Source organism: Lissotriton helveticus, chromosome 6 (genome assembly GCF_964261635.1).
Source record: "Lissotriton helveticus chromosome 6, aLisHel1.1, whole genome shotgun sequence".
Taxonomy (NCBI): domain Eukaryota; kingdom Metazoa; phylum Chordata; class Amphibia; order Caudata; family Salamandridae; genus Lissotriton; species Lissotriton helveticus.
The window spans coordinates 1,926,846,378-1,926,918,466 of record NC_136067.1 but is presented as its reverse complement, the minus strand read 5'-3'; positions in this window follow the sequence as shown (position 1 = coordinate 1,926,918,466).

Here is a 72,089-nt window from a genome sequence, read left to right as displayed (position 1 = left end):
ACCTGGGGGCAGCAGATTCTGGGCCCCTGTTAGCCACTATATGTCAAAATGAGCAGCGGTCTTTCTCTTTAGGGGCAAATAGAAGGCCTACCATTTGGCCATTTCGCGATCTTGCTTTGCATTGACTAAGGTGGCTTTATAGGAGTGATGGGGCGGGATTACCAGTTTAGGATATTTTCTATTACTATACTCACCTGGGCCCAATAAACTTACACACCTTAAACCGGTAATCTCTATTTTCCCTTCCTGCCTATCAGTGATTTATATTTTAATACCTGTATACCATAATTTACCAATTCCTTGTCACTTATGCTTATTTTACCACTTAGGTGAATTTGGACCAGGATGTTAGAATAATAGGTAGTATGACACTTCACCTTATCATAAAATAACAACAGACTCGGGGAAGTTTTAAACACTTTATCTATGCAATATTTTGTGAGTCAGGTACCAAAAATACAGAGCAACCAAAGACTTTTCAAGTAAAAATATAACAATCAAAGTAAAAATATTTAGAGACTTAGTAATATCAATTCTAGGCTTCCGGTACCTGGGAAGGGTGAGAAAGGGAAACGGTACAAGGACATACCACACAGATATATATTTACCTAGAATGGTGCGAGGACCAAACCCTGGCGCAAGGCTGGAAAAGCAAAGGCTCCCGACTAATCAGGAGCCAACAAGTCAGGACAGGTGCAGGGCAGGCAGGACAGGTAACCTCCACTAAGTGCAACACTAGCGTTATACCCCTCTCTACGGCTATTCTTGGACCCCGACTGGGTAGATTGATTCTTTTCCCTCAGCAAACTCCCGATGCTTCTGTCAAAGTGCTCGGCTAAAGATTCACCGTCGGCATACGTTGGGTCAGTGACAGGTCTTTGACAAGTCGGACAATCTAACTGACTAAGCCTACCTTAGTTATACCATTTCCAGGGACATGTACCACCCCCCAATGTTGCAAATCTGTGTATTCCCTTTATTAGATTGGTCAGAAAGCCAGGGAGAGGTCATCACACCATACTAGTATGAAGTCATTTTCAATATTTTAATTTAGCCAGATTCCCGCCCATAATTTACTTTCCCAGGAATGTTATTCCACCCAACATTATTTAATTTAATTTCATATACAATGTATAACTTTTCATTCAGTTTCTTCTTTCCTCTGGGTCATGGGGTGAGGTTCCCATACACATCGTGGGTAAGACGGGACTTGGCTGCTTGTCAATGACAGCTTCAAGGTTTTCGGTGTTCGGACACGCACACGCACAAAATCCAAGATGGAGGTTTGCGGTACCCTTCAAGCCCAAATACGAGCTATTAATAAAGTCAAAGAAAAACATGTTTAAATACAGAAATAAATGAATGCACTATATACCACTTATTCCTACTCTAATCCAATTAATTTATTGTAACTATAGCATTAGTAGTTAAGCAAACACACAAAAGCACTAATTGTGTCAAAAGCAATACCAAGGGGTATGAGTATTCATCTCATCTCTGCTTCATCTAAGCGCCAATAGAAACTAGGAGGCAATCCTGGCACCAAGAGCACACAGGAAGAACCCACACAATTTATAACTCAGCACACCTCTGAAAGGAATGCAACAATTGCATCTGAGACAAAGGCTATAGGTAGACAAAATACATAGCATAACATGGAAGAGACATGGCCACAGCAACTCTATGACTGCCACCAACCGCGTACTCACCAGGCGATGACAAAAAGCAACATCGGATGAGATGACATGAACCAACTCAATCTGTGCGAGAATCAGAGGTGCCTATTCCACTCAGTCCTCCAAATACAACATGTATTCCCTACACGAGGTGGGAATCCACACTAGAATTGGGTTCTTTGTTGCCCCACGGAGGGCCCACTCATTAAACAAGAAAATGTATGCGACTACGCTATTGTATGTACATTTGGGATACAGTGCCAACCGAGGGGTAGGACAATAATGAGTGTATAGAGAATGTTTTCTTGGGATTGTTAATGTTTAGGAAGAGAGAACTGTATTTATGGGACTATTGAATTTAGGGATCGGCTGTGAGAATCAGCACTTGGATTCATAGCGATATTGGGATTTCAGAGTTGGGAGGAGACTTGGGAATTTAGTGGTGTTGAATTTGCAAAGTGGGCAGGTTCATAAGTATTGTATATAATGTATTGTGGGGTTAGTGAAGTGATAAGAGAAAGGGGACTGTTTTTTGGACTATATTAATGAGATTGATGGGGTTAGGGAGAAGGCACGTTGTAACTATGAGATTGTGGGCTAAGGAAAGAGGCAGAGGTTGGGATGGCATTCATGACATTGTTGACTTTGGGGAGGGGGTAGGTTCAGAGGCATTGTAACTATGGATTGTGGGCTAAGGAAAGAGGTAGATGAATGTAAACAGTATTCATGAGATTGTTGGGGTTGGTGAGAAGTTTGGCTCAGAAGCATTTTACCTTTGGGGTATTGGGGTAAGGAAGAGGTAGTAGAATGGGGTGTATTCGTGAGCTTATTGTAGTCAGTGATAGGGTGGGATTATGGAGATTGCACTCAAGGATTTTTTGATGTGGAAATGTGGTGGTCTTGTGTAATCATAAAACTTTTCGTGAGGGCGAGGGAATGACAAGTGAGTTTAAAAGCGAGTTTGAGGGCATGATCGCAGATAACATTGACACCAGAATAAACAGCTTCGGCCACATGCTTGAATATGCTAAGGAACAACTTGCAGCAGAGAAAGACATACATGCGGGCTGTGTAAGAAAGGCCTTACACAGCAGAAAATAGCACAGGGGCTCCTGTAAAAGTGGAAAAAGCAAGTGTTATACAACACTCATCCCGAGAAGTGAGTAGACCTCATACAAGTACATTACAAAGTCCAACTTGAGATCTGCCGCACCCAGAGACCCCATCCACTAAACAGCACCAGACAGTGAGAAGTAATAAATAGGGCTGGTTTTAGATGATCCACAAAGATGTGTAGTCACAAGCCATCATTCTTAATCCTTATTGCAGCAGCCAAAGATACAATGGGATATGTTCCCAGTCAGAATTGCTTAAATCATTAAAATATGAATTTATAGCTATCTTGTCACATGTCCCACTTTTGGTTACTATGCGTTTTAATGGCAAATACCTTTGTTGAACACCTTTAAAAGCTCACCAAATCTCCTTCTTCAAACCTGTGCTGTGTTTTGGGGCTAATGACTGCCTGGCCATCTAATGTTCTATGTATCACCCCTCTGCCTGTTTGTTTTCTTTGTATCTCAGACCTCCAGCTAAGTGTTGCCTGGCCCTATTGTTCTTATTTTAGTGCGCTTTTAATTATTGTTTTTGCTTCCTTGTATTTGCGCCCCCCTCCACGAGGTTGTCTGGCCTCACTTTACTTTTATTTAGCTTTCATTGTTTTTACTTCTTTTTTATATGCCAATATCTCTTTTAAATCACCTTTTTTACGCTTGATTTCTGTCCGGTCCCCTGGGCAGGTCCCTAGTCTCTGCCTGCGCATGCCTTGCCTGATGTTAAAATGGCCCCTGTAGAGCGGATATGATAACATTGACCAGACTGCCTAGACCAGTGGTGCTTAACCTGTCGCCCTGGGCCTCTGGGGGTCCGTGGATTCTACTCAGGGGGTATGCAACTGAATAGAAAATTAGATACTATTATCAGAGTACTTAGGGGTATATAAATGAAGAAGCTCAATTTAAAGTTGAAAATGTTAAAATGTTCTGTAAATGTGAAGGAATTTGAAATAAAAGGCTATAAATGGAAAGTAGTAACATCCAATTGATTTGAGAAAGCAGTGCAAGTGCATCAAACAGAATATAGTACGGAAGATGAGCGGCCTAAATGGAATTAAGTAAAGCTGCAACCTTCCCTTTAATATTAAAATTCAGATTTTTTTTATATTTGCTTGTGAATTAAATGACATATTTAATCATGTATGTATTTGTTTGATGAATGCTTGTTTTGAGGTCTCGCCTGTCGATGCGCATGCGCATCGAGCTTGCGAGACTATTGGGGCTTAAACAGTCTTTAACCAACTTGCAGGGAATCGTGGCGATTCCTTGCAGTGCCCGTGAAATTGAAGCTTAATGCGCATGCGCTTAAAAGCGCGTGCACATGCCCCCAGCCGCCTGCCTGCCCCTGCTGCTTTCACACCCTCTCGCCGTCTGTTCCCCCTGCTGCGTCATCAAAGGCTTTCACGGCGGCCGGCCATGCTTTCAGTTTCACTGCCGGCCGGCCGTGTAAAGTGCACTTCAAAGGCCGCTCTCCCTGCTCCGCCCCCTGTAAGTGCTCTTGTTTTACTTGTTTACTTGTTCCGTTTTCCACCCCGCTCCTACATTTTGACTGCTCTACCTCACACCAGCTTTTTTATTTATTTTAATCGGAGCTTTAACAAGTTTACAGTCAACCGCTGCGGCGCTGCACAAGGCATTTCCAACGTTACGTCCTTATCCGTGTACATCTCTCCCCCACTTGCGCTCTATATTTCTCCCACTTGTGTGCTTCTGTGATGTTCACTCTGCCTTGTGCTCTCCTCCCCAACCTCCACTACCCGCCGTGTGCTGATTTTTCCGTTTCCCACCCCACTCCTACATTACAACCGCTCTACCTCACACCAGCTTTTTTATTTATTTTAATCGGAGCTTTAACAAGTTTACAGTGAACCGCTGCGCCGCTGCACAAGGCATTACCAACGTTACGTCCTTATCCGTGTACATCTCTCCCCCACTTGCGCTCTATATTTCTCTCACTTGTGTGCTTCTGTGATGTTCACTCTGCCTTGTGCTCTCCTCCCCAACCTCCACTACCCGCCGTGTGCTGATTTTTCCGTTTCCCACCCCACTCCTACATTACGACCGCTCTACCTCACACCAACTTTTTTATTTATTTTAATCGGAGCTTTAACAATTTTACAGTGAACCGCTGCGCCGCTGCACAAGGCATTACCAACGTTACGTCCTTATCCGTGTACATCTCTCCCCCACTTGCGCTCTATATTTCTGTCACTTGTGTGCTTCTGTGATGTTCACTCTGCCTTGTGCTCTCCTCCCCAACCTCCACTACCCGTCGTGTGCTGTTTTTTTCCGTTTCCACCCCGCTCCTACATTTCGACTGCTCTACCTCACACCAGCTTTTTTATTTATTTTAATCGGAGCTTTAACAAGTTTACAGTGAACCGCTGCGGCGCTGCACAAGGCATTTCCAACGTTACGTCCTTATCCGTGTACATATCTCCCCCACTTGCGCTCTATATTTCTCCCACTTGTGTGCTTCTGTGATGTTCACTCTGCCTTGTGCTCTCCTCCCCAACCTCCACTACCCGCTGTGTGCTGTTTTTTAGGTCTCGCCTGTCGATGCGCATGCGCATTCAGCTTGCGAGCCTATTGCGGCTTAAACAACCTTTAACTAAGAAGCAAGGAATCGTGGCGATTCCTTGCAGTGCCCGTGACTTTTAAGCTCAATGCGCATGTGCATTGAGCTTTAAAGCGCGTGCACAGCCGCAATCGCCGTCTGTTCCCTCTGCCGCATTCCTCCGACACCTTTTGAAGTGAAGCTTAGCTTCACTTCAAAGGCCCGGCTTCTTCACACCCACATGCCGCTCTCCCCGCTCCACCCCCTCCCCTGCCCGCCGTGTGCATTTCTCCTCCACCCCCTCCCCACAGCAATGCCCTCCGTCTTGTTTCCCAATTAAAGCACTGCCTTCAATACAATGGCGTAATTGCTTGTTAGATCGTGGCCCCAGCACACTGTATGGCTGTTGTTCCCTTAGCCTGTTTCCAAAATATCGGCCGCTAATATATATATTATTTTAATCCGGGTTCACTCAACTACTTAGAACAAATACCATTGCTTGTAAGGCACGTAACCCCAAAAAGTATGGCATCACGCACTACATTTTTATACAGTACTACATTCAGCACTTCTGGAATTTGGAATTTGGAAGCGGATTTATAGAGCGCGTAGCTACCCTAGGGCGTCCCAGCGCTGTTGAAAGACCTGTGTATCCAGAGGGGAAGGAAAACTAAGGGAAGAGCCATGTTTTGAGTTGTTTACGGAAGGCCAGTAAGTTGGGTTCTCTACGGAGGGGGATTGGCAGGGAGTTCCATAACTTTGGGGCGTTGTATGAGAACAGTCTTCCTCCAGAACGGGTCTTGTGGATTCTGGGGATACTGGCCAGGGAGAGGGCGTCTGACCTCAGATGCCTATTGGACTGATGGGGTTTGACGAAAGTGCTCAAGACCGATGGACCTCTGCCGTGCATTATCTTGTGTGAGATGCAGAGGGTCTTAAAGATGATCCTTTGTTGCACTGGAAGCCAGTGCAAGCTTTTGAGGGCTGGTTTCGCTGAGCATTTTGACTCGGTCCCAGTTAGGATTCTGGCCGCCGCGTTTTGGGCGCATTGTAGTCTATGAATGACCGAGGCGGGGGCTCCCAGATAAAGGGCATTCCCATAGTCCAATCTTGAGTTTACTAGGCCCTGCATGAGCAGCTTCCTTGATTGGGGAGGGAGAAGATGGAGGATCTTCCTCGCTGTTTTAATGAGGCCAATGCATGTACCTGCAGTTTTCCTGGCCTGGGATTTGAAGTTAAGGTCTTGGTCTAGCCAGATACCAAGACTCTTAACTTCTGTTTTGGGAGGGGGATAGGGGCCCATGCAGTTTGGCCATTTGAGGGATGGCGGTAGATTGCGGGGGTTGCCCAGGAAGAGGATCTCGGACTTCTCCCCGTTGAGTTTCAGGCGAGATTCGCACATCCACTGGAAGATGTTTTCCAGGCAGGCTGCGAGGTTGTCTAGGCATTTACTAGATTGGTTGATGGACACCACTAGTTGTGTATCATCAGCATACATAACTGTTTTTATGCCGAATGTTGATGTGATGTCTTCTAGCGGGGACATGTATACGTTAAAAAGTGTGGGGCTCAGGGATGAGCCCTGGGGGACCCCACACTGAAGCGGGAGTACTTTTGAATGGGCCGTGCCATCAGACACTAGGAATGTTCTCCCTTCCAGGAAGGACTTGATCCAGGACAGGGCAGTACCGGACACCCCCACCATGCTTAGCCGATGGATAAGAATCGCATGGTCTACTGTGTCGAAGGCGGCACTCAGATCGAGGAGGATCACTGCCACTGATCCTCCTCGATCTATGATGGTTCTTGCCTCCTCGACCACGGCCAGTAGGGCAGTGTCTGTTCCCTGTCCTGGTCTGAACCCCGTCTGAGAGGGGCGCAAAAGTTTGTTGGACTCAAGGAAGAGAGACAATTGGTGGTTGACGATGCGCTCGGCCACTTTGCTGATGGCGGGGAGGAGGGAGATGGGTCTGAAGTTTGTTGGGTCCAGAGGGTCAAGGTGAGGTTTTTTTAAGAGTGCCCTAACAGTGGCTTTTTTCCAGTTATCTGGGACTATGCCCAGTGCCAGTGAGGTGTTGATGAGAGTGGTGATAGGGGGGACGATCGTATGAGCGACCAGTTTGAGTTTACTCGTAGGGGCCTTTTCCATCAGGATTTGTAAGGTTTCTAAACAACATAACCGATGTTACTTTTTATCCGCTGTACGATAGTCAATTTACCGACCGCTTAAGGATAAAAGGCTCTCTGTCTTGCCCGCCGTGTCCACTTCACTTTGACGGCCGCAGGCCGTCTCTCGTGTTTCTGCTTGTTTCTGTATTTTCTTATATTTACCCAAGACTTTTTAGATCGTGGCCCCAGCACACTGTATGGCTGTTGTTCCCTTAGCCTGTTTCCAAAATATCGGCCGCTAATATATATATTTTTTTAATCCGGGTTCACTCAACTACTTAGAACAAATACCATTGCTTGTAAGGCACGTAACCCCAAAAAGTATGGCATCACGCACTACATTTTTATACAGTACTACATTCAGCACTTCTGCCTTTTCCATCAGGATTTGTAAGGTTTCTAAACAACATAACCGATGTTACTTTTTATCCGCTGTACGATAGTCAATTTACCGACCGCTTAAGGATAAAAGGCTCTCTGTCTTGCTGTGGGTTTTGAACGTTGACACCCAGAATATCGCATTTTGTCAGCTGCGAGAATATCATGCTGGCATGAACATACAATTATTTTGTAATCCCTCTAGCATATCACTTATCCATCTGCTGTGTGGCTGTGTCCGCGACGGAATCCATTCGTTGTAGTTATAATAATATGCAGTTCTAGAGTCTGTTGGGGACGAGGGTAGGCTTTTTGCTGAGCTGGCTGTTCGAAGACAAGTTTGCTGTTGGGAAAAAAACAAGTTGCACTTTTCGACTTGCTCCACTAGGTGGTGCGATTACATATCCCATGTGGGTTTTAGTGAGACTGCCGTTACAGGTTCGTAAAACTAGTTTTGAATAATTCCCCATTTGATCTGATTTGAGTTGATTTCTGTCTCGCAATCCCATGTGTGCTTATCCAGGCTTGAAAGTTTGCAAAAAAGACGTTGCACGGCCTGTGGTTAACCAGCACTTATAATATATACATGCGATGCGCACACATGCAACGCCACTCACAAATGCAACGCCACTCACACATGCAACGCCACTGACACATGCAACGCCACTGACACATGCAACGCCACTCACACACGCAACGCCACTCACACACGCAACGCCACTCACACACGCACACATGCAACGCCACTCACACACGCACACATGCAACGCCACTCACACACGCACACATGCAACGCCACTCACACATGCAATGCCACTCACACATGCAACGCCACTCACACATGCAACGCCACTCACACATGCAACGCCACTCACACATGCAGCGCCACTCACACACGCAGCGCCACTCACACACGCAGCGCCACTCACACACGCAGCGCCACTCACACACGCAGCACCACTCACACACGCAGCACCACTCACACACGCAGCACCACTCACACACGCAGCACCACAAACACACGCAGCACCACAAACACACGCAGCACCACTCACACACGCAGCACCACTCTCAGACACACAACGCCACTCACACCCACGCAAGCCCACTCTCACCCACGCAACGCCACACTCACCCATGCAACGCCACACTCACCCACGCAACGCCACTCACCCACGCAACGCCACTCACCCACGCAACGCCACTCACCCACGCAACGCCACTCACCCACGCAACGCCACTCACTCAAAGCCACTCACACCCACGCAGTGCCACTTTCACCCACACTGTGCAGTGCACAATAGGCCTCGCAGTAGGAAAGTTGGAGCTATTGGTTTTGTAAATGACAAAGCCCTTTATGTTTTTAAAATGAAAACAAAAATAAAAGGCATTGTTATTTGCAATTGTAATAGCTCCAACTTTACTACTGCGAGACCTATTGGCAACGCCAGTGCTTGTTTGGGTTTCCCACCCCGCTCCTACATTACGACCGCTCTACCTCACACCAGCTTTTTTATTTATTTTAAATGGAGCTTTAACAAGTTTACAGTGAACCGCTGCGGCGCTGCACAAGGCATTACCAACGTTACGTCCTTATCTGTGTACATCTCTCCCCCACTTGCGCTCTATATTTCTCCCACTTGTGTGCTTCTGTGATGTTCACTCTGCCTTGTGCTCTCCTCCCCAACTTCCACTGCCCGCCGTGTGCTGTTTTTCCATTTCCCACCCCGCTCCTACATTACGACCGCTCTATCTCACACCAGCTTTTTTATTTATTTTAAGTGGAGCTTTTGTGCTAAAAAATATTTATTTTTCTATTTGCCGTCTTCCAAACTGAATTGGAAAATTAAAAAAAAATAAAACTGGAGCAAAACGCACCTATGTAATCTCAGTGAAGTGCGCGTACATTCTGATGCATGCGTTCGACAGTGGAATAACTGCACAGCCATTGTGTGGGCATTTTCTATTTTTTGTTATACATTTTTATGTTGATGATTATGGGCACCGTCTCAATGCTTTGCAGCCCCACTAAAGGCAATTGGCAAAGCTAATACGTTCCAACGACCTGACCTATTTGCTCTACCAATGCTTTTTTCCAGTTTACCCTTCTAGGGATTTTTGTAAGACGGATGCACAGACCCAGTCTGATTGTAGTGATCGGCTAGAAAATGTCTTAAAGACATTGTTTCTAGAAGTGTATATGTTAATCTATTTATGTCACGGATTACGTTCTATGCCCTCACACCCCCTCACCCTGACTCCCCCTCACACACCCTCACACCCCCTCACCCTCACACACACCCTCACCCTCACACCCCCTCACCCTCACACCCCTCTCACCCTCACTCACCCTCACACCCCCTCACCCTCACACACCCTCACTCAACCTCACACCCTCACCCTCACACACCCTCACACACCCTCACCCTCACACCCACTCACCCTCACACCCCCTCACCCTCACACCCTCACACACCCTCACCCTCACACCCCTCACCCTCACCCCCCTCACCCTCACACCCCCTCACCCCCTCACCCTCACACCCCCTCACCCTCACACCCCCTCACACCCCCTCACCATCACACCCCCTCACACCCCCTCACCCTCACACCATCACCCACCCTCACCCTCACACACCCTCACACACCCTCTCACCCTCACACACCCTCACTCAACCTCACACCCTCACCCTCACTCACCCTCACACCCCCTCACTCTCACACCCCCTCACCTAGCCCACTCTGGCTTAGGAGTGTGTACAATTCAGGCATTTGGGGATATTCAAAGGCATTATACATAGCTCTCATCATCGTCTGAAGCAGATCGCAGGACAGTGCCAGCCAATCGCTACATGAGGTAACATTTAACATGTGACACTTAGAAATTAAAACGTACACTGGTCACAAGGAGGGGTATGTTCTACCCCACATAAGTTTTTTCGAGGTGAAAAGGGGACACATTTAAACAAGCATTGGCGTAGCCAATAGGTCTCACCGTGGGGACCTTATAAGTGTTTAGCCATGCAACAGTTGATGTTGTTGCACCAAGGATATTGTGCTGCATAACTAAGTACTTATAAGGTCCCAAAAGCGAGACCTATTGGCAATGCCATGCACACATGCAACGCCACTCAACCACGCAACGCCACTCAACCACGCAACGCCACTCACACATGCAACGCCACTCACACACGCAACGCCACTGAAACAGCGCCACTCAAACAACAGCGCCACCCACACACGCAACGCCACTCACACACGCAACGCCACTCACACACGCAACGCCACTCACACAAACAACGCCACTCATCCACGCAACGCCACTCATCCACGCAACGCCACTCATCCACGCAACGCCACTCATCCACGCAACGCCACTCATCCATTTGCAAAACGAAAAATGTTAAACTCTTCTATTGCGAGACCTATTGCATCTCCTGATAGCATTGTACTCAGATTTACCTTATTATTAATTTTTTTGTGAGTTTCATCATGTTCCACCAAATGGCCACCAACATAGAGTGGCTTGTTATTTTGTGTGTTGCACCACCATTTTGGGAACTCTTCTCTTGACCTAGCCCTATTTAAGGAAGATCTCTTCAAAGGCAAACAGATTTGTGGCTGTCTGTGTTACGTTTGTGTGGTTGATGAGGAATGCTCACCCTAGGCTGCAAGGGAGATTCTCAGAATGTATTAAGCTCAATTAAGTTTCCTAATCCCATTACGACATGAAGCCGGAGTCTGTAGAGAATTGACATGTCCTAAATTTATTAGACAGTTGGGGAGATCATATTGATTTTTTTACTCCAAATATTTGCCCTTAACTCACACCTGTTAAGGGAACACCAGCCTCTGAGTTTTTAAAAACTGGGTCAGACTTGCTGTCTGCTGCTCTTCTAAACATATGTTCCCTGCCAACTCATTGGGAGGACTTGTTTGCCCTTTTAATTTCTAATAATTTGGACTTGTTAATTACTAAAATCTGTTTAGATGAAGATTTGATTCCTTACTTTGAGACCTCAATCCCAGAAGGGTATACAATCATTCTAAAAAAGGGTACTTCAGTGTTATAGTGACTTGTAAGGAACATCTAAATTGTACAACTGCTTGTAAACTTTAAAGCGTTATTGCGTCATCCTTCCCAAGCAAATGAAACACCGCCCCCTAATCAAGGATAAGACACCCTCTAGGCACTTTTTAGGTCGAGCGACCTATCTCAATACGCATGCGCATTGAGCGGGAGCGAGATATATAGGGGCTTAAATAAGCTTTACCTAGACTGGCGATTGACTGGCGATTTGATGCTGTGCCCGTGCGCTTTTAGGTCAATGCGCAAGCGCATTGACCTAAAATGTGCGTGCACATCATCAAATCGCCAGTCAATCACCAGCAGCACTCCTCCCACACCTTTGAAGTGAAGCTTAGCTTCACTTCAAAGGCCCCTGCTGCTTCACACCCTCATGCCGCTCTCCCCGCTCCGCCCCCTCCCGCCGTGTCGCATTTCTCCTCCCCCCTCCCCAAAGCAATGCCCTCCGCCGGCCGTACTTTCACTTTGACGGCCGCAGGCCGTCTCTCGTGTTTCTCCTCGTTTTAATCTCATATATATTCTTGTTTTATCCCGACTATTTTTATCTTGCGTGCCTTCTTTCATCTCTCTCCTCCCATCATTCTTTCATTATCACCTACTGTTTTCTCTTTCCATATTTATTCTTGTTTACTCTCTCCTTTCTGTTTTTATAGTGTTCCTTCTTCCATTTCTCCCTTCCTTATTTTCCGCTGCCCCTTCACATTTCCCTCTCTTTTGTTTCCATTCTCCTTTAGCTCTCATTTCTTATTTTTCTCCATTCCTTCCTTTCATCTTTGCTGATCTTGCTTTTATCTTCGTTGCCAACATTTTTTTTTTCTAAACTCATTTTTTCACGAGAGTTTATGCAGTGTTTTGTAGCTATGGAAACAAATGCAGATATCTGCTTCTACAGTCCTCGCCGTGAACACTGCTTCTTCCTGCCAAGATAGGACAGTAAATGGTTCCTTTTGAAGATGGGAGCACCTACGGGTGCCCCTTTTCATTCACGATTAAAAGTGTATAATTATAATGATACAATTTACAACCATAGGGGAGTTCCAATAGCCAAACCAGACTGCTTGTATAAAAACTGAATTTACAAAGAAACTAGGCTGCTATGAAGAGATTTGTTTTATGCTCATGGACAACCCACCTTTTTAGATGTCCGCTACGGATGGCCATGGTTCATCCGTGTTTACCCTTGTAACTTTCAATGCCCCCCCCTTTCAATCGGCCGCCACGGGCGGCAAGCCTAACAGAGATCTCGCCAGCACCTCCATAGCACTGCCTTTATTAATGGTGTAAACACAGCTGCCATCATTTCAGATCAATCAAACCCAGTCGGCCGGGATGCCTCTGAATCTCACTGAGTGAACCACCGTCCACGTTGTTTGCCTCTGTGCCTTCACTGTTTTACATAAACAAGCATTGGCATAGCCAATAGGTCTCGCTTTTGGGACCTTATAAGTTTTTAGCCACACAACAGTTAATGTTGTTGCACCAAGGACATTGTGGTGCATAACTAAATACTTAGAAGGGCCCAAAAGCGAGACCTATTGGCTATGCCAATGCTTGTTGTATATTGTTTTGCTGTTCAAACCATTGAAAATGCTTATGACGGTGTCCCCGACTTCCAGTAATGACTCCGTTGGGGTCCTCAAATTCCAGTAATGATTCAGTGGCGGTCCCCAGGTTCCAGTAAGGATTGAGTGGGGCTCCACAGAAAGTTAAAAGATTAAGAACCACTGGCATAGGCCTTTAACGGTCTACGTATTATTTCATCTGCTTGTTTGTTTTCCTTGTGTCTCTGCCCTCTGACAAAGGGTTGCCTGGCCCTTTTTAGACCCTGCTCTTGCTTTCATTTAATTGGTTAATTCACAGCTCACAAATTCAGAGTGGCCCACAGAACTGAGACAACCTTACATGCACAACTAACAATATCCCCAGTATCCTAGACCAGGACACGTCAGCTGCCCCGATTCTGTTGGAACTCTCTGTGGCATTCTACACAGTCTTGCCGCCATTTTGCTCAAGCGTATGCTCGAATACAGCCTCTGCCACAACGTTCTAAAGTGGTTAAGATCCTTCCATTTTCGATAGCATGTTCTATAATATTTCTCGCCTTTCAATGACTGTGGGTAGAGAAATATCAGGTGCTCCAGGGATCTGGTCTTTGGTGGTCGAGGATGAGATAATGTGTGCCCCCTAACTGTTAATATTATGCTATTGTTAAAGTTTTTGTGCATTTCATATTTTTGTGTATTATTAATAACGTGCAGAACGTGGATTTACTCTTGCATTTAAGTGTACTGCATTTGAAATGTATTTGTTATGACTTATTTAAGTGTCTTTTTCAGGCTTATGCTAACTAGGCCTCAAGTAGTCCTCAACGCCATCTTGTTCAAAATGAATGTCTTCTCCTGCGTGTTCACTGTTCATCATCTCAGCAAAGTTATGTTTATTTCCATTGATGCTGTCCTCAATGAAAACTTTCCATCATGGACACAGTAATGTTGCCATTTCTCAAGACCCTTCCATCAGCTCACTGTACTTCATAGTTTGCTGTTGTTCTTGTAAGTAGTTTGTGCAGGCAATATGATGTTTAATAAAACTGTGCTATGATTTGCTATAGATTGAATTCTTTTGCCCACACTGTGATGATTGTGCAGAAATGAATGCTTTCCTGGCCAAGAAAAGTGTGTATAAACTTCAGATTTTCAGAGTGAGCCAGAGAATTTCAGAAGAGCTTTCAATGCTACTAGGAATTCTGTCCTGTTTCATGTTGGTTTTGTTGGTCATTTAGGACTTGATTTTTTTCGTATTGTGCACCTTATTCTCTATTGCTCAATTTACTGAGAACCTACATGGTAAATGACTTTATCCATTTGTGATTACAATTTATGTACTGCACTTTTAAAATGTGTATAATAAATGTTTTAAGATTTCAGTTCCTGCTCTAGAACGCAATTATTGAACCTGTACTTACCTAATGGACTCTATTGTGACATGTTGTAAGGTGCCTTATCTCAGCTGCATATTGCCTCATGAAATTGAGCTCTAACATGGTCTTCAGTTCATCCATCTTTGGACGTGCAGTTGAGGTATCAGTTTTGGGGTGTACATTTTAGGAGTTGCCTGGACCCACACTATCTTCATTTGTAAGGCGTCTGCCATTTGCCCGGCCCTATAGCACTGTATATGTGTATATATTTGGATGTGCCAACAAGCAGTAGAATGAGCTACACCAGTTTCCTGATGGGCCTCTAAAGAAGGAACATATTTGCATCTCCAAGGAGAGATAATAGGCAGAAAAATATTAAGACTGCTGCTGATTGATGACTCAAAGGCAGGCATTCCTCAGATCTCCTTGTCATTACAGTCACATAGTCAGGGCAGGCATCACTGCCCCTACAGTGGCTGATGTATTTGTTTCATCATATTACAGAATGTTTTCCACTCTGGCTGTGCAAACAATGTTTCTAAAGGATGACAAGTTTTCGAAGAAATAGGTAGATCTTCCCCCCTTTGGAAGCCATCATGTCAGCAGGGCTTAGCTGTGTAGAGAACTAAACTGAACATTGGAATGTAACTACACTCATCTCTCTATTTATGAAACACCAAAAAGAGACAATACGAGGCACCTTGAATTGGAATATATTCACCTATTGTTGTCCCAATTTTAGATTGAATTCAGATTTGACTTTCGTAGTTGAGAATTAGTTCTAGTGACAGTGTCAAACTTTGCGACAAGTAACGCAATATTAATTCAAATGGCACTGATCGGAACAACAAAAGTTTCATTTATTCTATCTTAAGGCGGTTCTTTTTATCGCTTTTGGAGTTAAAACTGCGATTCAGGAGTTAGGAACGCTGCTATATGGAATGCACTACTAGCACCAGTCTTCCTATTACACAGCTCTCCCTGCAAGAGGTACCTATTGTTATTAGGTCGAGCCTAGAGGCAGCGCGCTTGCACTGCTCTGCGAGGTATGCTGTATTGGAATATGGCATAGAAGTCCCGCCCACTCTCCACCCATATTTGTCATTGGCTTGTGTCATTGCCCTTTGTAAATGCTGGCTTCTGATTTGTAAATAGGCTTGTTAGTCCCTCTTTAGTACTGCCTTGTCTTCATTTGTAACCTTTCATGGCGACTGGCCCTTTTTCTTCGGTTATTACACAGTACGTGTTATTTAGTCCGTAAGCACTATTTACTTTATTGAGTTTCTCTAACTGCAGGCAGGACATGTTATGCTTCAGCTGGAACCGCTTGTGTTTATTTAAGCAGCTCGACCGCGCTTTATGTTATCTTATGTGCTTTTAAATTAACAATATGGGCGCCCGCTTCATCCTTAACCCAGACGGCCACTTTCAATCACATGGGTGTTCACTTTCAATAACATCACGGGCACCCACTTTCCCTGTAACATGGGCGCCCGCTTTCAATAACAACACGGGAGCCCGCTTATACTTTAACCCGGGTGTCCTGCATTCTCTCAATCTCCCATCCACCCCGTCACTGCTTAATGTCGCTCCATCGCCACACACACATACACACACCTTCATCCACCATCCACAGTGGAAAACAAGCAAAAAACTACACACAGCAGTCAGATCCACAGTAGCACTCAGAGATACCAAACACAACTGTCCTACACACACTGGCACCCACAGGTGCTACACATACCTGCCGTCCACACTCACATACACACACCCACCTGCCAGCACCACAGTGGTCCCCACAGGTGCTTCACACACCTGCCCTCCACACACACATATTTTCTGTGTGATAGACTGGATTTTGCCTAACTGATCTCAAATCTCAGAAGGAAAGAAGAAGGAGAGCAGTGGCGAAGTAAATGGAAAAATTGAAGCATTTTTACTATTAAAAACACTTAAATCAGAATACCGTTGAGGACAGGTCTTCCAAGAACTATATTTTATTTGAATTTTTCTTAGCAAAAGGCTTAATTCGTTTTTCTGCAACACATTTAATACTCAATTAAGAGATTTTATCAAACAAAACCTTAGTAGGTCCATACAAGTTTATTAGTCTACATTTATCAAACATAATTTACTTGTCCAAATGGAGCTAAGCTTTTTCAACTCTGTTGGTTTCAAAGAAGTACCTTTAAGTTGTGTTTTTTTTCTCTAAAGCATTAAGGTTGGATACAAATAGTTTGTTTCATTTTATCTTGCAAGCTTAAATTAATATTACCTTTCAGGAACGTCAAACGAATAAGGGCCATATGTATCAAGCTAATTAGCATTCGCAAAGGCCGAAATTCTGCGAATTTCGGCCTTTGCGAATGCTAATTTAATAAATGGTATGTATCAAACATGTTTGATGCAAAATTAGGAATAGCAAATTTTGCTATTACTTATTTTGCGATTGCACTTAAGGAATCGCAAATTTTGCGAATCCTTAAATGCAATGTATCAAACAAAAAATATTCAAAAAACTGCCATTAAGGATTCGCAAATTACCACCAACTTCTAGTTGGTGGTAAGTTGCGAATTCTTTTCAAAAAGCTTTTTTCCAAAAAACCAAAGGTGCCATATGACGCCCATACATGCCCTTAGGGCATGTATGTGCGCCATATGCCCCCAAATGTCTTTTTCAGGGGTGCAGCAGGGTGTTCTTGAGACACCCCTGCACCCTTGAAACAATTCCTAAATTGCGATTAGCAAATTGCTAATCGCAAATTGTCCCTTCATTCCTATGTGCCTCCTGGCCCATAGAAATGAATGGGTAATTTGCGATTAGCAATTTGCTAATCGCAAATTAGGAATGGTAAGGAATCGCTATTAAAAAGCGATTTTGTACATACATACCGTTTTGCGAATCCCAAATAGCGATTCCTTAAAATTCGCTATTTGGAATTCGCAAAACGGAACTATGATACATATGGCCCTATGAGAGAAACATGTTCGCTATCTACAAAGTTGCAATTCGCATCAGGTGCCAGACATCATATTCAGCAATGTCAAACCGAAGAGTAGAATATTCTATTAATAGAAACTATTTTTAAGTGGCTTAATTAATGTTTTCATAGCTTCTCTGATTGATCGTTGCTATACTGATATGATATACTTGTGTTAACGTTATTGGTATCCGTGTCTGACTTTTACACACAAAGATTTGTACGAATAGCCTGGAGTTTGTCCATATTAAAAATTGTACCATTTGTATATGAAATAGGTGCTGTGGAGAGGTTTTATATGCAGGAAGCTGATAGTTATTTGCATGGAGTTGGCCTGTCATGTGCCTGCCTATATGGGTAGAGTCAACCTAAGAGTGCGAAAAGCATGCTTTTCTTTTTCAAAGCAAAATGTACATGCTGAGGAAATATAATTCTACCTTTTCCACATTCACATTTCATTTGTTTAAATGTGTTTTTTAGGTCCAGCCTGGGCAGCGCATGAGCTGCTGCTAAGCGTGCCGTATTTGAGTATGGCTTTGAAGCCCCACCTACTCTCCACCCATATTTTTAATTGGCGTGTGTCATTGTCCTTCGCAAACACTGGCTTTCGAGTCGTTATTAGGCTTGTTAGTCCCTCCTTGGTACTGACTTGTCTGCATTTGTTACCTCCCATAACGACTGGACCTTTTACTTGTCTTGTTACACGGTCTGCTTTATCTTGGCTGTGAGCACTATTTTGTTTAATGATTTCCCCCTATTGCAGCCACTAGGTCGCAGCACGCCACCCTCTTTTATTTTAATTATAATTACTAATGGTGGTCTGCTTTAACTATGACGGCCGCGTTTCTTTCTTTATTTTTTGTTTACTAGCGCCCAAGAAGCTCTTTCACATTCATTGAGGCCGTACCCCCTTTCTTTAGACAAGTCGCGTCTAAAGAAGGGTGTGCAGCCGCTAATCAAGTGAAAGGTCGGCATGGGCGCTTTTACAAAAAAAAAAATCTGTTTGTCAACTGTTTTTTTTTGTCAAAGCGCCCCATGCCTCGGTTTCACTTTAAAGTTGGGCACGCCCCTTTCTTAGCGCCCCTTCGTTAACGTGAAAGCGCCGCATGGGTACTAGTAAACAAAACAATATTTCCAATGCAATAGGTCTTGAATTTGCGAGAGTTTAAGCTATTGCATTGCCAATCGTTCAAACTCTCGTAAATGCGAGACCTATTGCATTGCGAATGCTTGTTTAAAAACTTGAAATGTTCTTGTGAGTTTTCTTCTGTTTATATATAGTGCATTGTCTATGTAGCCATAGGTATCTTCCAAGCTATAATCAGGAAAAAGTGTGAGCGCGTGCAATGCAGGTCTGCTGTGCAGGTCCACCAGTGTGCAATGGTCGGGTCTGGGAGTAAATATCCTAGGATTGGGAAAAAGCAGCTCAGGCCACCCCGAGGGATCCCCTGCATGTTGCTCAGTCATGACTGAGGGGCATATTTATGGGAAAGCTGCTGCAATGCAGCGCCACAGGGAAAGGGCAGGAATGCACCGTATTTATCCAATATGGGGCATTCCTGTCCTTTCTGTCTGCACTCACACTGTTTCTGCAGCCTAGCGCCAACGTAGGCACCCTTGCACCACCGTGCACGGCTGCCTGCATTCAGGCAGGATTGTTATTGTGCACGAAGGGGCACCTTCCGGCACTAAAACAATCCATAGAGGCGTTTTGCTCTTTCTATGTATGTCTCAGAATACATCACACATAGAAATGGGAAAAAAAAGAGGAGCACCAGTGATATTTCTCCTTGTTCCACCTCACCTGGGGAGGCGAAGGGTTTTGACTCATTCCCAGGTATACAAGTCCTTATAAATCTGAGAATGTGTCAAAAACCAATGGGAGCTGCGTGAGGCCATGGAACGCCTCCCTTGCCCAGAGTACGGTAACGCAGCAATTTGCGCTGCGTTGCATTACTCCATATTTGTGAAGCCATTCAAAGCCACACAAAGTGGCTTTGCGTGGTTTCATAAATATTGTGAGGTTTGTCTCGTGCATGTACCATGTTGTGTGGTGCAAGCATGACGAAAAGCCCTCATAAATATGCCACTGAGGGACATATGTAGGTAATCTCTAGTTACCTATTCTTAAATACCGAATTTTACCGATTCAGTATTTAAGAATACTTATTCGGTAAATTTTACAGAATCGGCCGAATCAGTAGGCCCATAGGAATGAATGGGAAGCCATTCACCATTACCGATTCGGTAAACACTGAATCAGTAATAGGGGAACACATTCAAGGGTGGCAGGGTGTCACATTGACACTCTGTTGCACCCCTGAATCATGCATGTGTGCACATGTGGCAGACATACATGCCCTAAGGGCATGTATGTCTGCCACATGGCACTTTTAAAAAAGCACAAAATTGCTTTTTTAAAGGTTTTCGATATTTACCACCAACTTGTATTTGGTGGGTAATAACGAATCCTTGAATGAGAAATGCACTCACTTGAGTGCTCCCTACATTAAGGATTCGTTAATTTACCGATTCGGTATTTTGTGAAGCCATTCAAAGCCACACAAAGTGTGCACATACATACATGCCCTAAGGGCATGTATGTATGTGCCCTAAGGGCATGTATGTCTGCCACATGGCACTTTTAAAAAAGCACAAAATTGCTTTTTTAAAGGTTTTCGATATTTACCACCAACTTGTATTTGGTGGTAAATAACGAATCCTTGAATGAGAAATGCACTCACTTGAGTGCTCCCTACATTAAGGATTCGGTAATTTACCGATTCAGTATTTTAAGAATTCGGTAATTTACAGATTCCTTAAATACCGATTCGGTAAATTACCGAATCCTGAAATCCAGCCACCTACATCTCTAATCCCTAAATACCGGTCGGTAACGGACGAAATTCGGTAATTTCAGCCGTTACCGACCGGTATTGGGCTACCTACATATGGCCCTTAGTGTCCATCAGTTAAGCTATTGGGATCATTCTTGGGTCCTGTTCTGTCCATGGGGTCCTTATCCAGAGAAGAACTTCCCCAGGGCCACTCTTACACGGTGTAGGCCCCCCTCTCGCTGGAGTGACGCTGTTCCTGTAACTCCTCACAACACTGTGAACAATCTGAATCTGGCAAATTTCAGACACAGTCATTCACAAACCAGGGCAATCACTCACTCACTCACTCACTCACTCACACTAAGCGCCTTGGGAGCCAGGCTGTGCTCATGCAACCACCAGACCGCCATCTCGTTGCTAGGGGATACCTGTTGTGCAGAAGTGTCTTCTAATAATGTCATACACACCTTTACCCTCACTGCAGGACCTGATCACTCACTCCGCAGGCAGTGACCACTACATCCAAACCCGGTACGCTGCAACTGGACCTAGCAGAAACCATTTGTAGCTGGTCAAGTGGAAGCTCATAAAATCATGGCATCCATAGTGATGCTAAGAACAACAGTTGAACGTGAGGAGTGTTGCTTGCACAGTTGTGGTTGGCTCAGAGCGTCCTATTGAAGTGCATTGAGACATCTTATCAGATAGGTGAGATCACAGTAGTTTGTCTTTCCATGTTTGTTTAGGTGTGAGTTAATGCAGGAAGTAAGTAAACCTTGACTCATCTCTAATCTTCAGAGATTACAGATGAGCTTCAGATGTTTACATGTTTGAATAGTCACACATTGGCAACAAAGCGAGGTGCACCCAGGTTCATGGCAGGACATGGTGAGGCTGTGCTCTGGCCAAGCATCCACTGAGCCTCAGTTCTGGTGTCTGTGCCAAGGGCACAGTAGAGGAAATGAGTGGGTCACATGCATGGCCAGACTGGCCATTCAGACACCCTTCACTTCCCTGGTGGGTTGGTGGCTAGAGTATACTCTGAGGGCTGGTCTGTCTGCCATAATATAGCCAGGGCCTCTGTAATTATGCAATTCTCCTGCCACGGTGATTTTAAAAAAATCAAGGATTTGCCGCATTTGCCACATAATCCATCATTTGCTGCATAATCTGCAAATCTTAACAAACAAAACTTGTTTCTAGCTCAAACATTTCAACATGTTTTAAAAACACAGCTACATGTGTTGCTGCACAGTGGAAGGCCATTTGCAAAGGATGACCGGTCACCTTTCTGTTGCTTATCACTATAGTAGGGTGTTAAACTGATCAATGTGCAGACAGTTTTAATAAGTGTAAAAATAATTAAGTAATACTATCACAAAATGTGCCGCTTTATGCTGCATAATTTAGTCAACCCTACCCAATAATTTGGCACACCGCTGCCACATAATTGCAGTGGCCCCGAATATAGCCCTGAAAGCTCCCATGACCCCATTTATGCTGCTATATATACCCTGCCAGTGCCTACTCCTGGTTCAGTCTCCCACTTACTATGTGACTCAAAGCAGTAACTCATTCACAAGGTTAGAGAAACAAGGAACCATCAACATGCACAAGCGCGTAGAAGGTTTAATTCATAGGCAAGGTTAACCGGATGCTGGACAACACACAACACATGCTCACCTCCTGAGAGTCAGGGTGGACTGGGAGTCCAAGGTAGCAGGGCAAAATGTTCAAACCACCCCCTTCCCTTCCTATACTGGCGGGGTCGATTGTAGGGGAGGTGGGAGTGATGGGTGGAGCGCATGGTGGATGCATGGACATGGATGGAGGGTGGATGGATGGAGAAGTGATGGATGGATGGATCGCTGGGTGGATGTATGGATGGTGGATGGAGAAGTGATGGATGGATGGCTGGGTTGATGTCGAGAAGGATGACTGGATGGAAGGAGAGGATAGACAGATGGACATATGGAGAAAAGATGGTTAGAATGATGGTTCCATGATAAGGTGAAGGGTGGAGATAGACAAGGATGGATTGGCGGAAGGATGAGAGATGGATGAAGGATGGATGGATGGATGGAGGAGAAGAAGACATGGAGGATGGTTAATAGATGGATGGAGAAACGGAAGAACGGACAAAGGCAGAAGGGATGGATTGAGAGGTGGCAGATGGAAAAAAGGCAAAGAAGGATAAAGACAGATGCACGGAAGGAAGAATAAGAATAGGTGGATGGATGGAAAAAAGAAAGGAAAAAAAGAACTGAGGAACGAAGGAAGGACAGAAAGATGGCAACCCGTGAACGAGGGCGGTGCTCGCTCGCATCACGTTCTGAAGCTGTGTGTGTGTGAGGAGGGGGAGGGGGTCTTTTATTTTTCTGCCTCTTCCCTCGAGGAGTCTCAAGGATGATCAGTCGATCAGCTCTGCAGCTCCTGGTACTTCTTACAGAGACCCCTGTAACAAGAGGGGTGGATAAGGAAAGAGGCAGCGGGGGCAACACGGCATGTTTGCAATGGTGTTTGCAATGAACTGTGACTTTACATCATAGGGCACTTTGTTTGGCTTGGAAGTGGGGTTGGCACCTGTGCAGTGTGGATTCTGTACAGTACAGTCCAGGGCACCACTGATGCTTGCATTGTTTATGTACAGGGAAGAAGTGGCTTCTGGCATCACTGTTGTGCTGTGCCTACACAGGCACTGTAGATTCTGGCGTGACATTGATGCTTTTTTATTTTTGGGCATGAGAGTGATGTCTTAAATAGGGGCACAATCCAGTTTCTGGGATGGTATTGGTGTTTTACACACTGGGCAATGAAGACAGCCATACCAGATCCTAAGAGTTACCTCTAATAAAATGGACCTTACCCAGTAGATTAGGTCACGTGAATCAGTCCTAGGAACATGAACATCAGCTCTGGCACTCTGAGCTGCCCAGTGGCACAGTGAGCCTGTCATCACACAGGGGCCAACCTTGCACTGGTTCAGCACCGGCTAGCACCACTTACAGTACAGCGCCTCTGATAGGCTGCCTGCTGCCATCTTTAGCAGCCAGGTCGCAGCACAGAAAGCTCTGATGGGCTCTTAACAGGTGCAGGAACAGCGACGGCCATGATGACCTCATGCAGAATTTAAAGCTGGTGTTACATCTCTTGGCACAAGATACTGGGGCACACTGTGTTAAACAGTGTGGCACTGCATATTCTGTGGAACAATAAAACCCTGATGTTGTGCCTGTCATACAATTTATGATACATAGTGTTTCTGTTTTAAAGCAGTATTGCCCTCTGGAACCCTGGCAGGGTCTAACGTACTGAAATATATTACATTATAATAATCAGCCTGTGAAACCTATGGGGATATATTTTTTAAAGGTGCTGCGAAATGCCCAAATTTCATTTCAGATGGAGGAGAGAATACCTTTCTAAAAAAGTTTGTGTTTGCTTGCTTTGTTCACCAGGGTGGTGCCATGTGGGGGCGGTTTGTAAATATGTGCCAGGGCTGACACTGGTTCCAAATCCTGCCCTGGTCCAATAGTGAGGTAAACAAAATAAGATTACATTCTAAAATTGTTGTCTTAAGATCCCTTAAAGCCGTAGATGCTTTTGCGTAAACCCTTTCCACTCATCTGTGCATCGCAATGTTTGAGCTGCTGTTAATGGAGTAATGATATCTGATTGGCAGATGGCATTGCCAAACTGCCAGGCTTTGGCATCCCAACAGATGCTGGTGATATAAACAGGCCAGCTCTGCCCAAGTGGAGTTGAAGAAAACCAGAGTTATTCTACCTAGCTACCCAAAAATGGCCACTGGCAGAAATGTCTATCTTTCTCCCTTGGTTGTGTGGTTTCTCCCCAGGGAAGGGACTCTGAGGTCCTCACTGAAGTGTGAAGTTGTTCTCTGGACTAGAAATTAGCAGCCAGGTTCCAGAGAGACCCAGTGGCGACCCTACGCGCACTGCCTTAAATCCTACCAGAAAAAAGTTGGTCTATGTGTACCACCAGTAATTTAGGGTCACGTTGACTTTCGTTTTTAGTGGGTGCAGAGAGATGGGCCGCCTTTTGATGGGGACAATCCCTTGCAAATGAAGGCCCGCCCTCCACCCGCCAGCGAACAGTGGCAGAGGCTCCAGCCAGCAGGTTGCCCTCTGGCTAGAGAAGTGACTGCTTTCCATTGCATAAGGTGGAGGTAGTCCCCAACATGTAGTAGCCGCGCCTAGACTGGGTAGGTGCTTGTAACCCATGCACAATGACGGTCAGCGAGTGTTCATAAAATCTTCTTACCTTCCGACTGGTGTATTAAGTTTTTTTTCTTGTTTTGTAATCACTGGAAGCAGGATTTTAGGATTACGCAGCAATGTAGGACACAATTATGAGACATGATTGCCTAAATTATGAAACAAGGAAAGGCAAATTAAGAGGCACATTGTGTGATTCAATACAGTTTATGTGATACATTCTGTGCCTTTATTGTCTCGCCATTCTTTTACAGTTTAACACACAATTGTATAGATGAGGTGCCAATGCTATACAGAATAAATGGATTTCTTAAGAAAGAGAACTATGCATAGTGAGCGGATCTATTCAAAATCCTATTTACTAGCAATGAGTAATTTTATTTTGCATAGAACCACAGCTGTTTTATCCACCCAGCTCAATCTGCCTCCCAAAGCAAAATAGTTTGCGTAAGAACTATATGATGTTTGCACTTAGCAGATAACAAGCCTACAGATAAGCAATTCTAGTGATAAAAGCTCTTCCTCTTTCATTCTGCAGGGATTTATCTGCATATTTCCTATCTGGGATTAGAAGTGACCTGCATTCAGTAATTAATTATCATAGATTACTTGCATTAGAACTGTACTTACACCAGCGGGACCCTGGCTGTGGGTACTTACCCAACATGTGTCGGGCGAACGTTTACCTTCAGGGTCTTGTTGTATTGTTTATTGTCACCCACAACAGTACTTCTTTTATCAATCTAGGAAGGATGAAATGCTGTGGGGCCCTGCCTGGATCTGAACCTGTGACATTGGGATCAAACATAGATCCGTACAGTGGATGCACTGGTCTAGGGAGTCAGCAGACCCAACCTTTCCTCTTGTACTTTACATTAATGGACCCTCTATTGCAGTGTTTCCCAAACTGGGGTCCGCGGACCCCCAGGGGTTCGTGACACATTCCCAGGGGGTCCGTAGGCAACAGTTTTAAAAGCACAGAAACATTTCTTGTATAATTAGCAACTTTCCAGCAACAATAAAAGTGTCAAGATCATGCCAGTGATTAATGTACCTGCTGGAGCGTGAGGAGAGTTTTGTTCAGTGGCAGCTTTTACTTAACTAATGTAGCACAGAGGGTTAATGTGCCTACTGCAAAGAACGCCTAACATGCATTTTAAAAGGCAGTATTTTATGTACATAGGTTCGTGGTTACTGCTTTTGTCACAGAGATTCTTTCGTTACTGTGCACTTCATAAGTAACAATCGTAATGTAGCAGAGGGACCTAAACACGGTCATCAAAGAGCTGCTTGCAAACTGCTTGGTACCAGTTAGTAACTTTTGTTTTTCTCCAGTTATTCATTATCCTGATGCTGCAAAAAAGATGTATTTAGGTAGAAATACATTTTTAATGTTAAAGTCAGTGCTAGCCACTGTGCTATGTTCTGAATCCTGAGTTTGTGCTTTTCCAGACCAAGCACTCTTTAAACATTTTATATACACACTGATTTACATGTATGATTCAATGTCTCTATGTGTGTGATGTAATGTGCTCTGGCATCCTACAATGGTATGAGAGAAGCTATAAAACAATTGAAATACATGTGGCAGAGGGGCTATTACTTCAATATAAAATACTAAGGGCCAGATGTACGATCTGTTTTTATATGTGTGAACCCGTTTGCGCATGCAAAAACCTATTGGGCCATGTACATTGCCTATTTCGCGAGTCGCAATTTGTTTGCGACTCGCTAAATACGTTTTGCAACTTGCTATTTGGAAGGGGCGTTTCCTTCCAAATAGCGAGTCTCGAAACCATGTACAAATGTTTTGGGGTCGGAAAACATTCGCAATTACCACCTACTTCAAGTAGATGGTAATGCATTTGCAAATTGGAAGGGGTCCTCAGGGACCCCTTTCCCTTTGCAAATAAAAACTGCTTTATTTAAAAGCAGTCCCAGACATGGTGGCCTGCAGAGCCCAGCAGGCCACCATACCTGGGAGGGCTGGCATTCCCAATGGGCTCGCAAATTGCGAGAGGCTCATTAATATTAATGAACCTCGCAATTTGCGACCCCATTGGGAATCCCAAACAGTGGTAAACACACTGTTGTACATTTCATTTAGCCACTCGCAATTTGCCACTCGCCATGTGTCGCCAATTGCGAGGCGCTAAATGAAATGGTCGTACATCTGGCCCCAAAATCCTTAGTACTTTGAGTATTTGTTTTGTATGCACACATGTGTAGTTTTTTCGAATTACTGTTTTAATATTTGAAATTTAACTCCTACAAATTACTTGGGGGTCCCCGGCTTCCAGTGGTGATTCAATGGGGGTCCTCAGGAGTCAAAAGTCTGGGAACCACTGCTCTATTGTATTTAAAAATAATTGGCCTGATTTACAGAACTAACAACACAAAATCCTTAACTTACTACCATTTTGGTATTTACAGAAGGCACTTACTCATTTTGGTATTCACAGAAGGCACTTACTTACTCATTTTGTGTAACTTACTCATTTTGTGTAACTTACACATTTTGTGTAACTTACTAATTTTGTGTAACTTACACATTTTGTGTAACTTACTCACTTTGTGTAACTTATACATTTTGTGTAACTTACTCATTTTGTGTAACACATTTTGTGTAACTTACTCATTTTGGTATTCACAGAAGGCACTCACTCATCAATGCACCGTGGGGGTTCTTTATTCCATATAATATTTTTGTTGCTGTTCAGTACCACCGCTCTACTGACAGAACAGCAGACCAATATGGCCAGTCTGTCTCCTTTTGACAATCCAGTGTCACCTCAGCGCGGTGCATGCCGGGAGGAGATTATTCACAGTTGATTGAAGTTATGTAGGATTAGCGTGGTGCCCTCCATGTCCACCTGAGGCGGATACTAATCCCCTACTTATACACAACCTGCTGTGTCTACTTATAAACATACAACTATTTAAGACATGTTAATACTTGTCACAGTGAAGTGTGGGATTATGCTGCAAAATGAGCTCGAGTAGTTTTTCATGTACTCCTTTTGTTATATTAAAAGAGCAGGTCGCATACCTGGAACTGAGACGCCACTGGACGGTTTATAAATCTGTCGAGTGGGAGCCCTGATATCCCAGGCCCCCATCTAACAAAGGTATCGACCATCAGGGTAATACCACGAATCTGACATCTGTATTACCACAGCCAATAACCAATAACCATAGTATTAATGCAAAATTATCTTTGATGGTAAATAACAGGAAAATGGTGCTTATGCGTGTTTTTCCACATTTAATCCCTCCCATGCTCGTGACGGAACCGTTCCATCACGAGCCTCGGGTGGGCTGTGCTGGTGACGGAACGGTTCCGTCACGGCCCGCTCGCCGCGCCTGTGCGGCGCGAATTCCGCGCCTGCGCTGACGTTCTGAAGAGCGGGCGGGGCCGTGACGGAACCGTTCCGTCACAAGCACAGCTCACCCGCGGGCCGTGACGGAGCGGTTCCGTCACCAGCGCGGGACCGCCGCGCGGCCCCGCCTCCCCCTTAACGCTGCGGCGGAATAGCCGCCGCAGCGAAGGGGTTAAAGAGACAAAGTTAATATCAATGTTTTGCTGGTTATAGCAGGCATAGGGCCAGATGTATCAAAGGGTTGTACCCATTTTGTGTCTATGGGAGAATACTTTAGTATATATGGGCCATAGATCCCACCTGCAGTGAATGTTATTATGGTAATTCTTGATGTGGTGATACAGCTATTACCATGTTTTAAATATAAAAAAGTGTTTCATGTGTGGAAATACTTTTACAGTCTAGTTAACACAATTTTCTTTCTATATTGATGATAATGTCTAAATAAGGGCCTGACTCTTTAAAGAACTTAGTGAATTTACCTGGAGATACAATGCTTGCTTGCAGGATAGCTTCTGAATGTATCTTATACAGAAGTTCACCATTGGTGGCTGTCACCGTGTAGTATGGGTGGGGCGGGGAGATAGAAAAATAAATTACAAGTGACTTACCTTGCTGCCGGCCGCACCCTCGCCTCTGTCCTCTTCTGAAGGACACACAGGTTCCCCTAAATCAATCACGTCGCTGCTGTCACCATGACAGCAGCGTTGTGATTGGTCTGAGGGCTGTGGTTCGGAGCTCAGACTGGGACTATGAGCCTGTGCATGTTCTCCACCCAGGCTGTACAATACAGCCGGGTGAAAAACATGCAAAGTGTGCATATGCTTTAACAGCAATTTTTTGGGGATCAAAGCATAAGTTCCAGCACCAGACCTAACATCCCTAGTTATCTAATTCAAAGGTGCAAAAGAGATGAGGCACAATCCCCTATGACTCTGATTGGGAACCAACAGTTACCCCACTGGCTTGCCCAAAACAAATACAAAGACAATTAGCCCAGCACACTTCTTTAAAGGTCAAGCAATTATCAGAATTATAATACAGTTGTCGCACAAAGATGAGTCGATGTTTCGTTTTTCTTATTAAACTTCATCTTTTATTTTCCTTTCTTTTTAAAAAAAAATGTTTTGCAACCGCCAACGCGTTTCGTCCACACAAGGACTTCTTCAGGGCTCTCAATGTTTTTTATGGTGCATTTTCACATGATCAATTTAGACCGTATTTGTAATCAGTCAATTTGAGGATAATTGGCGGCGGGTGTTTTTTTGGTTTTCCTTTTGTATGTAAACCTCTTTTGCGCCAAGTAATTTTACAGTGTTTATAGCAATGTCAGCCAGAACATCAAACTGCACAATCGTCCACAGCAACAGTAATGCATGTGCCCCTGCTGGCTGTGATGACAGCCCCGCCCCGTAAACCTGCCTCACTAAGGAAAAATAAAATGATAATAACATTCCTTTTCCCACTTCTCAAAAAGCAGTGGGGCGGCGCTCCTGCGCCTTAGCAGAGCAGCCGCAGCTGAAGTTCACTATTAAAACAGTATACACAGGCCCACACACCGTGCTAGAACTACCAGGTAAGCAATTACAAATGGTTAGGAGAGTTTGAACATATGGGGGCAGTGGGCCTGATGTATGAACTGCAGTTCACAAAGCAGTATGTGCAAAATGTTCACTGATTGCTTTGCAAACTGCCCTTTGTTTTGCGACGTGATTTATCTACTAGTCAGTCTCATCGCCAAATGGATATTTGCAGGATGGTACAAAATCTCTTACATCATGAACATTTATGATGTGACCCCCTGCCTAAGGAAGCAAATGCAGAGATGGAGGTCTGCAAAGGACCCTGTCCATGTGTTTGGGCAGGTACCACTTTAAACCAAGCATTGGCAAAGCCAATAGGTCTTGCCCATGACCTAGCTATTAGCTATGGTAATAGGATGGTGTTGGCTAACAGGATGATTTTAAAGGGCACTATAAAGTGGTGGCCACTTCATCAGTGGTGGCTCCTCCGCTAAGGCGGAGGAGCATCCCCCCACTGCTTTTTTGCAGCGAAACAGAGGAAAAATAAACTGATAATAACTCGCGTTATTATCATTTTATTTCCTCCTACTTATACAGCTTTCCGTGAGGGGGCGGGGTCAGGGGAGGAGTGGTGGCAACCTCCTAAGTGCGCAATGACTGCTTGGTCAGCCCTCTCCGGCCGCCCAAAACAGTCTTGCGCACTAGGCATGTTCTCCATGCAGGCTGCATCGCAGTCTACGTGGAGAACATGCCCAGGCCTCCAGTCAACGTCTGAGTGCCGAAACACAGCACTCAGACCAATCACAACGCTGCTTAGGCGGCGTTGTTATAGGCTGACTGGGAGCCTGGGTGTGCTTCCAGTGGCCGAGCGAGGGAGGACTACGGAGAAGAGACGCAGCGAGGAAGCGCTGAAAAGGTACGTTTTTATTTTATTATTTATATTATACCCGCTTCCCCCTGCATCCTCCCGCCCCGCACTCCTACCTCTTACCCCTGACAAGGCATTGAAATACATTTACGGTGAGTATCACGCTACACGACCTTACGGTTAATCAAGTGGTAATTGTGAATATTTGTGTGCTCTCCAGAAATAGTATAGTCGAAACAATGTCGGTTGGGTGAGACTATGTGAGTGAATATCTAGAGTGGTATATGTACAAGTGGTATTACTAAGTGAAGAGGCAATAACTCATGCACAAGATACAATACCCAATAGGTATTCTATATGGTAATTTGTTTTTGTGGAGACAATGCTCTATGAGACTTAGAACAGGTGGGAAGGGTGCCTATAGTAACATTTGACTCTAGGACACTGCCTCGCTTATGTAACTCCTCCCCGCGGCTCTGTTGAACAACATATTGGGTATTGTATCTTGTGCATGATTTATTGCCTCTTCACTTAGTAACACCACTTGTACATATACCACTCTAGATATTCACTCACGTAGTCTCACCCAACCGACATTGCTTCGACCATACAGTGAGAACAGAAGGGATCTCTTTTTGTCCTGAAGAAGAAGACTGTGAGCTTCGAAACATGTTGACATACACAGGAGTGATCGCTCATTGAAGCAGGATTCCTCCAACCCACTCTTTTTTAATAGTACCAGCCCTAAGGAATATTAAAGTTTCTAGTACATAAGAGCCAGGTACTTTTTAACACACTTTTTTCATTCACGTCTGACCCTTCCACTCACTTTTTCCTACACTACACATAGTCCTGAAAATCAGTGCTCCCATGTAGTCGTAGGTCGTAGCACACCCCATCTTGCACCGGGGCGGGAAGACCCTCATGATGAAGCATGACACCAAGGGCTCTTTTGGTGTGTGAGGGGTATTTAAATAAACACTCTGTGCTTCCAACCATTGTGGGAAATACACGTGACCTGTGATTACTTTATTCTAAATCTGGAATGAAGGTGGAGATCTGTGTTTTTCTAAATGTTTCTAGAGGAGGATGCCTCTTCCGTCAAAGTTGCTTATTTTACTAAATCTAAGGGGGTGCTAGTGAGAAACACTGCTGCTGCTTTTGGTACAGGAGGGGCCGATATTGCGGCACTGCTGCAAAACCGCCCCCCTGTATCAAAAACGGCCCCCACTGGTCCCACCCTTCTGGCCCACCAGGAAAATGCCCAGTGCCCACTACAGTGGTCTGCAAATACAATTGTGGCCTCAAACAAATAGGAAATGGGGCACCTCCTTCACCCCTCTACATTTTGAGAGTCAGAAAGCCTTTTCTGACTCACAGAATGGTTTTTGTACATTGCACAAATATATTTTGCCACTGCAAAGCCTGAAGATTCGCAAAACACATGCTTTGCAGCTGTAAAATTCCTTAATACACCTGCCCAATTGTAAATAGACAATATATGTCAATAGGGACAAGAAAAGAAAATACGTGTTAATCAGAAGAACAAGTAAAAACAACTGTTATGATTTTTAATTCTCCCATTTCACATCAAAGCCACCCTACCCTCTAAAGGATTTAAATAAGCTTTAAACCTCACTCAGCAAGACAGTCAGCCCATGACTTCTAACCCCTAGCACGTGCCTAAATCTAATTATGTATGTAATATAAACAGTTCTTTGAGAATTCCTCTATCATTCTTTATAGGTAGAGAGTAGCATCAACCTATGCTGTGGTATGTTAGCCAATATCTTTCTATTTTCCCAAAGTTATATTTCTAATACAATTGTAGTCAGTAGTGAAATGGAAATAGAATCAAAGAAGCAATTAGCACAACAGGATGGCTGGTGCTAGCACACGCCTCAAGGGGGCAGTGTACACCTGGAGCAGTGTCAGCAGCGGCAATAACTCAGAGATAGGCTGTGCACATGTCAGTCAGCGGCAATAAGTAGAAGCCTTGTTCTTCTTTACGGTGTTTTACCAGTGGCAACCGCCCCAAACATAGAGTGGGGGGCGGGTGGAGGGTACGCTGGAGGGGAGTGCAGGGGGGAGCGTGTGGGGGTTAGAATCTTGCAGCCCCTGGGACAGACTCCCATCCAATCCCGAGAGCAGCGCTGGGATTGGTCTGAGCAGGCTGAAAAGACACTGCGCTCAGGCCAGGGAGTCTGTCGGGGTTTCTCCAGCCCGGCGGTTCAATGCATCCGGTCTGGAGAAACCTAAGTGTGCATGTGTGTTTTGGTCAGCCTGGAACGGCCGGCAAAACACATATGTATATTTAGGGAGTGCACAAGCACTCCTCTTCCAGTGCCCCGCCTGCCTTCCGCGCACAAGCTGGCTCAGAGCCGCCAAATAAAAATGAAAACAATGCTAGAACATAGTTTTCTTGTTCATTTGCTGGCTCTGAGCCAGGCAGTGGGGTGACGCTACTCCACGTATGTTTTACCACCCAGTAATCATCCTGTGAACATGGTGAATTCAGTAGTAACTTTGTACAGCACCTCTGTTTACAGGACTAATACAATAAATGACAACTCACCAGACACGAACAGGCATTCACAACAGTTGATATCCAACAAACTATAAACTTGTATCTGTAACCAGTAAAAAACACTTGTAAATGGTCAACTGGACTTTGTGCATCATCAATCCATGTGTGAAAGGCATACTTACAAAAGTGTTACAACTGTAAGGTATTTCACAGAGAGATCTGGCTGCCTCAATGATATATAGTTCCTTAAAGCTGGTGGTCCTTAAATTGAGGTTACAGTAGAAAGTTTCCATTTAACATTTCCCTTGTTACCTGATCATGCAAAGACGCATCACAAAAATTGGCAGACATTGCATTTAAGTTAAAACAGGTTCAGCGAGATCACAAACTGGAAACAAAACATGAGCAGTGGAGGAAAAGATGACGAGGGCTAAGAAAACAGAGATTTGCACCATGTTGCTTTAAATTATTATTATTACTGTAGTTATAGTTGTTGTTGTTGTTTTTTTGCTTATTAGCACCATTCAGAGATACATCAGTTGAATTTGCCTTCTTCTCGATATCTGTTTGAGAGGAGCTAACCCTCTCCGACTTTCACGTTTTCGCACCTCCATGTCTTTAAAATGCATAAACAGCCCCCTTCCTTTGGTTTTTGCAACACACTTTGTCATTTGTTGCCATTTTTAAGTGAGGTGATTTAGTGAAATATTTGTGTAATTCTTTGTAATCATGTGCACCTCATCGCAGACCATTGGTTGCATAGGTCAATGATTGTGTCCCGACCGGAGGCTATTATTATTGTTGCTGTTTAATTAGAAGACATGGAAGAGCCAAAACACAGTTAATAGAATAGGAGAGTTTTGAGGGCTTCCCTATAGGTCAATTTCTTCAGAGTTGTGTGTAGATGAACTGCTGGACCATTCCATAATTTGGGCCCTAATAGATCCAACCTCAACTCAAACAAGCCTGAGAAGGGAACATGCAATCAAAGTGTGCAGTCTGCATGAAAGGTTTCGTGTGGCTGAGTGCTTTACAATTCTTCCCTAAAATAAGATTGATCCAAACCCTCACATAGTCTATGTACCTGGCAAGCTATCTTCAACCATGCCCGCTCTTCAGTCAGTAGACAATGATGCCTTTGTCTGGCTTGAGAGACTTGATAAACACAAGGAGACTTGATGGCATTTCCTAAAGTCCACCTACTTCCTATCGAAGAGATCTAACAACCTCGTCACCTCCAGCATAGAGATATGAAACCAGAGGCCATATGAACGAGACATGTTGATATCCCCAGCGCAGCAGAGAGATCCGGGACAAACTAAATTCACCCACAAAAGTCGATAGAGCTTTGGAATACTGTGCTTGTTGGGACACACTCCCATTCGTGAAGAAAAAAGAGAGAAGGCACACAATGCGTACTCCGGTCCTGCTGAGATGGAAACAAAGAAAAATAGGAACAATTTAAAAAAATAAGAAATAAAAACAAGGAACACGAAATAAGAAACAAACAAGAAACAAGGAATAAGAAACAAAGAAAAATAGGAACAAAGAAAAATTCGAAACCCAGTCAGGAGAGAATAGTCCAATTAAGCAGGCTGCTGTAATAACAGCTAAAGAGGCAGATTCTGTACCTCTAACGAAGGAGCAAGTCTTAAGCAGCCAATCAGACCACCAAGACAAACTGAGTAAGAAATTTACAGACAACATTAAAGAGAGGGAGTTAGAGGGAAAAACAATAGCTAAGGCTCACCCTCCAAAAACTATAATCAACAAATGGTCTCTGTTACCAGATTGATTTTTCAAGTTGTCTTTTATCTTACAGGAACCACGTGTTTGGATTAAATACGTAGGTATTACTGCATGCACTTATTATAGCTTGCTGCAATTTAATTTAATTTAACTTATCTTATTGAAAATAACTCATCACTGAGCTAAGGAGTGGCGAACACAGGGCTGGTCCCTGCGTAGTCCCGAAGAAGTGCTTGGGGCATGCACGAAACATGTTGACGATAGGAGTTGATAGGTACACCTTGACACATTACGTTTAAGGCGCCCTATTTTTCCACCCCGTTTTTAATACTACCACCTAGAGGCAGGAATAAAGTTTATTGTAAACCTACTGGGCAGGTCTTTTTAGATACATCACATAGTCCACTCCACAATTACACATGCATCACACATAGTCTTTGAAAGTGCTCCTACGTAACCCGCAAGTCGTAGCACGCCCCAGCCCGTAGAGGACTGGGATGGCCCCAATGATGAAGCATGTCACCGTGGGGCAACCCTGGTGAGTGAGGGGACACCTAAAAAAGGAGCAATTTCTACTTTTTTTACTTAATATGAATTTCCCATGACCGACCCCATTGAGTGTTGTGTATGGTTCATAGTAACTAGCAAGGCTCTCAGGAATCTGGTAACAGAGACCATTTGTTGATTATAGTTTTTGGAGGGTGAGCCTTAGCTATTGTTTTTCCCTCTAACTCCCTCTCTTTAATGTTGACACGTTGCAGCGCGCAGCTGCGGGAGATTTCCTAACACACCTTACACTGTGACACATACCCCCCCTTTTTTCCTTTTTTCTATCAGTTGACACACCAGTACCAGGAAATAGAACACATAGGAGAGACCATTATGGCTGAAATTACAGGACTCTCATTTACTGAAGATGAGGCAGATAGGATAATAGCATCTATGCTCCCTCATTCGAGTACACCCTACAAAGATACAAGTGAGGCCCAACAATGTTGGGATGAATTAACTGAATTAAAACGTAACTTGGTAAAAACCATAATACATGGAATTATGATGAGCGAATACCATAGGGCCAACGCAGCACCACGTGGCTTGATAGTAAACAATGAACCGTTCATTTTTCAGGACGATCTGGTTTTTAAAAAAGATTGGTCATAAATTAGCTGGCACTGCACTAGGGACTGGCTAGTCCTAATTGTAAAAACTGCAGCACGCCGAGCAGAGACATTGAAAGTTGAGATCCATGACCTTGAGATCAAATTAAAATCTTATCAATCACCAGCAGAACTCAAAAAAAGATTGGACGAACTGAATAAGTCCATGACTGAATTTGAAATCTCACTGAAAGACACGAAATATGTGAAATTCCACAAAGACAAGAAGTCCTTCTCACATGAGAAAGTATATCCATACATTAAGGTGGACTATGAACCTTCCGGAAGAAACCCCAGCTATAGCACGGACAGCGGGGGTTCAGACTCAGGATCTGATTCTTCTGACACAAGTTACAACCGAAATCAACCTAAGAACAGACGAGGCAGAGCAGGGAGGATGAGAAACAGAGGGAATTTCTGGCAACCTTACCAGGGACCACCACCACAGTTTTTCTATGGCCATCCGCCCTTTCAACAACCTTATCCACATCAACCTTTTCCATTTTGGGACAACACCCAGATGCCAGGGATGCCACAACAGCCTTTTTTAGGGAGAGGCAAGAGACCAGGAAGAGGAAAAACCAGAGGGCAACAGGTGCAATGGGCACAATCACTGGAAACCGTCAGAACACACACGAGGAGCCAAGGGCCGGTGACGACACCGTCAACCAGCAACATCTGAGCCTAGTGGTGAACCTTTCAAAAAAAGTCCTCACACCAGACCAAAATACGGTGTTAGAAAAGGGTCTAGGTTTCGTCCCTACAACAAATCTGGACAAATTCAAGCTATACTGCGAACTGAAGGAGTTCGTTCGGAGCATAAAACTACAAGTCTATTTCAAAGACAAACCACAATCAGTGGGAGCTGCAAGCGATACAGGACTGTAGAAAAAATCTTCTTTCACCCCACCGGCAGCAAGTCTACCAGTAGAACTGCTGGCTTTCGAAAAGGCAATCCTAAAGGATGTGATGGATTTGGATACTGGATCACTGAAAACATTCTACAACACTAGTAGAACAGAAAAGGAGGCAATACACAAATTGGCAAATGACACGAGCATTACAATAAAACCGGCTGATAAAGGCGGAGCAATAGTGGTACAAAACTCAACAGACTATGATAATGAATGTCTTAGACTGTTAGCCGACCAACGGAATGATGAAATCCTAACTGTGGACCCAACAGAACGCTTGAGAATCGAAATTGCAAGAATGGTGGAGGAATGTCTAGTAAACGACTGGTTATCTAAAAAGGAAGCAGATTTTTTGGAGAGTAAACACCCAAGGACCCCGTATTTTTATACGATTCCAAAGATCCACAAAAAACTAGTGAATCCACCAGGGAGACCTATTGTCTCTGGGATTGGGTCTATTTTAGAGCCCTTGTCCAGGTTTGCAGATGCCTTTCTAAGACCGTTAGTGCAACAAACAGAGACATACCTGCAAGACACCAAATCAGTATTATGCCTCATTAAGGACCTCACGTTTGACCCTACAACACAAATAATGGTTGGGCTCGACGTGGAGAGCCTTTATACGAGCTTGCACCACAGAGAAACATTACAGATCTTGGAGGAAATTCTATTTGGAAATACAAGACACCAAGACATGTGGTGTTAGAATACTGCCGCCTCGCACTGACCGAAAACGTTTTCCTTTTTCAGCAAACCATGTATAGACAAACCCATGGAACTAGCATGGGAAGCACATTCGCGCCGAGCGTGGCTGGACTGTATGTCCACCAGCTAGAGAGTAAAACAATTCTGACTCCCAACAATCCGTTCTCCACAAAGATCCAGATGTGGAGACGTTATATTGATGATGTCATCCTCATCTGGAATGGCAATGAGATGGAAGTAAACCTCTTTCTAGATTGGCTGAATCTGCAAGACCCTTTTCTAAAATTTACCTCTACAACGAGTAGAGACCAGTTGGTCTTTCTTGACTTGAACATCAGAGCGGACAGAGGTAAACTGACGACCACGACACACTTCAAACCTACGTCGAGAAACTGTTTATTAAACTTTGAAAGTTTCCATCCTCGACAGCTCCGTGAGAATCTACCTTTCGGACAGTTTTTACGCCTAAGGCGAAACTGTTCGGAAAAACGAGATTATGAGATCCAGGCTGGAGAATTGTGCACAAAATTACGCCAGAGACAATACCCACAAAAAATTGTCTCAAAGGCTAAAAAGAGAGCATCAAACAACAACAGAGATGCACTCTTAGAAACAAAACCCAGAGAACAATCTACAAATAACTCTGAAAGAAGACCCATCTGTGTTACTACTTATACCGTAGCCTCACAGAAAGTAACAAAAATTGTCAAGAGACATTGGAAAACATTGAATAGTGGTGGCCTCAACCTCACCCAACCCATGTTTAGCCATCGAAAAGGAAAAAACCTAAAAGATTTGGTAGTCCACACACGTCCAAAAAATGTGGAGGGTCCCATCCGACGCCTACACCCACTGCCTTTGGGACACTACCCATGTTCCAATTGCAGTGTGTGCCATCTCACTAGTGCAACCAAACAAGTAACATGTAACAACGGTCTGATTTGGGACTTGAAGTCTTTTTCCAATTGCAACACAACAGGGGTTGTGTATATGATCACATGTAGTTGTAATTTACACTACATTGGTATGACCACCAGGAAGGTCAATACGAGGATGGTGGAACACCGCAGCAATGTTAGATGCAAACATTCCAATACACGAATGACCACTCATTTCTTGGAAAAAGGACATACCCCTAATGATATGCGGTGGGTGGTCCTGGAGATACAACAACCACATGCAGAAATGGAAAAGAAACTACTTGAAAAAGAACAACGCTGGGTTTTTAAACTTCGCTCTCACATAGTGGGTCTGAACGATGACATCCCCTGGGGACAATTCACCTGATAGGAATGAGTCCACCCCAGAGTCATTAAGCTGTACTTGTAATGAAATAACCGAACTAAACAACTGTGGGTGTTTGTTACAGACTAACTGTGGTTGTGTTTCCTTTATAGACCTGAGTGTACACCACCCCCAGTCTGAGAAAACTTAGTAAAAATGTGGTCACATAAGGGCTACTCAGCGATTTCCAATCAATCCAAATAACCAATAACCATGGGTATTGGTTACAGACTAACTGTGGTTGTTTTCCTTTACAGACCTGAGTGTACAACACCAACAGTCTGAGTAAACCTAGCAAACAAATTGCTGTCACATGAGGGCTACTTAGTCCATCTTCAACTAAATTAATCAAAATAACCAATAACCTACCCTCGGGAATAAGTTAGAAGGACACCAAAAATATAAGGGGCCAATTGAAGAAATATATCTGGATCACCACCCTAAAAATATGATTTATAAATATTTTTGGTAAAATACGGCATTGTGTCTGATAATATAAAATAGAAGATAACATAAGCTCTAAATTAATTTCTTGACACCGAAATTTCCCGTAACCATAATTATTGTCCCAATTGAAGTAATGAAAAAGTACTTCATACTCCTAAGATGGCCGCCACCCGTGATTGCCCAGGGCGATCCACACGCACCAGCTCTTTATCGAGCGTGGGCGCGTATGCGGAAGTAACCGCGACTGGGACCTTCTTTAAAAACAAACTCAGCCCCCGGTCGAGTAACATTCGGACCGGAGGGACACAAGTAGGTGCCTAAAAGAGGGAGGTATCCTCGAAGCAAGTAAGTGAAAATCGGACTACCGGAGGGTGTTTACCCTTACATCTAACGGGTCAAATAACCATTACTATGCAAAAACGACCCTGTGGTTGCCATTTACGATATCGCGTTTCTCCTTTTTTAGATTGTACTGGGATACTGAACCTCTCCGAATCCATGGGGCAAATTTAGGTCCCATGACATGTATGTAAAAATATGTATGAGAGTGTGTGATAGATGAATGTATGGGTGTGTCACAGAAAGGTGTTTTATCACGTTTTGATGCATGAGAACTGTCACGTTTTATACATGAAAACAATCACGTTTTTTACTTGAAAAAACGTCCGTCAAGGACCACGGGAAATGTAATCACGTTTTCCAAAGCGATCCTACAGCATGGTCTATGTGTGTTAAGGTTCGGGGTAACCTACCCCTTGATTTTTCAAGTTGTCTTTTATCTTACAGGAACCACGTGTTTGGATTAAATACGTAGGTATTACTGCATGCACTTATTATAGCTTGCTGCAATTTAATTTAATTTAACTTATCTTATTGAAAATAACTCATCACTGAGCTAAGGAGTGGCGAACACAGGGCTGGTCCCTGCGTAGTCCCGAAGAAGTGCTTGGGGCTTGCACGAAACATGTTGACGATAGGAGTTGATAGGTACACCTTGACACATTACGTTTAAGGCGCCCTATTTTTCCACCCCGTTTTTTATACTACCACCTAGAGGCAGGAATAAAGTTTATTGTAAACCTACTGGGCAGGTATTTTTAGATACATCACATAGTCCACTCCACAATTACACATGCATCACACATAGTCTTTGAAAGTGCTCCTACGTAACCCGCAAGTCGTAGCACGCCCCAGCCCGTAGAGGACTGGGATGGCCCCAATGATGAAGCATGTCACCGTGGGGCAACCCTGGTGAGTGAGGGGACACCTAAAAAAGGAGCAATTTCTCCTTTTTTTACTTAATATGAATTTCCCATGACCGACCCCATTGAGTGTTGTGTATGGTTCATAGTAACTAGCAAGGCTCTCAGGAATCTGGTAACAGAGACCATTTGTTGATTTAAGAAATTTACAGAACAGCTACAGGCACTGAAAGCTTAAGTAAATGACATCCATCCTGGGTAACCTCAGTAGAGACTTTCAGGGGACTGGAGACTGTGTTAGTGCCAATGAAGATGTTGTCTCGGTCAAGAACAAGACCCTGGAGGAGATGAGTGCCAGATTAACACGGGTATCAGATGAACTGAAGTATCTCAAGGACAAACGTGATGATCTCGAAGACAGATCGAGGCGAGACAATATAAGGATCAGAAACACCAAAAAATACACAAAAGAGATATTGAGATCTTCAGTGCATCTTTAATTCTGTGAAATTCTTTGAGAAAATTAAGACTTCCCAATACTTATTGTGAGAGCTCACAGAGCTGGTGAATGAGAAATGTCCCTGGGACACACCTGAGGAATATACTAATGACATTCACCTCATCAGCATTGAAAGGCAAGATATTAAGGGAAGCAAAACATTTAGGCCCAGATGTAGGTAAATCTGATTTACCAACTCTAGAATACCGAATTTTACCGATTCGGTATTCTAGATTCGGTAAATCAGGTGTAGGTAAAAATTCAGTAATTTTTACCGAATCTGTATGATTCGGTAATTACCGAATCGGTATTTACCGATTCGGTAATTGACATTGATTCCTATGGGCCTACAGGCCCATAGGAATCAATGTCAATTACCGAATCGGTAAATACCGATTCGGTAAAATTACAGATTTTGCAAGGGGAACAGGGTGTCACTTTGACACCCTGTTGCACCCCTGATTTTGGCTTGTGTGCCATGTGACACACATACATGCCCTTAGGGCCACATGGCACAGGTGTACATGCACAGATGGGCATGTACACATGAATTCGTTATTTACCATGCAATTGTATTACATGGTAAATAACAAATCGGTAATGGCCTGTGGCACTGTTTCACTGTTTGAAGTGCCACCTACATCTGGCTTTACCGATTCGGTAAATTTACAGATTCGTTATTTTACCGAATCGGTAAATTTACTGAAACGGTAAATTTGAAGGCCCCTACATCTCCATTTGCAAATACCGGTCGGTAACGGCCGAAATCGGCCGTTACTGACCGGTAATTGCCGACCTACATCTGGCCCACAGAGACTATAGACATGATGACAGCTGGCTTTAGCTTTATCAGGACTTATCACAGAATACCCTGGCCAAGCGGCGAGCCCTTCATGCTATTACGAGGGACCCCAGAAACAGCAAACCAGGCACAAATGGTATTTCCCCTTTACCCTAATATTTCAGCTGAATTCTAAGACTCACATGATGCGATCACCTTCGGGCGGAGGGGGGTGGCTTAAGCATTGTTGGAAATGACAAGCGCCATTGCTGACGACAATCCACAGATGGAGCCACAGTCCTTAAAGGTCATGATGCAAGATGGGAGCAAGCATGCAGCAGCCGATACGGAGGGAGCAGGCACTGGCCTAATTGAAGGTGAGACCAGCAAGTGAGAAAAGTAAACCCAGGTTACAAGGTCATCTTTAAAGTTTGCAATGTATATGTAGAATGCTATAATGCCTGAGTTGCTTTAGAACTCTCAAACATTGTCATACCTTGATACAGGCCAGAGAGTGGGATGAGTAGAGCAGTGTGGCCATAAGTGAGGTTTTGCCATCATGCCTGCAGTGCATCAGATCATTACCCTACATGAACTATGTTACTTATGTAGGAGGGTAAAATTTGATTGTTGGGTTCAGGAAGGGCAGTAGGCGAGGGTAGGTAAACCCGGAGCAGGGGCTTGAAGCATAGGATACATTCAAGAAGAAGCACAGTAGAATTGGAGATAGGATGAGGGTTTGGCAGATGTCCCACTGATACAGTACTGCTAGATAGTATACCTAATTACTTGACTTGAAACGCTTGGAGACTAAACTCCTCAGTGAAGTGTCATAAAGACATTGTCTCAGAGGCTCTCAAAATCACTTGCCTTCAGGAGACCCACTTCATTAATAAAGATACCTGACTGATGTCGCAACAGCTAGTTTTGCACTACAGCTTAGCAAAAGGTCAGTGGTGTACTGGTGGTACTCTGCGGTGTCCTGGCATTTGGGACAGAAGAAGATATTAGGAAAGAAAGAGGGAAGAAAAAGATATTCATAGGCAAGCCATAATACAGGGAACTTACACTAGTGGCCAATTATGCCCAACAAGATGAAATTCCTTCTGGAGGTGGTGGAAATATTTTGAGTACAGCAGCGGTGAGATCATGTGGCTTGTTGACCTAAACATTGTGCCAGAAATGTCCACAGAAGGACATCCCCAGGACAGATGTCTGCAGGAGGGTGTTTCGGTCTGCAACTGTGGCCCTAATGGGTTCAGGCCGAGAAGACGTATGGAGAAACATACACCCCTCTAAGAAAAAATGTATTCTCTTTTCGCATAGCCACAGATCATATTGTAGGGCTGACAACAAACCTGTTGGTGGTTAAGATGGGCTGCATACAATTAGTTTTTTTGTGTTGATTTTTTTTATTGAATTATGCAATAAAATACATAGGAAATATCAACGTAATAAGGTAAATAAGAAAACCTTATTTGCAAAATATTTGAAAAGAATAATGAATTGATAGATTATGAAATTTACTCCTAGTAATAGAGATAAGTAAAAAGTTTAACAGTACATACTCTACAATCTGTTATAAAATAACAATACAAAAGGTATGAATGTATCTTATATGTAAGTAACGGAATGACTAAATAAATCTAATCAAGATTAAAAGAAAGAAGAAAAAGGTGCCAGAGTAACGGAGGGGAGGAGGGTGAGGGAAGGAAAGAGAAAGGATAAAGAGAATGAAATAGTACAGGAAAAGCATATGAGATAATAAAATTAAGTAGGTAAAGGCTGCGTTTAAGTAGGTAAAGGATGCACATTAGAAGAGGGAGTTGGGTTAGAATCGTCATCCAATGTGGTTTCCAAAAAGGGGGACCAAGTTTGAAGAAAGATGTCAGCTTGGTCCTGAAGATTGTAAATTGTGCGTTCATGTAAGGCTGTCTGCATCATTGCCACCAACCATTCTTCCTGAGAAGGAGCAGATGAAGACTTCCAATGGCGTAAAATGCAAATTTTGGCTGTAGCCAAAGCAGTGTGAAGAAGACGAATCTGTGGCTTAGAAAGTTTTGGAAAACCACGGAAGTCATGTAAAATAATGGTGGCAGATGTAAGTGGTACAATTAATGTCATTGTAGAGTTCAAAGTTTTGCCAACAAAGATCCAGAAGGGTCTGGTGCGTGGACATTCGCAAATGATATGTGTTATGTCACAACCAGGATTAGAACATCTCCAGCAAGAAGTATGCGATAATATCCCAGCTTGATGTAATTTAACCGGTGACCAGTGCCAATCATGAAGAATTTTAAAAATACAGAATTTGAGACGCACTTCTCGAACGTCTTTGTGCAACCCCTCCAGGATTTGATCCCATTGAGCATTGGAGTACATAATAGATAAGCGAGATTGCCATTTAGTCCGAAGAGTATGTGAGAGAGGTTGTGAAAAAAGAGGGAGCAAAAAGGTTTTATAAAGACCAGAGGTCACCCCTTTAAACTTCCCCCATAGTTGCAGATAAGATAATATTGGAGAAACCTGAAGCAACCAAGGTGGAGAGCCTAATTGTTTTTTAAGACATTGTTGAAGTTGAACGTATTTAGAGGAATGTAGGCGTGGAAGATTAAATTCCTCACAAAGTTGGGGAAAGTTTTAAAATCTCCATCATGTAAGAGTTGATCCAGAGAAGAAATGCCGGCATCTCTCCACAAAGGCCAGGATAAAGTGCGACCATTGATACGAATAGCTGAATTATTCCACAAGGGAGCTTTAATGTGAATTCGAGCTTAATATGCGATGACCCCTCTGCCAAGATCTATGCATGGCTGATAAGATAGGATTTTTAGGATCCAAAGAACTAGTACCAGTACCGTATAAAAGGGATAGTCCTGGATCCTGAGATAGAAGATGACGTTCAATTGATACCCATTGTGGAATGTCTTTAGATTTGGGTAGAAAATATGAGAGTTGAGAAATGTGTAGGGCAAGTGAATAATGTTCAATGGATGGAAGACCCATGCTTCCATATAACTGATGGGCCTTTAATTTTGCAGCAGCAAGGCACGGTTTAGCTGTGCCCCAAATAAAGAGCTTTATCTTGGAGTCGATTGATCTAAGAGTAACTAAAGAAATTTGGAGGGGAAGCATACCCAAAACATAAATGAATCTTGGTAAAGTAACCATCTTAATAGCTTGAACTCTACCCCATAAAGATAATCCTAGAGCTTTCCACTTATCAAAATCCCTCTGCATTTGAGAAAATAAAGGAGCTAAATTATCCGCAATCATATTTTCCAAACCTCTATTAATCAGAATCCCGAGATACTTAAGGTGTGAAGATTGCCAGTGAAAAGGGAATCCAGAAATTGCTGATTTCGTAGTGCCAACTGAAATAGGTAACGCTTCACTTTTGTCCCAATTTATTTTATAACCAGAAAAGGAGGAAAAATCATCAATAATTTGAAGAAGGGCTGGGAGAGATCGGGGGAGGTTAGTAAGAGTAAGAAGAATGTCATCTGCATATAAATACATTTTAGAATGGCCAATTGGAAGGGGGATACCTGTAATATCATCAGATTGGCGAATTGCAGCAGCAAGAGGTTCCATCGCTAAGAGAAAAAGAAGAGGGGACAATGGGCAACCCTGGCGTGTACCTCTGCGAATTGGAAATGGGGTAGATAAGTAACCTCCGCAGTTGACTTGAGCTAATGGGCTATCGTATAATAAACGTACTTTATTAATAAATTGGTCACCCAAACCAAATCTATGCATTATTGTAAAGAGATATTCCCATTCAATGCGATCAAATGCTTTCTCAGCATCAAGTGAGAGAGCCAAGGCATCTTCTGGAAGATGTTTAGCAGTCCATAACGTGTGAGCCAATGTACGAAGATGATTTCGGGAAGAACGGCCTGGGACAAAACCCACTTGGGAATTATGTATCAAGGAGGGTAAGACTTTGCGAAGACGGGACGCAAGAATACTAGCTAGAATCTTAATATCCGAATTTAAGAGGGATATAGGGTGATAACTTCCGCATAAAAGAGGGTCTTTACCTGGCTTGGGTAGAACAGCTATAATTGCTTTATTAGAAAGGGGGCCCAAGAAGAATTCTTTGTCAGCCTCTAGAAACGCAGCATGCAAAGTATCTATAATATTCTGACCAGTCATCTATAAAAGTCTGCGGGGAAACCGTCCTCTCCAGGGGCTTTATGATATGGCAGAGCAGTGATAGCCGAAGAAATCTCGTCTCTCGTGATATTACCTTCAAGTAAGTCTCTGCCATCATCCGAAAGCTGCGGAAGATTCACCTTCTCTAGAAAAGTTGACATTTTATCCAGATCAAGCTGATTACTTGGGGTATATAGAGATCTATAAAAGGAGGCAAATTCATTAACTATTTCCTGAGGTCTGGTGAGTATTTCACCCTGGGTCGACTTAATAGCTGGAATAGCCATAGCAGCTTCTCTCTGACGCAATTGTGCAGCCAATAATCGGCCAGCCTTTTCTCCTTGTTCGTAATGTCTCCCTTTCATCTTCTGCAATGCATACTCAGCCTTAGATGTAAAGAGACCATTAAGAGACATACGTGCTTGTTCCAACAATTTGCGATTCTGTAAAGTAGGGTTCGAAATATATAATTGAGAGTAATGTTGAATGTCTCGTTCTAGTTCTGTTTGTTTTGCAATATTATTCTTGTTGATAAGAGCAGCATCCCGCATTAACTGCCATCTAATAGTGGCTTTTGCTGCTGCCCAAATTGTTCTCTTAGAATAGACAGAGTCCTCATTAATAGTGAGATAATCTTGGAAATGAGATTGCAAAAGAAGCTTACCCCCAGGTGTCCTATATTTCTGTAAACTCATTCGCCATGGTTTGCGTCCTGGTTTAGATAAACCTAAATCAAGAGATATAAGAACAGGAGAGTGATCAGATAAAGCAGCTTCCAAAATGTTAGAATCTGTGACCAATTGAACCGCTTTATGAGATAACAGAAAATAATCCAAACGGGAAAATGTGCCATGCAAGGAAGAAAAGAATGTATATTCCTTATCATGTGGATGACTGAGACGCCAATGGTCAACCAAACCATTATCAGAAAGTATGTCTTGTAAGATGGCCCAATCTGCTGCATTAACCCTGTCAAACTGACCCGTTTTGTCGAGGATAGGATCTTGAACCAAATTCCAGTCCCCTCCGATGAGATATTGGGAAGCATTGATCTCAGTAAGAAGACGGTTCAATTGGAGGAAAAATAGTTTTTTAGTACCAATCGGAGCATAAATGGATCCAAGACAAATGGAAGAATTCCCAATTCGTAATTTAGCGAAGACATAGCGACCATCTGGATCTGACCATGTCTTGGAAATTGTAATGGGAAGCGATCTCCGGATAAGAATAGCCACTCCACATTTACGGACAGGGTTAGGGTTGGTGGGGTCATTCCTACGTATGCTGCTATGAATGACCTTCCCAACCCAGTCTCTACTGAGTTTGTTAGATTCAATTTCATCCAGGTGCGTTTCCTGCAATAAAGCTATGTCCACATGTTTGGACTGCAAATATGAGAGAACTTTCTTTCTTTTAATGTAATGGGTGAGACCATGTACATTCCATGTAACAACAGATAAAGGATGAGCATGAGTCATAGTGTAAAATATTCAAAGAAATAATAAAGAAGAAGAATAGGAGAGGGAGTTACTCTGGTTATTAAGAAAGAAAAGAGGTGATAGTATCAGAAACCTATAAGATAATAGTGCAGGGAAAGGAGGGAATCAAACAGGATAGAGGTATGTGAGTAGTCAAGTAGAAATGAGGCAGATGTTCTGTATTTCAAAGAATAAATAGAAATAGAAAAAAGTAAGGGAAAGGGAGATTAGAAGTAGTGGATGTGAGAATAAGATATGAAGAAAAGTTAGGAAATCTAGACTGTGAAACGCGGGCCTGGGCGCACTAGAGCACCGCCGTGGGACAGGACCCCATCTAGGAAAAGAAAAAGTATGGATCAGCGGAGTAGATGATAGTGTAAGGGAATAATAAGAATTTTTGTAGAAGTTCAAGGTCATAGAAGTCCTTGGTTCCTCCATTTTTGGTAATACGGAAGCGTGCAGGCTCAAACAACCCATATTTAATGTCTAACTGACGTAGTTGAGGCCGCATGGAGAGAAACGCCTTCCGTCTTTCATTTGTCTCTTTAGAAAAATCCGCTGCTACGTGAATATTATGACCCTTAAAAAGAAAAGAGCCTCGTGAGCGAGCTGCAGTCAATATTTGTCGGGTTTGCTCATGACGAAGAAAACAGGCAATAATTGGCCTTGAGCGCGCAGCAGGGTCTGTGCGTGGAGGGCCAATTCTGTGAGCTCGTTGAATTTCAAGCGTTGGAGTAAAGGAAATTCCAGTCATTATTGGAAGGGTATCACAGAGGAATATTTTCGTGTTGTGTCCTTCAATATTTTCCGGAAAGCCAAAGAAGCGGAGATTGCCTCTTCTACTGCGATTTTCTAAGTCAATGATTTTGCTGTGCAAAAAGAGAAGATCTTGGTCTGAGCTTTGGACTGTATCAAGGCGACTCTCCATGGCCATTATTTTAGAGTCAAGACTTTCAATTCTAGTATGAAAAGTTGTAAGGTCTGCTCTAATCGATTTAGTTTCTTCAGCCAGAGATGTAATTGTGATATCCATCCCTTCCAATCGACGATTGACCCAAGAAAGCTCCTGCAATATTCGTTGCATGGTGTCTGTTAAAGTCTGGTCACCATGAGAGGGCGCAGCTTGGGGCATATTCGTTGAAGAGGACGAGTTCCCTTTCATTGGCATAGCAGTAGATTGTTTCAAAACTTCTGTAAAGAGTCTTTGTTTAGGTATTTTACTCCCATTCCTATTAGTAGACATTTGTATATTGCGCTTCATAGACGTTCTACAGTAACGTATTGATGTGGTAACGTGGTGAGAAGCAATTATGAAAAATTCACAATTGACAACAATAAGCAGAAAATAGCAATACAACATATAATGCAATATCTCAAACTGAGCAAGTTCTATATATCATAGGCGAAGGCAATAATAACATTTCATAAAAAATACATGCTGAGGAAAATCGGGGGTCGCCTCAAATATTTAAAGATGTTATGAACAATAGCAGGCAAAGTTGTCAAAAAAGATGAAGCAGTTTGTATTTACTTAATATTATGTTGCCTTGACAGAGTGACGAACATATAAACTCTTTTTGGCTGATGAGGTGATGAAACAATCCAATAGATGGTCCGTACAAACTGATATGGTGAAAGGCTAAGATCAGGTAGAAAGGCGTTATCTACTTAAGGAGGTGTAAGCAGAACAATAGTTTGCGAGGGATATAAAGCCACTGTCTTAGCTGACGCTATTTTCTGCAGAATAATCAGAATAACAATAAAAGTCCATGTACCATTCCTCAAAGATGACACATAATATTGCATACAATATCATGAAAAGTCCTCTTGAATAACTGAATGTAGAAATTTCTCCCCCACATTATATGTCAAACGCTAGTAAAACAATATCAACATATATGATTAACAAATCATAGCTATGAGAAAGAGTTCTGTTTGTTTACTACATTGTTTTCAGATGTATGAAAAGCCTCTTGAAATAATGAGTCGTGTGGTGCGTCCCAAAAAAGCCCCTCTCACATTATATAGCAAAAGTCAGTAATAACAGAATTGCCATGGAAAGAGAACAAACATGTCGAAATTCACCTCATATCAACATCAAAATAGTCACAGCCAAATGAAGCTCCTCATAAAATTTCAGGAAAACATTATAAGCGAGCAATGAATTGACCACACCCACTGTGGAAAACTTACTACAAATAATGGTGGTTCAAAATGGAAGTGCGTGATCAGTGCATCTTTACTTGCCCATGATGAAGAGGCGTATTAGCCTCGAAACGCGTCGGCAGAGGCACCGTGGTGAATGCTTGGGAACTGAATAAACGGGCTGCAGCGAGGCTTGACAACCTGATGGTGAGAGCGCTGTGGAGTGCTCACTCGTTGCTTTTGGGCTTTTTTGAACTGATAAATATATATATATATAAAACTCTTACGTCCCGTTTATGAGATATAGACATATATTGTAGGTAGTGAAGAGGGATTGCTTATAATGGCTTTATCCTCTTTTCTTTTGCCCCCTTCTAGATACAAAATGTTGGATGGATTTATCCAGAAAGTACCTTAAATGGTTCGAGTTTTTCATGTGATTTTATATGTATTTATACGGAAATTCAGACATTTTAAATATAAATCTGTCTTTCATGTTTATGGTCACATGTTGTAGGGAGGGGTGGCTACACTCGGGAGAATTGGGCACTATAAAAATAGAAAGTGTACAAACAAATGTTGCATGTGAACAAGGGCTCAGGGACCCCGAAACGCGTTATGCACTCTCTCACGGTGATGAGCAAATAAATAAGAAAATTCAGCATTCGTCTTGGTCCTGTGGTCTGTCTCCTGTGCTTTTTAAGGAGTTTTCTGTGATATATATATATATATATATATATGTATATATATATATATATATATACACACACTACTTACAGTTTAAAAATAAAATATATAGATATTCTTATAGGTCTGCTTAACAAGTGTATATATTACTGATTGTTAATATATAAATATGTATATATTTATATAAGTATATGCTTAACATGTAAATAGGTCACTGTATAGTTTACATATTTACATATAAGTTATTTGATTATATGCTTATGTGTCTCTCTTTTATTTTATCTATCACAATGTCTTAATATGATCATAACAATTGTATCTATAAGTGCTTCACTATTGAAATAGTGAGGAAAATACAAAATAAAAATAAATAAACAAAAATCCCCACGAATTCCCCCCAAAACTTTTTAAAAATACTTTAATAAATTAGTTTTATGTACAGCAACACTTGAAAGTCGGAGCTTCTAACTATTTATCCATACATGTACATATGGGACTTTATATAATACAACATTATATCTCATTATTTTTTTCCATACACATACGTTCCTTTCTATGTAGTTATGTATCTATATATTTTTTACTTTACTACTACTGTAGAAATTGTGGTTTTTTTTAATTGTAAGAAAAAAAGTTAACTTTTTCTGGTTCACTACTCTTTCTCGTCCTATATCTCTTTCAATGTATCCTCTACCTTCAGTCTTATACTAGTTCTCATTGTATTACTATGATCTCCCTAATAACCCTTTCTAGACTATTCCCTCCTCTATCCCTCATTTTGACTAATCCCAAACCTCATTCAGAGGAGGGGTGAGAGCTTCAGATTTCCAAACAATAGCACTGGTTATTCGATGTAAAATTATTTATCTGAGAAGCAGGACATGAAGGGTCAGTGGTAAGGGAGAGCAGTGTGTACTGTTAGCAGTATCTAAAACAAAATATTTTGTAAAAAAGCTAACATTTAAAAAAGAAATTCCAAACAGAGAGGATAGTCTGTGTGTGTTTTAGTACCCGACAGAAAGCTTCTGTACCCAATTATTTACTATAGAATACATTTATAAGCGGGGTGTAACACCGCAAACACCCTGACCTCATTGCACTACTATGATCTCCCAAATAACACTTTCTAGACTCTTCCCTCCTCTATCCCTCCTTTGACTCATTCCAAACCTCATTTTACTACTATGGTCTCCCTAATTCCCCTTTTGTAGACTCTCCTGTTCGCTATCCCTCCCTTGATTCATCCAAAGCCTAATTTTACTTCTATGACCTCCCATATAATACTTTCTAGACTCTTTCTTCCTCTATCCCTCCTTTATCTTATTCAATACAACTAACAGACTCACATGTCCACCCCTCAAATTAACAACTTACATTTCTTATACTAACCCACCACTAATCCACTTTGGGTTACGGAGTAGCGTACTATACACTGAAAAGCGCTTTAATGCCTCATATGGGGCTGTAAGCAATATATAAATACAATTACATAAAGATGGTAATTTAAGAGAAAAATGTTAGTCCTTCAACATTGCTACTGCACTTATTAGGCCACGATCAGGCAGGAGTCACAAAAACTAGGCAAGCACTCGACCTGCCAGATAAGTAGTGTCCCCCTTTTCAAAGAAAAATCAAATGAAAGGAAATTGCCCATGGTAGTTTGGCCAATGATGCTCAAAACGCATTTGATGGAGTTGCTTGGACATTCCCGAGGTGTGTTCTTCGGAGGACTGGTGTGGGCATGTTCATGCAAGGTTTCACATGGGCAAGTTAATAAAAGGCTAGAATCATAAGTAACTGTGAGGGATAGGCATCGTATTAGAAGCATGCGTAGTTTAAGCATGTGTAGTAATGGTACCTGCAAAGTAAAAGATGCGTACAAATGGGTATTCGAAGTAGTGGCCGCGTAGTAATGTAGTTTACCACCAGTTATGTTCATAGAGCTGATTCTACCAATAACATTGAAGGGGTGGAATTCTGGTCACACTAGATATGGAATCTCTGTACATCATCATACCCCAGAAAATGGGACTGGAAGCTTTTAGTAAGACAACAAAGGGCAGCCCAGTTCTGGTGAGGGTACCAACTGTTTTCATCCCTGACTGTGACTGCAACGGTGGTGCTTCCACTAAACTACTTTTTTTTTCGTCCATGGCAATTATCTACGGACTAAAGAGACTTCAATTGTGAATTATTTGCCCCTGACATAGCTACCCTATTTGTGTTTGAAAAAGCAGCCATTGATACAGACAGTAATCCAACCAAATAAGTGTGTTTTAATTTACATTTTATTTATTAACCTTTTAGATTTCACAAAGAGAATATTACGTAATACGTAGGGTACAAGTCACAAGACAATGGACCATCAAGCAAACACAAACTAGAGGTCCGCGATATATTGTGAACAGCAGTGTGAGGTAGGTTCAGTTCCATCACAGGGCCTGACATCAGGAACAGTAGCTCGACAAGTGTCAATCAATCAATCAGGATTTATAAAGCACGACTAATCACCCAATAGGTTATCCAGACGTGAAGTCTGGACGTGGCAAGAAGCTGCGACCTGTTGTAGTCGCAGATCAGTCAGTATGGGAAGACTTGAGCACTCAGTGCCCATGCTGGGCAGCCCAATTTGCAAGTATGATGCAGCCGACTAGTCTTCAGGTGTGATACCCACATCCATTAACCATACTGGTCTGTCACACTGACACTAGTGCAATACCCACAGGGCCTTCAACTTGGAGTATGAGGTACGACCTGAGGAGTCCCCAAATATCCTTGAGCTGTGATTACTTTGGCAGCAAATCCTCATGAAGTTCCAACAGTATATTGCAGTGGGGAACAGCCATGACAACGCGGGGATTACCACGCAATGCCATTACAACGCGGGGATTACAACGAAAGTCGTTACAACGACTTTCGTTGGAGGGCGCTGTTGGATAGGGAATAGTTTAATTTTCTATCCAACACCTTCCCTACTGTCAACGTGGGCAGGAGTTGGAATAGAAAAATAAACTATTCCACTATCCAGTGCCCTCCAGCGAAAGTCGTTGTAGTCCCCGCGTTGTAATGGCACGCGTGGTAATACCATGCGCTGTCATGATATACAACCCATTGCAGTAGACTTGATCACATAACCATCGCTTAAATGTAGGGGCCCTCCCTCAGCCCCATCGGCATGCCCCCTGCCTCTTTTCCATCAGGAGGGCCAGTGACAGAAGTATTTTATAAGGGGTATCCAGATCTCTCACCCAGTCCAACAATGTAATGTCAGGGTTATCGGGCACGAGGCAGCCTACCATATCAGATAGGGCATCCAGCACCTTAGTCCAATATCCTTCGAGAGCCCCACAGGACCATGCCAGCAGTAGAAAACCTGCATCTGATGGGCCGCATCTAGCACAGTTTGCATGTTCTCTGAGGCCAAACCTCTGGAGACAATTGGGGTTGTACTATGCTCTCTGAAGGATTTTATAGTAGATACGGTGGATCCTTCTACTAGAGGATACCATTCCAGCTTGAGTAGAAAAAAATCTCCAAGTTTCATCACAGAACTCTTGCAGAAATACCCTCTCCCACCAGGAGTGCAAAGCTTGAGTATGCATAGTTCTTCACCCCTGTGAGGTGAGATACAAGATTGTTTTTAGGTGTTTAGTAGTAGTCGTATCCAGTAGTTGTTCCAAAGGAAGGTAGATGGCTCCGACAGGAACTCTGGAAGGGAGAGTCTGCAACTACCTTCTAGTTCGTATTAAAGAAACACATCAAAGGTGTGTAGGTAAATTTCCCTATGTAGTCCTCCACTGTGAGAAATCAGGTGTTCCCTAAAGGTCGTCCCACGTCGGCAATCACCGTGCACGAATATACGCTATGGCATAGGGCTCATGAGTGACCTCTAGGAGGGGGTGATAATCTAGTGGAAGTCGTGGTAAGTAAAGGTAGTCCGGCCCCACCTATTCACTCAACAAGTCCTATGCCCAAACGGTACATTCTGCAGGCAATACATCTTGCTTCGATCGAGAGATTGACCTTCCAAGGAAGGAACGAGGTGGGGCCATACTGTTGAGCTCCAGTGTGGTGGAAAAGGCTGGGTCCTCTACCAGCATGTGGTGTGGTGATCCTTAGCACATAGATAATATAGTTTAAAGTCTGGGTCTTCATACTAGCCAAGGTGAAAGGGCAACGTAAGGGCCGCCCAACCAACCCTGGGCCCCTGCCAACCCATGCCAATCGGACCATTTGGGTTTTACGAGCACCGAAGAAGGATATATAGAGCACCAAGGATATATTCAGGAAGAGATATAGCCTTTTAGGGAGAATTACTATTTTCATAAGACCTACTTAGCCATTCACAGAAAGTAGAAGGGGGATTCAGAATGAAGTCCACTCAGTGATTTGGTCAATAGCGGAACCATAATTTTCCCTTACAACCACATCTCAATTCCTGAGCACCCAAAATCCCCATGTACAGAATTGGCATACCAATGCAAGGGAAACTGGCACACACCACGGTGTGCTAGTCACGAGAAGCAAAATCTAGGATTTACTTAATATGAATGTTGAAAGGTGTCCAAATCTAAGGTATTCTTACAAGATGGCATTAAGACTTAAGTGAGGTTCCTGAATATACAGTCATGTCATCTGGGTACAAGGATATCAAGATAGGTTGACTCTTATATCAAAGAGCATTGTGAGCATAGTGTTGCTGGAGGAATGTGTCCAAAGCTAGCATAAAGAGGAGGGGTGAAAGAGGGCATCCCTACCTCGTGTCCAGAGATATCGCCAGTAGGTCAGACTGTTAACCCGGACTCTGGCCATTGGGATATATATAGCAATTTTATCCAGCTGAAGGAATTATGCAGTATGCCCATTATACTCAAGATTATGAAGAGATAGTCCCACTCAAGGGAGTTAAATGCTTTGTGTTCTGTAAGAGTGCAAATAAGGTTCACTGGTTATGGGATGTTGAGCAACCTGGGACCAAACCAGATTGATCTGGCCCTACGAGATCAGGTAGCAGCAGAGTCAGCCTATGGACTATAAGCTTTGCTAATATTTTGCCATTGCCGTTCAAAAGTGACAGGGATTGCAAAGCATTGCATTTGTATGGTATTTTATCAGGTTTCAATACGGTGGCAATCACAGAGAATCCCCTCCTCCTTGCCTCTTCAAATACTGCAGGTAGTGTAGGAGCCAGAATATCTACATTTCAGTTATAAAATTCTACATGCCGTCAGTCTTAACCAAGTGCCTGGCTCTGACCAGTGGAGAGTTCCCCCAAGCACCACCCACCGTTCTTCTACAGTGAAGGCCTGGTCTAGACACAAGCAACAAGTATCACTCCACCAGCCCAGGGAAATATCTACCAAAGAAGCACTAATAGGAGACAGAAGTCTTGACCCTGTAATTCTTTAAAGTAAATCAAAAATACAGATTAATTCTGCACACTGGACCTGCCCCCAGTGGCCTCAAAATCTACAATAGTATTAGCAGCCCACGGTCACCCAATCATGGCAGCCATCACTTTACCTGGCCTTTCTCTCTCCCCATGTGCTCTGGCTTATTTGCCATGATATTTGCACTCTCTGGCTGCCACCATAGTGGTTGCACCCTCCACATGTGGCAGAGCACGCTATAACCTCTTTATCTCCGCCTCCAGCCGTGCCAAGAGATTTTGGAGCATTTGGAGCACACCAGTACATTTGGCAATGCATTTAAACTAATGGTAAGTTTGAAGCACTCCCATACCGTGCCCTTAGAGTCTACAGTCCCTTCATTAATTTCAAATATTTCCATGATCTCATTGCAAATTCATCCAAGAAGACCCTGTCCAATAGTGAGCAGGTGTTGATCCACCATGAAAAACCTGATCTAGGAATCGCAGGTATCATCAAATTTAAAACGATAGGGACATGATCAGATATGGTGTGGGCTAAGTGCAAGACTTCTGTACCCAAGGCACAACATCTCAACATCCCTAGACAGCACCAATAGTTCAGCCGGGACCACATCCCATGTACATGTGAGTAATAGGTACCATCCCAAAGCTGCGGAAACCGATGCCGCCAGATGTGAATCAGAATATGATTGTGGATGATCTCCCTCAGGTGATTAGCAGCAGCTGCCCTGCCACTGGACGCAGCGTGTGACCTGTGTAAGTAATCGTGCAATATACAATTGAAGTCACTGCCCCATATTAAGACTTGTGGCTTTGTAGAGAGCACGTTACCCCATAGGAAATCATAAAATTCAGGATCGTCAACATTCGGCCATGTCATTCAACAATAGTGATCCCTGATTGGCCAATCCACCCCTTAACATCGACAAGGGCCCCTGTGTGTCTCAGCGCGAGCCATCCACCGTAAATGGAGTACCAACCAAATGAGGGTTAGGTGTCAATACATCGCCAACATTTTTATTTTAATTTAATTTAATTTAATTTAATTGCGGGTTTATATAGCGCTAGGAATCGACTCCCGGAGGAGTATCTCCACACTTCGACCGCTGGGGAACCCGTCCTGGCTCACCCTGAGAGATGGTCCCTGATGGGTATTTCTAAGGTGCGACCAAGCATCCCCGGCGGTCTGGGGGGGCCGTTGTGAAGATGAGGCAAGCTGATGCCCAGAGTTGCCGAGTGTGGTTTCTGACTAGAGTAGGCACCGAGGCGAGAATTATCGAGTCCGCTGACCCTGGTCCACGACCCTGCCGCGTCGGGAATCGAACCCTGGTCCCGGGCCGTTCTCTGCTTACGGGTCTGCCGCCTCTAACCAGTGAGCCACACTTCTCCACTTATTGTCCTAGAGAGGCTATCAAGGAGCACTTGAGGGAGGGTTATGTGCAATGTCTCGCCCAGCAAAGCACGACCTCAAATTTATGTTCAATCACAGCACTAAAGAGACGAGTTACCTAGATCAGCTGGCCAGGATTATTGATAATACACTATACACTATGTTATACCCCAACCCCACTTAGGGAAACTGCTGACTGCTTTACCCAAGGAATTACCCATGCAGTCTTAGGGACAATTTTTGCTAAGGGCAATTCTTTGCTTTCAGCAAAAAATTCAAATACAAGGAGGATTGTGGTTCATTCGTGTGGGAGCCATGGGGTATCCCAAACGATTAGCGAGACATGCTAGAAACAGGGTTTGGTTCTGCACATGCAATTCCACGCTTGCAAATAAGAGTACATACAGTGAGCAGGCTTAACTGATCATGGGGAGTGCATTAATGCTTGACAACAATCACCTCGAAAAGGTTAATTTCAAAAATTGGCATTGACATTGGAACGATGATCACGGTGTTGACACAGTGAGTGTATTGAAGCACGTGCATATATGTGTGGGACTGGGTACGGAACGTCTCTTTCCCAGAAAACCAGACAGAGGCTCCTTTCATGTAACCTGGGAGGAGCCCAAGGCAAGAGAGTTCCTGTGAACAGTGAGAAACCTTGTTTTCAATAGAAACGCGCAGGTGTGCCTGCCAACAGTATGCAGCTGGCATTTAACACAAATATTTGGCATAAAATGTTTCCCAAAAAAGTAGGTCACTTGGAATCCCCTCAACTGACGCAGTCAATGATATTCTCCAGTATATTTAACTTCTGGGATCTTGGGACCTCATGCACTAAGAATGCATTTGGTAAAAGTGGACGCAGTATGCACACCAACTTTTAACAAATGCATTGTTTTTTTGCAAAATAACGTATGTAATAATAGGTCAGTTCACAAAATACTGAATCATAATGGGTCTTTGTTGGAACGGAAACGTCCACTGCATGATGATGGATGTGCGTCCCTGCTGAGTTGCATGGATACCTGGACTCCTGGTAATGATTTTTGGTCATGGGAGAACACAGATCATGTGTGTGCACCTTGACCTGGGCCTGTCTCATAGTAATTCAGCTGTGTTTAACCTGAAGGGGCATGCCAAGTGCTACCCTCATGATGGTAGAGGGCTACTACTGTTTCTGAGAGTTAAGTGACAGAAGTGCAGCGGTGGCAGCATACCCGTTTTGTGTTTCATAAGTGATCAGTAGAAGTGAAGAGGCCTTTTTAGCTGAGTCTCTGGAGTGGGATATACTGGCCCACTCATGTAAAGTTCCATGGCTGTGTACTTAACTCACCCTTGGCCTTCATGGATTGTGTGGGCCTGTGTATGGTGCAAACATGGTGGCCTGTGGGTTTCCGCTTGGAAGCCCAGGTTCTGCAGTGACTCATGGAGGCGAGAACTGCAACTCCCAGACAGGAGGTATGGATTGCTGGCATCCCTGAGGTAACCAATAACCAACACTAACCACCAACCTTGGGATTTGAAATAGCACTCTGCCTATCGTAAAGTCCTTCAACACTTCATTATGTATACTAAGCACTATATAAATGAAAAGACAATATATTAAAGCTCTACAACAGCCCTTCACTTCTGCCTAGTTTGGATTTGGTCTGGAGCGACAGGCAGTTTCGAAGAAGGCAAATGTTCTATCTAGCTCGACTTCTGCGTTTGACCTGGTCCCAATGTTGTGCTCTTCTGGCTTTTTAAAAAAAAGAAAAAACTGATTCTGTTTTGGTGTTTTTCTTTCCGTCTAGGCACATTAGTTCAGCCTCCTATAAGCTTCTTTTGTCCTTGAATTGCAGTGAATATGCAGGAATTCCTTGTATGCGGGCACTGTGGCACCTGTGAAATAAAGCGGCTGCCAAAATCAGCTTCTTTTCTTTAACCACCTTAATTTTGACTCAAGTTGTTTATCGTTTTGTCCCCTGGCACGAGGTAACCCAGTGACTTGCCGAGGGGTAACACAGATGTTTACGAATTTGACATAAAACGGAAATCTAAAGTTCAAAGCACATGGAAATAGACTTGAGAAAAGTCACAGTCATGAGTCATGGCCAGAAAAATCCCTGCCAAGCTTTCAATCTACAGAACAATAATTGAAAAAATACATCTCTCTCTCAAGTTCAAGAGCTTGAAACAAGCCGCATGCACTGGAATGAGCAAGGGTAATTCATTTAGAGAGGAGTATGTTGACTTGTTTTAGTTTTATCCCATGACGCGTACTTGTGACCCTTAACAAAATCTAATAAGGTTGTCAAGATGGAAAACCGGTTTAACACATGCAAATCACAAAGATCTTAGGGCCATATGTGTCATACTTCCGTTTAGCGAATTTCAAATAGCGAATTTTAAGGAATCGCTATTTGGAATTCGCAAAACGGTATGTATGTACAAAATCGCTATTTAATAGCGATTCCTTACCATTCCTAATTTGCGATTAGCAAATTGCTAATCGCAAATTACCCAATCATTTCTATGGGCCAGGAGGCCATAGGAATGAAGGGGCAATTTGCGATTAGCAATTAGCTAATCGCAAATTAGGAATTTTTTCAAGGGTGCAGGAGTGTCTCAAGAACACCCTGCTGCACCCCTTAAAAAGACATTTGGGGGCATATGGCACACCTACATGCCCTAAGGGCATGTATGGGCGTCATATGGCACCTTTTGTTTTTTGGAAAAAAGATTTTTGAAAAGAATTCGCAAATTACCACCAACTAGAAGTTGGTGGTAATTTGCAAATCCTTAATGGCATTTTTTGAATATTTTTTGTTTGATACATTGCATTTAAGGAATCGCAAAGTTTGCGATTCCTTAAGTGCAATCGCAAAATAAGGAATTGCAAATTTTGCTATTCCTTATTTTGCATCAAACATGTTTGATACATACCATTTGTCAAATTAGCATTCGCAAAGGCCGAAATTCTCAGAATTTCGGCCTTTGCGAATGCTAATTAGCTTGATACATATGGCCCTTAGTAAGAGCTGTTTTTCACGGGAGTAAATAACCATTTCGTTACATATTTCATATCAACCTATCACAACGAAGAAAAGAAATGACAAAGATTGCTATGGAAACGTGCAAAATATAGGCAGCCTTGTTTTTCCCAGGAGCGCATGCAGCTAAGAGCGGTTACACAGTGGGGCCAGGTTGGGAGGGGATTCGACTGACGGCCATGAGGTAAAATTAAATAAATCATACATTTTCCATCATTGTCGTCAGTTGAAATCCACCCCCTCCCAACCCGGACCATCGTCCCACCACTCTTACCTGCAAGGGCCGCTGGCCACTGCTGCATTCAGTGGCGTGGAACGCATGCTTGCAAGAAAAACTTTGGGCACCATTCTTTTTTTGTTTACAAATTAAGCACTGCTAGAAGTAGATTAATACAGAATTGAATCAGGCTCATTGTTTGCTCCTATTGATCTAGGACGGTCAATGCCTGGAGGTGATATGTGTGGATATCTCACCTAGGTTCCAGTAGGAGTCTACTTCTACAATCCAGCACACACTTCTTCCTACACAAGGATTGGAGTTGTATTGTTGAAGGTGTTCTCCAGGGAGGGTCCCAATGGGATAGCCTCAGATTGCTTATGGATGCATGGTCCCAAGACCCAAGATGCACCAGTCCCTACGCGCTTGAAGGACTTGCAACCTCTTTCAGGTCAGGTTAGACTTCCTGCTATCCTACAAAAACAGAACACAAGTTGCAATCCACGGTGCCTGTGAGGATGCTATTTTGATATGGATGAACTGTTGTCCAAGTAGTGGTCAGTGATCTTTCCTAATGGTATACATTGTTTGTCTGAAACTGTGTAGTCATTTGTTGGAAATGGCCCTTTCTGCAGGATCACCCCCAAACATTTTGCCTTCGTCCTCCCCTTTTGCTGAATTCGTTTTTGTTGGCTTTTGGACTCTGGGCATTTTGCCACTGCTAACCAGTGCTAAAGTGCATGCGCTCTCTGCTGAAAACATGGTAACATTGGCGTATCTGCAATTGGCATATTTAATTTACTTATAAGTCCCTAGTAAAGTGCAGTACTTGTGCCCAGGGCCTGGGAAGTAAGTGCTACTAGTGGCCCTGCAGCACTGGTTATACCGCCCACTTCATTAGCCCTTGGTACATGTCTCAGGACTGCCATTGCAGAGCTTGTGTGTGGAATTTTAAACTGTCATGTTGACCTGGCAACGTAACCCTATTGCCAGGGGCAAACCTTTCTTTTTAATACATAAAAGTCACCCCTCAGGTAGGCCCTGGTCAGCCCAAGGGCAGGGTGCAATGTATTTAAAATGTAGAACACGTAATTTTAAGATTTACAAGTCCTGGTAGAGAAAGAGTCTTAAATTCGTTTTTTTCATTACTCCAAGGCCTATCTCTCACATAGGATAATATTGGGATTACCTTGTTGCATCTTATAAGTGTAATTTCCAAGTGGGAAGAATTGGGACCCAAAGGTTAATGTCTCTGGAATAACAATTTAGAAGCCCAGTCTATGGTGAAGTTAGAGTTTAAATTGGAACTCTGAAAATGCAATTTTTAGAACGTTGGCATTTTCGTACTTTAGTCATTTGGTGCTATCTGCCTGTCTCTGAATACACGCCTGAGGTGGGTGACAGAAGGGCTTTGTGCATTCCCTCTAGACAGTCACACACAATGAGAGTTTAGGTGTGACCTGATGGGCCTTAATGGAACATTAATAGGCTTGATTGGGGGCGGCGGGTGGAGATGAGCACTGCCTCACTGACATCTGAATAGTCTGTGTCTTGTCTACACACAATAGGGATTAACAACCATGCATTATCACTCCGGTCAGCTTGGAGCCAGGTTAGGGGAGGCAGGAAATCTGGACACTTCAAAGGCATGCCTCTAGAAGCTTCTCCCCACTTCAAAGGCACAACTGTGTATAAAAAGAGCTCAGACACCAGCATTTCAGTACACTTCTAGACCTGTGTATAATCTGCCGGAAGGACTACTGTGCTGCTACAAGGACTGCCTCTTTGCTGGACTGCTACTCTGCTGGACTCCTGCTTTGCTGTGCTGATCTGCTGCCCACTGCCCTTTTGCCTGGGAGTGAGAAGGACTGGAGCTGCATCTCTGCATCCCAGAACGTAAGTGACTCAAAGGGCTTACTGGCTTGCCTCCTGTTCTAAGTCTCAAGGACATCAAAGACTTCAATTTATCTTGCTGTAGCACCGGGACTTGGCTTGCTGCAAGTCTTGCTCTGTCAAGTGGTGCCAACCCAGTACTTGGACCATGGAAGTTGGTATAAGGTGTTGCTACAAATAGAACCCATGCATCTCCATCGGAGCTGTCACAGTTGAACCACTGTATCGTCGCTACTGCAGAGAGATGATTGACGCATCCCCTCGACGGCGTGGAGAAACCTGGCACATTGGCTTCGGGACCATTGCATCTTAGAACTGGTGCTTCGTCTTTGGAACTGGTGCATCGCCATCTCTAGTTGGAGAAAATTGACATATTACTTGACTACACTCTGCATCTTCGTGTTGCAACAAGGACCAAGGTACTCTGGTTCATCAGTCCTTGCGTGGTACCTATATCCAGCCCGCGCTGCATCGCTGTCGGCCTGAACTTTTGACTTTGTCTTGGTCCGGCGTGACCCGATAGCCCAAATTGCTTCTATGTGCTATTTTTGCATTTATCCTTTAAAATAATGATATCTCGACTTCTACTTATTGGATTATTGCCATTTTGGTCTTGTTTTGATCAATAAATTAACTCTATGTTTCTAAACAGGTGTGGTATAATTTTATGTGGTGTTTTCACTGTTTACTGTTTGAAGTGCTGCACAAATACTTTACAAATTGCCTCTTAAGTTAAGCCTGACTGTTCTCTGCCAAGCTACCAGAGGGTGAGCACAGGTTAATTTAAAGTGTGTATCAGACTTACCCTGACTTGGTTCGTGGTTCCTGCTTTGACAGGGTGCATAACTCTGCCAGCCAGAAAGCCAATCTCTAACATTTTTAATAGGGAATTAATGTTTTCTAGAACTTCTAGAACAACGGTTTTCATTTCTGGACCCCCTGGCACCAATCACTCAGTCAATGTGACAACCTGAATCAGAAAACCAGTTGAACTGCAATTAATATGTAACCCACTGAGCAATCTTTGCATAAATGTGTTTCTAGTAATGATCAGTCTCATGACACAAGGCAGCGACAAGTAGTGGAAACCCAAATCCTCTTTCATAAACGAAGAACACAATCAGTGAGAACTAGAAAACAGAATATGTATTTTTAAAATGTTTATTTTAAAATACCAGTTTAGTAAAAACATGAATTGTAACTACATAGAAGATAAACATTATGGCATAACCAAAACTTACAAATATTGTGAAAAGCAATACAATTCTAACATTGTTATTATATTCATAGCCCTAACCCTCATTTCCTACTTCTAGGCACTATGGTAGTTCTACAAATTGGTGAAAACAAGCCTATTTTGAGTTTCAAAGGTGGTGTGCACCCACATACCTGATTTAGGACAATAAGACTATTGTTCTTTCTGAATACCTAACCTACTATCTCGGCCACAGTTCAGCTGTGCATTGTCAAAGAATAAACATAGCCTGGACGCAGCCAGTGAAGGCCATTCCCTTCACAGCAACCTCTGATGAAATAAATGGGTGCGGAAGCACCTGCTTCTCTCCTAATATCTCTGCTATACAGCTCCTCTCTGACCTCTATATTTTCAGCATACTTTTTTTTCATAAGATTCCAATCAAGGGTTTGTTGAAGACTCTTAGAACAAACAATCAATATGAAGTGGCAAACTGCCCTTTCAGTTGTTTTCGAGTTATCTTTTATTTATTGTGTTTTATAAAGTGCAAACAAGACCATCTCGGTATCAGAGCACTGTACAAAGAGAGAGCTGGTGAGGTTTGCAGTGCAATAAGAATACTTGTCACTTAAGATACACTGTACATAGAATTGGAAGAGCAAGGTATAACACAATAGGGCGCAATATCAAATAGGGTGAAATGACAGTTTCAAAATAGTTCTCTTATGACACGTTTTTCAGGTAGCACGTCTTTAACTTCCTTCTTGAAAAGGCTGATTGAGGTAATTGCTCCCGTTGAGGGTGGCAGGGCGTTCCATATGTTTGGGGCCGATCCGGCAAAAGTGCAGCCGTGAGCTTTGCTTTTTTTAAAAATCTGGGTGGTTCTAGTATGAGGGATTTAGCAATTCTAGAATCTCTTCCGCCGCTTGATAGTTTGATCCTATTCACCTTGTATTTGGGACCGGAATTGTGTAGAGCTTTGTGTGTTATGCATACCATATCCATTTGCATCCCAGTTTTAACTGGGAGCCAGCTGAGGGCTCTGAATGTTAGGGAGATGTGAGCATAGTGACGTGTGCCTGTTAAAAGCCTTTCTACTGCATGAGTCTGGTATACCTAGTCCAGTCTTGAGAGCACTAGAGATTGTACCTCTGTTTTGAAGTCTCCAAGCGGTTTGAAGCGGTTTAGTTTTCTTAGAAGGTGCATATTAGGTTAGATATTCTGGTTGAAGGTTGTATTTGCCCTTGCATGTTTAGATTAGAGTCTAGTGTGAGGCCTATTGATTTTATGGAGTTGCAGATGGTTTGTTTGACTAAAGTTTAGTGATTTAAGGTTAAGAGACTAAAGTTGAAGTTGTTTGAGATTTGAGGGGTCGGGAGAAAAGAATGAATTTGGTTTTCAGCAGATTTAGTTATACATGACTGTGTGCCAGCCAGTACGGTGTTTTCCTCAGGGTGTCATCCAGTCTTCGGATATCATCATGAGAGCAGAGTTTGATGTAGAGCTGAGTATCATCAGCATACATGTGTATGAGATTTTTAATTATTTAAAGATTTCCATGAGTGGTTCCACGTATAGATTGAAGAGCGCTGGTGAAATTGTAGTTCCTTGTGGAATGCCCGTTGATGTCTGCTACATCAGCTAGGGTGATGCCTATTTTGACTCTTTGTTGTCGGTTCTGCAAGAAGGAGGCAAAGAGTAGGTAGTCTGCTGATAGACCCATTCTGAATTCAAGAGTTTTCTCTGAGGCGTTTTTGTCAAACGCCACTGATCAATCTAGAAATATTACGATACAAGATTAGTTTTGGTCTAATGATGTTTGTATATCATCTAGGATATTTAGAATGGTGACCTCGGCATTGTTTCCAGGCCTGAAACCTGACTTGTGGTTTTCTAATAGGTCAAACTTCTTGATGTGTTCACATAGCTGATTGTGGGTACATTTTTCTACCAGTTTAGCCAGGAATGGCAGACTGGATACTGGTCAGTTGGTTAATCTTTCTGGTCGGTGCCCATTTTTTTTTATAGTAGGGGAGATACTTGGCCCATCTTCAGGCATTCCTGGAGGGAAATTTGTTGGGGAGATGTGTTTATGATTTTCGTGCTAAAGGGACTAACAGATTAATAGATCTCTTTCAGTAGGTGGGAGGGAATGGGATTGTTCAAATGTTTGACCATCATCGGCGTCTGTTGAAATCTACCCCCCCCCCCAACCCGGCCCTTCGCCCCACCTCTCTTACCCGCACGGGCCGCTGGCCACTGCCGCATTCAGCAGCATGGAACGCAGGCTTGCAAGAAAAACTTTGGGCGCCATTCTTTTTTTTGTTTACAAATTAAGCACTGCTAGAAGTAGATCCATACAGAATTGAATCAGGCTCAATGTTTGCTCCTATGGATCTAGGACGGTCAATGCCTGGAGGTGATATGTGTGGATATCTCACCTAGGTTCCAGTATGAGTCTACTTGATAATCCAGCACACACGTTTTCCTACACAAGGATTGGAGTTGTATTGTTGAAGGTGTTCTCCAGACAGGGTCCTAATGGGCTAGCCTCAGATTGCTTATGGATGCATGGTCCCAAGATGCACCAGTCCCTGCGCGCTTGTAGGACTTGTAACCTCTTTCAGGTCGCGTTAGACTTCCTGCTATCCTACAAAAACAGAACACTAGTTGCAATCCACGGTGCCTGTGAGGATGCTATTTTGAAATGGATGAACTGCTGTCCAAGTAGTGGTCAGTGATCTTTCCTAATGGTATGCATTTTTTTGTTTGTAACTGTCTAGTTGTTTGTTGGAAATGGCCCTTTCTGCAGGGTCACCTCCAAACATTTTGCCTTCATCCTCCCCTTTTGCTGAATTCGTTTTTGTTGGCTTTTGGACTCTGGGCATTTTGCCACTGCTAACCAGTGCTCAAGTGCATGCGCTCTCTGCTTCAAACATGGTACCATTGGAGTATCCGCAATTGGCATATTTAATTTACTTATAAGTCCCTAGTAAAGTGCACTACATGTGCCCAGGGCCTGTACATTAAGTGCTAGTAGTGGCCCTGCAGCACTGGTTATACCACCCACTACATTAGCTCTTGGTACATGTCTCAGGACTGCCATTGCAGAGCCTGTGTGTGGAATTTTAAACTGTCATGTTGACCTGGCAAGGTAACCCTATTGCCAGTGGCAAACCTTTCTTTTTAATACATAAAAGTCACCCCTCAGGTAGGCCCTGGGCAGCCCAAGGGCAGGGTGCAGTGTATTTAAAATGTAGAATATGTAATTTTAAAATGTACAAGTCCTGGTAGAGAAAAAGTCTTAACTTCGTTTTTCACTCCTCCAAGGCCTATCTCTCACATAGGATAACATTGGGATTACCATGTTGCATTTTATAAGTGTAATTTCCAAGTGGGAATAGTTGGGGCCCCAAGGTTAGTGTCTCTGGAATAACAAATTAGAAGCCCAATTTATGGGGAAATTAGATTTTAAATTGTAACTCTGAAAATGCAATTTTTATAAAGTTGGCATTTTCTTACTTTAGTCATTTGTGCCCACATGCATCAAGTGATTTTGGAGTCACAAACGGTGCGATTCGGAAAAATCGGCCGTTTGCGATTCCAAAATCACTTTTTGGGATGCATTAAACAATTTCACAAAACTCGCAATTTTTTGCAATTACTAAAAATGCGATTGCGTTTAAGGAATCGCATTTGTGCGATTCCTTAAATGCAATGCATGAATTTTTTTTTAAATGCGAATTCGGAAATAGGAGGTGCAAACTAACACGAGGTTGACCCTCGTGTTAATTTGCGAAATCTTTCAAAAATGCTCAAAAAAGCATTTTTGAAAGTGTCATGTTACACACACATATGTCCTTTGGACATATGTGTGTAAAACTTGCACTTAAAAAACATTTCAAGGGTGCGGGGGGGTCCTTTGGACCCCCCTCAGCACCCTTGAAATGCATCAACAAATTGCGATTCGCAAAATAAAAATTGCAAAAAGGAATTGATTCCTATGGGCCTCTAGGCCCATAGGAATCAATGTAATGCCATTCCTTAATTGCGATTCGCAATTAAGGAATCGCAAATACAGAAAATTAAGAAATCCTAAAAACTTTTAAGATTTCTTGATGCATAGGATTTTGCAATTCCTAAACTGCGATTCCTTAATTTTCGCAATTTAGGAATCGCAAAATCCTACAATGATGCATGTGGCAGTTGGTGCTTTCTGCCTGCCTCTAAAAAAAACGTCCGAGGTGGGTGACAGAAGGGCTTTGTGCATTCCCTCTAGACAGTCACACACAATGAGAGTTTAGGTGTGACCTGATGGGCCTTAATGGGACATTATTATTCTTGATTGGGGGTGGAAGGAGGAGATGAGCACTGCCTCACTTACATCTGAATAGTCTGTGTCGTGTCTACACAAAATAGGGATTAAGAACCCTGCATTATCACTCTGGCCAGCTTGGAGCCAGTCAGGGGAGACAGGATATCTGTACACTTCAAAGGCATGCCTCTAGAAGCTTCTTCCCACTTCAAAGGCACAACTGTGTATAAAAAGACCTCAGACACCACCATTTCAGTACACTTATGGAGCTGTGTATAATCTGCCAGGAAGGACTGCTTTGCTGCTACAAGGACTGCCACTCTGCTGGACTGCTACTCTGCTGGACTCCTGCTTTGCTGTGCTGATCTGCTGCCCACTGCCCTTTTACCGTGGAGTGAGAAGGACTGGAGCTGCATTTCTGCATTCTAGAACCTAAGTGACTCCAAGGGCTTGCTGGCTTGCCTCCTGTTCTAAGTCTCGCAGACATCAAAGACTTCAATTTATCTTGCTGCAGCACTGGGACTTTCTGCAAGTCTTGCTCTGTCAAGTGGTGCCAACCCAACCCTCGGACCATGGAAGTTGGTATAAGTTGTTGCTACAAATAGAACCCATGCATCCTCATAGGAACTGGCGCATCGCATTCGGAAACAGCACATATCCATCGGAGCTGTCGCAGCAGAACCACCATATCGCCGCTACTGCAGAGAGATGGTTGACGCATAACCTCGACTACGTGGAGAAACCTGGCACATTGGCTTCGGGACCATTGCATCTTAGAACTGGTGCTTCGTCTTTGGAACTGGTGCATCGCCGTCTCTGCGTCGAGAAAATTGACATATTACTTGACTGCACTCTGCATCTTCGTGTTACAACAAGGATCAAGGTATTCTTATTCAGCAGTCCTTGCATGGCCCCTATATGCTGCATCGCTGTCGGCCTGAACTTTTGACTTTGTCTTGGTCCGGCGTGATCCGATAGCCCAATAGGCACAAATTGCTTCTAAGTGCTATTTTTGCATTTATCCTTTAAAAGAATGATATCTCAAGATCTACTTATTGGATTATTGCCATTTTGGTCTTGTTCTGTTCAATAAATTAACTCTATGTTTCTTACCAGGTGTGGTATATTTTTATGTGGTATTTTCACTGTTTACTGTTTGAAGTGCTGCACAAATACTTTGGACATTGCCTCTTAAGTAAAGACTGACTGCTCTGTGCCAAGCTACCAGGGGGTGAGCACAGGTTAATTTAGGGTGTGCATCAGACTTACCCTGACTTGGTTCGTGGTTCCTGCTTGGACAGGATGCATAACTCAGCCAACCAGACAGCCAATCTCTAACATCTTTATTAGGGAATTAATGTTTTCTAGAACTTCTAGAACAACAGTTTTCGTTTCTGGACACCCTAGCACCGAGGACTCAGTCAATGTGCCAACCTGAATCAGAAAACCAGTTGAACTGCAACTAATACGTAACCGACTGAGCAATCTTTGCATATATGTGTTTCTAGTAATGATCAGTCTCATGAGACAAGACAGCGACAAGTAGTGGAAACCCAAATCTTCTTTCATAAATTAAGAACACAATCAGTGAGCACTAGAAAACAGAATATGTCTTTTAAACTGTTTATTTTAAAATCCCAGTTTAGTGCACAAAGTATGAATTGTAACTACTTAAAAGATAAACATTATGGCATAACCAAAACTTATGAATATTGTGAAAAGCAATAAAATTCTAACATTGTTATTATATTTATAGCCCTAACCCTCATTTCCTACTTCTAGGCACTATGCTAGTCCTACAAATTGGTAAAAACAAGCCTAGTTTGAGTTCAAAGGTGGTGTGCACTCGCATACCTGATTTAGGATGATAGGACTATTTTTCTTTCTGAATACCTAACCAACTATCTCAGCCATATTTCAGCTGTGCAATGTCAAAGAATAAACACAGCCTTGAGGCAGCCGGTGAAGGCCATTCCCTTCACAGTAATCTTCGATTAAAGGGGTGCTGAAGCACCTGAAGCACCTGAAGCACCTGCTTCTCTACTAATATCTCTGCTATACAGCTCCTCTCTGACCTCTATATTTTCAGCATACTTTTTTTTCATAAGATTCCAATCAAGGGTTTGTTGAAGACTCTTAGAACAAACAATCAATATGAAGTGGCAAACTGCCCTTTCAGTTGTTTTCGAGTTATCTTTTATTTATTGTGTTTTATAAAGTGCAAACAAGACCATCTCGGTATCAGAGCACTGTACAAAGAGAGAGCTGATGAGGTTTGCAGTACAATAAGAATACTTGTCACTTAAGATACACTGTACATAGAATTAGAAGAGCAAGGTATAACACAATAGGGCGCAATATCAAATAGGGTGAAATGACAGTTTCAAAATAGTTCTCTTATGACACGTTTTTCAGGTAGCACGTCTTTAACTTCCTTCTTGAAAAGGCTGAGTGAGGTAATTGCTCCCGTTGAGGGTGGCAGGGTGTTCCATATGTTTGGGGCCGATCCGGCAAAAGTGCAGCCGTGAGTTTTGCTTTTTTTTAAAATCTGGGTGGTTCTAGTATGAGGGATTTAGCAATTCTAGAATCTCTTCCGCCGCTTGATAGTTTGATCCTATTCACCTTGTATTTGGGACCGGAATTGTGTAGAGCTTTGTGTGTTATGCATACCATATCCATTTGCATCCCAGTTTTAACTGGGAGCCAGCTGATATTTTGGGCCTACTGAATCAGGTGGTCAAATTAAATCTATATACACATTATCTACAAACTATATACATATTTATACATCTGCGGAAAGAATGTTGTCATTAGAATAAAACTATACCATTTAAATGACCACCATTGGCGACGTGATCTAGCTAATAGTAACCTACACTTCTGAATAACCAAGACCAGCTTGTTTGTCAAAAGTAAGATTTTATTTACTAAATTATGGTATATAAGTTGATAGTTTTATAAATGAATTTTATTTGCAATAAAGCAAGCATGATTGTAAAGAAATATGAGAAAATACAATTTAAGCAAGTGAATCAAAATCAAAGTGAATATTTAAAGTTTAGCATTTCTAAAATCTAATTCCCTAACTGAGCTAAATAGATAGAAATTAAAGTAAAGTTCTTTGAGGATTCTTACGTGCTCCACGCAAAGTCCAACAGCACATCACCCTCATCGGAAAGTCAGAAAGCAGCAGCCAGCCCATCCCTAAGGGCATGACTTTTTATACCTTTCTATGCTAACTAAATTACGCAAAGGAAAGTTTTCAGAAATCTTCGACGTCCCATTGGCTGAGAGTGACAAGTGACATGTCACCCAGTTTTCAAAAAGTTCCACTAAATCATATTTCATAGAGACCATTGTTCCTTCCACGTGAAGCCAGAAGCTTCCTCATATTGCAACAAATGTATAAAGTCGTTCTCGCAGCGTCCATTGACTTTCATTATACTTCCGCGGATGCCAAGTTAAGGATTGACAAAATGTTCACTTTCGACCTTGGCCATGTCCGACAGAATGATGACAGCACATTAGTTTTTGCTTTGTGAACGCAGCTTTTGACGAATAATTTATTTCAGAATGGGCGTCTCGTGACTTTCTGCAGAATTACATGTCAGCTCTTTTCTGCGGCTCAAGTGACTAGGCCCAAAAGCAGGCAACTTATGATTTCTAATATAAAACAAACACAAGAAAAGTATTAATGTAAGAAATAATGTAGATTCTGTATCCACCCCTTGGTTCACTAATTAATTAACCCACCCGATTAATCAAAATGTTACCTAGCCATTGCAAACAAATAAAGCAGCGTTTATATCTACCAGTCTCCGTTATTCCATGAGACCCATATGCACCTAGAATAGTAGAAATGACATCACACAGACAAGGAAAAGCAAAACAAGCACATGCTTATTTTAAGTTTGCAGCAGTTAGTAATGACAAAAACGAAAACAATAAATTATTTTATTATTTTGCACGAACAAAAAGATGCAACAATTATGCACGTTTATAAGCACACATGTTAGTCCCCCCACGTGTAAAGTTTAATCTAAGTTGTATTAGCACAACATATCACAAATCATTAATATTTTTATTCATGTTATGGAAATGTGACTTCGCGAGTTTAAACAAAATTTTGTTTTCTATCTCGCTCCATCAGGGCTCTGAATGTTAGGGAGATGTGAGCATAGTGACGTGTGCCT